Source organism: Gadus chalcogrammus, chromosome 11, assembly GCF_026213295.1.
Source record: "Gadus chalcogrammus isolate NIFS_2021 chromosome 11, NIFS_Gcha_1.0, whole genome shotgun sequence".
In the NCBI taxonomy this organism is placed as follows: domain Eukaryota; kingdom Metazoa; phylum Chordata; class Actinopteri; order Gadiformes; family Gadidae; genus Gadus; species Gadus chalcogrammus.
In genome coordinates this window covers 5,888,986-5,958,910 of record NC_079422.1, presented here as the reverse complement: position 1 = coordinate 5,958,910, position 69,925 = coordinate 5,888,986, and the positions used below count along the sequence as shown (strand labels likewise).

General features: G+C 47.1%; 6 protein-coding genes across 9 annotated transcripts; all 6 read left to right on the top strand.

Annotated features, from left to right (window-relative positions):
- The first annotated feature begins 5,032 nt into the window (after positions 1-5,032).
- On the top strand, positions 5,033-10,327 carry LOC130392504 (protein shisa-7). The gene is made up of 5 exons (XM_056603027.1): positions 5,033-5,778; positions 6,585-6,748; positions 7,332-7,397; positions 7,660-7,845; positions 8,950-10,327. Exons 1-5 carry the CDS (start codon positions 5,033-5,035, stop codon positions 9,912-9,914), a joined length of 2,127 nt encoding a protein of 708 aa, XP_056459002.1. The 3' UTR covers positions 9,915-10,327.
- Positions 10,328-13,883: 3,556 nt separating this feature from the next.
- On the top strand, positions 13,884-23,228 carry si:dkeyp-69b9.6 (uncharacterized). Of its 3 annotated transcripts, none has more exons than XM_056602262.1 (3): positions 13,884-14,214; positions 14,583-14,696; positions 16,636-23,228. In XM_056602262.1, the coding sequence occupies exon 3, from the start codon at positions 16,859-16,861 to the stop codon at positions 21,743-21,745; it is 4,887 nt and encodes a 1,628-aa protein (XP_056458237.1). In that variant the 5' UTR covers positions 13,884-14,214; positions 14,583-14,696; positions 16,636-16,858; the 3' UTR covers positions 21,746-23,228. The 3 variants fall into 3 exon arrangements, with proteins under 3 accessions (XP_056458237.1, XP_056458235.1, XP_056458236.1); XM_056602260.1 differs by having other exon boundaries at positions 14,583-14,711; XM_056602261.1 differs by having other exon boundaries at positions 13,884-14,218; positions 14,583-14,711.
- A 1,334-nt stretch (positions 23,229-24,562) lies between these two features.
- Positions 24,563-32,998, top strand: dbpb (D site albumin promoter binding protein b). Its single transcript, XM_056602512.1, has 6 exons — positions 24,563-25,156; positions 25,541-25,801; positions 26,589-26,675; positions 26,784-27,164; positions 29,645-29,904; positions 30,391-32,998. The coding sequence occupies exons 2-6, from the start codon at positions 25,612-25,614 to the stop codon at positions 30,604-30,606; spliced, it is 1,134 nt and encodes a 377-aa protein (XP_056458487.1). The 5' UTR covers positions 24,563-25,156; positions 25,541-25,611; the 3' UTR covers positions 30,607-32,998.
- A 1,048-nt stretch (positions 32,999-34,046) lies between these two features.
- On the top strand, positions 34,047-42,392 carry ntd5 (ntl-dependent gene 5). Its single transcript, XM_056602962.1, has 8 exons — positions 34,047-34,156; positions 35,276-35,419; positions 36,179-36,370; positions 39,114-39,294; positions 40,074-40,150; positions 40,622-40,804; positions 40,990-41,187; positions 41,622-42,392. Exons 1-8 carry the CDS (start codon positions 34,084-34,086, stop codon positions 41,705-41,707), a joined length of 1,134 nt encoding a protein of 377 aa, XP_056458937.1. The 5' UTR covers positions 34,047-34,083; the 3' UTR covers positions 41,708-42,392.
- Positions 42,393-42,589: 197 nt separating this feature from the next.
- Positions 42,590-47,378, top strand: LOC130391660 (uncharacterized). Its single transcript, XM_056601887.1, has 3 exons — positions 42,590-43,203; positions 43,778-46,348; positions 46,993-47,378. Exons 2-3 carry the CDS (start codon positions 43,802-43,804, stop codon positions 47,350-47,352), a joined length of 2,907 nt encoding a protein of 968 aa, XP_056457862.1. The 5' UTR covers positions 42,590-43,203; positions 43,778-43,801; the 3' UTR covers positions 47,353-47,378.
- Positions 47,379-52,419: 5,041 nt separating this feature from the next.
- si:dkeyp-69b9.3 (myocardin) lies at positions 52,420-68,497 on the top strand. 2 transcript variants are annotated; one of them, XM_056602935.1, is made up of 17 exons: positions 52,420-52,568; positions 52,707-52,731; positions 53,914-54,069; positions 57,109-57,162; positions 57,451-57,506; positions 58,091-58,157; positions 59,278-59,403; positions 59,878-60,098; positions 60,433-60,573; positions 61,777-61,942; positions 62,060-62,105; positions 62,212-62,353; positions 62,475-63,158; positions 63,268-63,363; positions 63,862-63,999; positions 64,106-64,160; positions 64,250-68,497. In XM_056602935.1, exons 3-17 carry the CDS (start codon positions 54,015-54,017, stop codon positions 64,669-64,671), a joined length of 2,469 nt encoding a protein of 822 aa, XP_056458910.1. In that variant the 5' UTR covers positions 52,420-52,568; positions 52,707-52,731; positions 53,914-54,014; the 3' UTR covers positions 64,672-68,497. The 2 variants fall into 2 exon arrangements, with proteins under 2 accessions (XP_056458910.1, XP_056458909.1); XM_056602934.1 differs by having other exon boundaries at positions 53,910-54,069.
- The last annotated feature ends 1,428 nt before the right edge of the window (positions 68,498-69,925 follow it).

Here is a 69,925-nt window from a genome sequence, read left to right as displayed (position 1 = left end):
CGCAGTTAGGCGGTGTTGCCTGTACTCTTTTTTGACAATTATGAAAGGATTCGGCGACAGTGGTATCCAGACGGATGAAACTTTAGAAAATACCTTAAAATATTTATTTTTTTATTTTTTATCCTCTATCATTTGCATCGTACTGATGTTCACAGCATAGTTGAACCATTGTTGAATGTGATGGAACGCGTTCGACTCCCAGAAAGCCAACATCTCAAGTCAGATCTGCATCAGCACTGTTAATACACGGTGGTTTAAATCTGCCTCTGCATTGATGGGACTTGATCTTGCCCTTATCTAATTCTCAAGCGTACAATACGACATGGGGGCTATCCAGTGAACACCATTGATGTAGGGTACAGTGCGCACGCTTTTCCACCACTTGTTCTCCAGCATCAATCCCAGAAGCAACGCACAGGTAAGACACGACATTGTGCACCTTTGATATGGCATTATTTGAGAAAGAAGCACATTTATTTCAAATTTAGTTAACTGCACGCTTAACTTGAATGACAATTTGATTGTCATCAGTTTTAAAGCAACATGCAACGCGACTCGGTGTGAATCAAAGGTTTTTCGCTGTCAGCTACGCCATCGAGAAGAACACACTTTGTGGGTGGATTTGTTATTCGTCTTCATTTACTTGAACATTTCGATAGGATGGTACGCATATGTTGGGATTCTAGTATACACAGCGGGATAATAAGAAAGCTGACAACACACGCACACACACACACACACACACACACACACACACACACACACACACACACACACACACACACACACACACACACACACACACACACGCACGCACGCACACGCACAAACCAGCGCTCACACCCACGCTCTTTTGTGCTGTACTGATACATGCAAGTCATGTCTCTTCGCAAGCTACAAGTTATGAGACAAAACTTTGATACATCCCAGCCCTGAAAAGCGATTAGGAATGCGTTACTATCCTCTGTAATGGGCAATACCTGCAGTGCGCTGGGAGGTGCATAGGGGAAAGCACATTTTAAAACCTAACAACGTGGCCTACAAATCATACCAAATAAAAAATGGGACCCATTTTACATCTTCATAGTTGGTTTTTATTACACTGTATTCCCGTTCACATCGAAATGTAGGCCGACGCTCTTGGAGAACGGAAGACATTTTGTACTGTCCACACCTGTTGATAGCGCAGTGCTGGAGTCACTCTGCACGGCTTGGTTTTACCAAGCGTAAAAATGGAGCGCATCCTTCTGGAGACGTGATTGTAGAGAACGGAGTGGGGATCAGCGTCATGGAGGCTGCACAACATGGGGCTTCATATCGGTGTAAACTGGCTTCTGCATCATCTTCGTCTCGCATTGTGTCGTGCACCTTGCGTTGTGCTCATCGTAATGTTAGGGTCGTCTGCCCTTTAACCTTTTGTTTCATGCAATAATTCTTTCTATGTGGTCTACTTATTTGCTTATCATTCCGCCTATAGGCATTAATCGTGCTATTTGCCCCCTTAGACACTGGCCCTGCCCCCACTCCTGCTTGGATACCAGCTTTGACATCCCCTCAAATAATATTATTGCTTTATTCATTGATTAATGTTCTTCATTTTGCATTCAATCCTTCAATATGCATTTGGACATATGAGTTGAATATCGTATAGCTTTATGTGCACATCTGTCAGTGCATTTCAAAACAAAAACAAATAGGCCTAGTGATCCTATAGTGTACATTCTAACTATATACAATATAATATATAATATTTTATAAAACAACAATGATTCACATATGTAGTATGATTTCCTTTAGGGACATTTGGAGTCAGTACATGGTAGGTGTACATAAACCCCATCATAAACTAAAGTAGGTGGTCATGACAAAGACACAAAAAATGTAGGATGTTTTTTCGCAGGGGACTTCATAACACAGCCTTGTGTCCCTGCTGTTAAACAAGAAAAAGGGAGATACCTTGAAATCTTTTTTAGCTAATGTGAAGGTGAAGACTGGATTGTACCTCATTTTATTTCACTGCCTCTTTCACTAGCATACAGACGGAGCTGCAGTGCTATTCTGAGAGAGTTAGCTGCCTCAACCCACGCACAGAATCTGAGAAAGAGAGAAAGGGAGAATGAGGGAGAAAAGGGAGAAGGAGAAAGCACAGAGAAATAAAGGAGTTGGGCATAGAGACAGACTACACCAAGGTTTATTATACAAGTGGTCATGCAATGTACCGCTTACAATGTTACATACATTCATGCACACACACACACACACACATGCAAGCAAACATGCACACACACACACACACACACACACGCACGCACGCACGCACGCACGCACGCACGCACGCACGCACGCACGCACGCACGCACGCACGCACGCACGCACGCACGCACGCACGCACGCACACACACACACACACACACACACACACACACACACACACACACACACACACACAAACTGTATGCAGAGACATGCAGCATTTCACAATTGACCAATCTTGATTTTCCCCTATTTAAAATGCCACCAAATGTGTTTTGTGTTGCTGGATCGGTTTATGATGTTATCTCATCTGGGCATGTATGTGAGGATCTATTTGGTGGTGTTTGTGTGCTCTGCTGTGTCGTACTGCTAAGTGCTGGGAGAAATGTACTTGATTCTGTGCCACCCACACACACAGCCCTCCCACTCATGGTCGTCTCTGCATCTATACCTCTGGCTCTTCCCGCTCACCACGGTTTCTTTGCTCGTTTAAATCCCTACCCTACATTTTTCCCTTTGCTTCACATGCTCCCCCCCCTCTCTCTCTCTCTCTCCCCCCTCTCCCCCCCCCCTCTCTCTCTCTCTCTCCCCCCCCCTCTCTCTCTCTCTCTCCCTCCCTCTATCTCTATTTCGCTCTCTCTGACTCTCTCTCTCTCTCTCTCTCTCTCTCTCTCTCTCTCTCTCTCTCTCTCTCTCTCTCTCTCTCTCTCTCTCTTTCTTCTCTCTACCTTTCCTTCTCTTTCTCTCTCTCACTCTGCTTCTGCCTCCGTCTCTCTCTTCTCTCCCCTTTTCTGATATTCTCCTTCTCTATCATTGACTTTGCTTCTGCAGATGCACAAGCACACACACACAAACACACACACACACACACACACACACACACACACACACACACACACACACACACACACACACACACACACACACACACACACACACACACACACACACACACACACACACACACACACACACACACACACACACACACACACTCATGTCTATTGCCAAAAAGGGACATACATGAACACACACACACACTTCCACAACACATGCAAGTGGGAAACATAGAAATGTGAATGATTTACAAAAAATTTGCATGTTTGTGTCTGCATACAGGACTGTAAAGATGTGTGGTGTCAAGGTTTACAGACAGTTTACGTGATTATTGCTAATGAAGTGTGTTTTCTATTTGTATTTCAGTGGATACAACCGATACATTCCAGCTCCCATTATCGCCATGTAACATTAGGACGCTCCTCGGGAAAAACAGGACGATAATTTACAGGCAACAAAAGTGTTTTCTCCAAGATTAGTCAGTCTGAGAACTGCTGCTTTGTACGTTTCATTGTCTCTCCCAGATGAACTCCTTGCAGAAGGTTAGAGGAACAACCAAGTGAAACAAGTGGATCCATCAGCACTTTCAACACTTTGTCTCCCCCAGTCGTGCCTACATTCTCTGCAACAGATAGGGCCGTTTTGATAATTATATGTAATTATAATTTCTGTGGGAGACAGATCTGCCTCTCTCTGCTATTGCCAACACCTCCAACACAATAACCTCACACATTTACATATTTCTCAACAAAAACTGATATTCTTTAAACAGCAGCAACCAATCAGAAATTGCACATGTAAATTGCTATACAATTCTTTTTTTAATTTGAACCGCATACAACAGGATTAAAACTGCCAAATTTACCTTAAGTTAAGTGCATTCAAGATTTCCCTTAATTCTCAAGCATTCCATTTATCCTTTTTCCAATCATAAACTAGAATTTATTTTGAGATTCTTATATAAAAACCCATAGGGCAGTCATTCATGTGTATATAATTTGTGCCAACAGAAATTAACCATGAGGATAACCCCCCTATATTAGATAACCAAGGCCTCATCCCAGGTAGGTCTTTAGATCAGTCCTTCTTCCTTTTATAGGGAAGGGGGAAGTTATATGCGTGAAATGCTTATTTTAACACTGTTTCAAAGAAAAAACAGAACTAAAGATATAATATCTTTTTCAAAGCCAATCGGCTAATTGGTAGGTAAGAGCCAAATCTGAATGTGAATCTGAAATAAAATCAACCATGATCAGAGACCACAGATAAAATTGTTTACATTTTTACAAAAATCCTCTTAAAACGCCCTCGCCCGTGCTTAACAAGTGCTACAATCAGGGGTTGTGGCATATAGGATTGTCCTATTCCCCTGAACACAGTAACCTCTGCCCGCTGTTTGCTTTATTGATTAAAGTACATACCACGGCACAGCAGATATTGCTTTTGTTCCGGCAAGGTAAAGCATACTGCACTGTGAGCCACCTAGAACAAGCATGAGAGGCCTGTTTCTTTCCCTATCTTTTACATCACGTCTCTTTGATAGTCGTAGGGAGTGAGACGTGGCAGCCTAGGGAAAAGAAGGACCTGATGTATCAAAGCTTGGTTCCAGTGGTAAAAGGAAACTGTAAATACCTGTCGCTAGTTATTGACATCCTAAACGGAGGTTACTCTGAAAACAGTTCTTCCTCTACAGTAGTCTATTTAATTGATTTAAATAGCACTCAAGCAACCATTCATATATTTACAGTAATAACATTATTATGAATACGATTTCCACCCGACAATATCATTGATCGAAAATGTTTTTGACATTAATTGACGGCAAGTCCAACATTCCACTGAAATGTTCCACATCCTATTTTATTGGTTGCACAGGAAAGGCAAACACAGTGTTGTAACCACATTGAATCATAGACAAAATAGAGCTCTTAGTCATGTAAAGATGACACCCACCACGGATCGCAGATTCCTCGCCGTCTCCCTGCTTCTCCTCCTGACTGCCCAACTGACCTCCGCCAAGGAGCCTTCCCCACCTCCCTCTCCCCGGGACGCCAACTTCCTCACAAGGCTGTTGACCGAGAGGCCAAAGCCCGCCCCGAGCCCCCCAGGCCGCCCCATCGACATCCAGGCGAACCCGCAGCCAGCAGGGCTCCGGAGCTGGAGCCAACCGGTGGATGAACTCCCGGAGAGAGTTCTGGAGACGCCCCCCAGACCCCTGCCCCAGGTCATGTTCACCAAGAACGGCACCGCAGCGGATGCCCTGGCCCCCCCCTTGGGTGCGGCCCAGGTGGCGCCCCCTCCGCGGCGGCTGGTGGACGTGGACGTGTGCCAGGGTTACTATGACGTCATGGGCCAGTTCGACAGTGCCTTCAACTGCTCCAAGGACACGTACATCTACTGCTGCGGGAGCTGCCACTTCCGCTTCTGCTGCCCGGAGCGTGGACAGCAGCTGGAGCAGCACTTGTGCAAGAACTACGACTCCCCGGACTGGGCCAAGACCCCGGCCATCGACATCAGCTCCGTGGTGGATCCCATGGGGACCATTGATCCATTAAGGATGCAAAGCCACAACACAGGCTTTGTCATTGGTGGCGTTGTGGTGTTTATGGTGGCCGTTGCCGTGGGGATCAAGGTTGTGTTCAACAAGGTGCAGCAGGAGGCTAACCACAGAGACCTGAACATGCCCAGGTGGGTGTTTATCTGTCTGTCTGTGCGCATGCTCTGACTCATGACTGTATCCGGGCAGGTTAGTATAGTGGGTAAGGGGCTTGATTCCCAGCCAAAGTGACTGGAGTTGATCTCTAATATCCCCAGCTTACCTCAGAAAGAGGCCTCATCTAAGAAGCTGCAGCCTTAATTTGATGACTTTGAGTCGCTTTGGACTGCTGAGTTACTAACGAATTGTATGTGAGGGTTGTATAAGGGTTATAGTATTTGGTTTTCAGCTATATGCTGCTAAATGATATTTCGATGGATGTCATACATATATTCAAAGGGTAATGCTAGAGCAAGATATTGTGAAATAATTTTTGTGTAAGGTGTACCATTTAATTGTACTGCCCTTTCAATTAAACAAAGGTCTATTCAAGAGACATTCTAAACTCACTTTCTGAAGAGGGCTGAATGTTTCAATCCTAAGCAATACAATATTGGGTAATAAAGCAATTTTGGCATATTCAAACGATCATCAATGACATTTTGGAAAGAAAATTAATATTTTTTATCATTTCAATATTTTCAATAATTATGTTTATATCCCTCAAAACCTTTTCTTGAACCAACCATGCAATGATATATTTTTTGCTGCTCCTACTTTATATGGTGTGAATATTCAGAATGATTGTATCGCAGATTGTGTCTTTCACCAACGTACCAAAATGAATTCCTTGTGTGGGTAAAGCAACTTGTCTGGTTCTCCTGAGCAGCCTGTACGGTGTGCTGTGGTGTTCTGATCACCCTGTGTGTGTGTGTGTGTGTGTGTGTGCCCGGGTTAGAGCCTTGGTTGACATGCTGCGCCACCAGTCCAGCCCTGTGCAGCAGGACGAGAGGAACAACAGCATGGCGCTGACGGTGGCAGACGGACAGGGGGGCGGGACCCTGGGACGCCCTCCGAAGAACCACTATGCCCCCGGCGGACTGCCCAGCAAGGACAACAGATGTGAGCGCTGACCTGTGATGAGAGGAGATGAAATGATGCTTGATACGTTTTACAATGCAGAAGTTACCACTTTATTTTAATAGAGAATAATTGATAGGATAGAACATGTTGAATTGTTGATGCTTGGCCGTGCAGCATTTGGAAAGGTTTCTAATTAATCATGGATTTTGATTGCATGCTTTTATTGTTCTCAGCCTTACCTGTAAGCCGCTTTGGATAAAATACTAAATGTAGAACTGTGCTTGTCCTGTTTGTGCAAGTCCGTGTTTAGTAATGCCTGCCATCAAGTGTTATTGGCAAGCTTCAATATCAAAAAGCTAATAACAGACACGTTATCTGCACTAACTGGAATGCTGAATTTTCAGCCAAATGGTGAATCTGTATTTGTCTCCTATTTCTCAAGGTGTTAACAAAATCATGCATGTGAATAATCAGAAAATGCATTGCTGTACTGTTAAAGGTGCAAACTAAAATGATTGAATCTACGCACGCAGATATTTTAAATGTGAAACTCCTTCCAAACGTTTGGCTGATGATCACACTGGTGCATATCTAATCAGCTGATGTTGTTTGACTCTGACAGTGGGCAATCTGCAGCACAATTTCATCCATTCATCAGGCTCCAGCCCCAAACACACCGCCACCATTGGTAAGACATCTGGCAATCGCTACTCTCTTCAAACACCATATATCGGAAACAAAGATTCATTTACTTAATTCAACCTCAAAAGTAGGCTCTATGGTGAAAAAAAAAAAAAATAGGGGTAATCACACGTTTGATTAAACTCTTTCTTCATAAATGAACTTTGAATTTGAGTGCCACCATGAGTTAGCAACATGACGATGCTCGGTATAGTTGCAAATCACGCAGTGCCGGTGAATACAGGCTTCTCATCACGTTGTCTTTGTAGAGCGCACCCCGCGGATGAACAACGCTCAGCTGGCAGCTGGAGGGACGCTGCTCTCCAGCAAGCACAACAACACCAAGTCCCAGCCCTCCTTCCACCACTCCCTGCACAACCTGGCCCAGCTCCCCCCGTCCTACGAGAGCGCCACCAAGCCCGAGCTCAACCGCTACTCCTCTCTGAAGCGCCTGGGTAAGGGATAACTGTTAGATTAAGAATCTAGATACTCTGCTAATGTTTATATATTGGCAGGTCTTATCCTTGGCCTGATTCAAAGTTAGAATTAAAATACAGAGATTATACCGTGGCCAATAGCACCTAAATTATATGGTTACAGTGCTGCTCTTTATTTAAATGAATGATATGCATTTTTTTTGTTGTATTGTATTTTATTTTTTCAATTGTAATATATGTCTAACCCTATCCCTAACCCTTCAGTTTACAGTTTTTAATTTGGGGTTTAAAGAATTTCAGTGTGAGGACTGCTTCATTAAGTAAGGGGACTGCTCAATAAGTAAAAGGTCTGCTTCATTAAGTAAGGTCACTGCTTCATTAAGTAAGGGGCTGCTACATTAAGCAAGGTAACTGCTTCATTAAGTATGGGGATTGCTCAATAAGGAAGGTGACAGCTTCATTAGGTATGGGCGCTGCTCAATAAGTAAGGGGACTGCTTCATTAAGTAAGGGGACTGCTCAATAAGTAAAATGACTGCTTCATTAAGTAAGGTGACTTCTTCATTAAGTAAAGAGACCGCTCAATAAGTAAGGGGACTGCTTCATTAAGTAAGGGGACTGCTTAATTAAGTAAGGTGACTGCTTCATTAAGTAAGGGGCTGCTTCATTAAGTAAGGTGACTGCTTCATTAAGTATGGGGACTGCTCAATAAGTAAGGGGACTGCTTCAATAAGTGAGGTGACTGCTTCATTAGGTATGGGTGCCGCTCAATAAGTAAGGGGACTGCTTCAATAAGTAAGGGGACTGCTCAATAAGTAAAATGACTGCTTCATTAAGTAAGGTGACTGCTTCATTAAGTAAGGGGCTGCTTCAATAAGTAAGGTGACTGCTTCATTAGGTATGGGTGCCGCTCAATAAGTAAGGGGACTGCTTCAATAAGTAAGGGGACTGCTTCAATAAGTAAGGGGACTGCTTCATTAAACGGTGACTGCTCAATAAGTAAGGGGACTGCTTCAATAACTAAGGGGACTGCCACATTAGGTAAAGAGACGGCCTCATTAAGTCAAGAGACAGCCCCATTAAGTAAGGCTTGTTGAAGTGATTGCCTTTTTGTGACTTTCAGAGAAAGGTCTGGATGAGTACTCCTCTGGTTACTGCACCACCAAGCGCCGACCTCATACTGCACAGCCCGCCTTGCAGTCCTCCCAGCACCACCTCCACTGGGGCGGCGACTACACCCTCAGTGGCAGGGGAACCCTCCCGAGGCACGCCACCCGCCCCTGGATCCCCCCCGCCGGCATGCCTACCTCGCCCACCCCCAACCCGTACCCCCTCGACCCGCCGGAGCCCCAGTACAACCCCAACTACGACACCCTCTCCAAGCCCACGAGGAAGGTCAAGTCCCAGGACCAGCTGCTCAACATGGGCGACGTGCCCGGGAACACAGGCACCCTGTCGCGCCTCTCCAAGAACCAACAGCACCAGTACTACAAAGCCATGGCCGCCGCTGCTTCCAACAAAAACTCAAACACCCAGACCCTCACGCGTAAGACCCAGGAGAGGCAGGAGAGGCAGGAGAGACAGGAGCGGCAGGAGAGACAGGACCGACAGGAGAGGCTGCTGATGTCCCCGGACCACCTGGAGGAGAGGATGGGCGTGGGGGTGGTGGATCCCTACGCCCACGGAGGAGGAGGCGGGATGGTGCCCACTCTACCCCGGCTGACACCCCAGCAGAAGGCCCAGTCCCAGCAAAATGTCTGCGCCACCCCCTCACTCGACCGCCATCACATGATCAAGATGAACTCTCACCCCACGTCCGGCCGGGAGCAGGAGAGGAACCCGGGCACGACCGGCCACATGAGCGGGGGCATGGGCTGGGCGGGTGAGATGCCCGGTGCCGGGGTCGTCATGGGAACGGGGACACTGGGGGGGCACACTGCTAGAAGGATGGCTTTTGCCACAAAGAGGCAGAACACAATTGAGCAGTTACATTTTATACCAGGAGGGGGCGGTGGAGGCTCAGGAGGGGGGAGTGGAGGAAGCAGCCAGGGAATTAGGACAGGAAGTAAAAATGAGGTGACCGTGTAAGGTTCTTGGCCTGCAGTTTCACCGCACATAATCTTTGGGAATAGGTGTCCCCTCTGCACAATATTACATAATATTATTATCAAATATAATCTAGATTATTTGGAAACCCATAGTTTAGTTTAGAGTAATATAATAAAGTGGGAAGCTGAGGGCTTGAGTAGTGTTTAGACTTTTTAAATTGATATCGTTACCTGGTAATTAGATAGCGTCAATACAATTACTTATCAAGTTAATCATAGTAGAGAGTATCTGGTCAAATTTTTGTTATGTGATTCTCTCATCAGCCATATTTTCATAACACAATTTGCCATATACATTGATGCCATGACATTAAAAAGACTACAAGAACAGACAAAAAAACACAAGAACGAAAGTTTTCATAACTTTTTTTATGTCTTTCAAAAAAGAACTCAGGAGCCATATTAGATAGGAAGTGAGACGCTGAGATGACAGCAGTGAGAAGAGGAGACACGGAAGGAATTTTTAATGAAGCATTTAATGAAGAACTGAATCAATTACCGACCGGATTTTGTGACCTTCTAAGTACTTGCCAACCGTGATTTCCAAACTCAAGCCCATGGATCCATAGCCTTGTGGACCAGATGAATTCAGATGAACTGGACATGGGGTCGGGGGGGGGGGTCGACCGGTTCTGCCTCAGATTGACAGAACCGGTTATTCCTCACACAAGGAAGACAGATTTTGTTGTGGTTGTTGTTATTGTTGCTCTGAGGTGGTAGAGGTGGGTGGTTTCGGAATGCACGCTTTGTTCACTTCTGGACACAAAGATTCCTGGAAGTAATCGGCTGTCATGAATTGCCCAGTTCAACTGCTGGGGTAACCCTCACTCAACACACATCAGCTGCCTGGGTTGCCTAACTTTCCATGTGTCCTTATAGATCATTCAACCAGGAGAAAGAGAGTAAACCTCAACAATGATCACCGTTCTAGTTGACAATTATCATGCGCTAGAGGATTCCGTTTCCTTCTGACACATATATATATATATATATTAATATATATATCAATATATCGTTTGCGTTAGCCAAGAGATAGATAGAAAGTATAGCATAACACAGACGTTTCTATCAAGTTTACTGATTTTAAATCAAAGGCCGGCTTACTTTAATGTAGGCTGCGCAGGCGAGCACAGGTTTTCTCTCACAGAGCACAAATGAATAGACACTGATGCAGGGGTTGCACTTACACAACTTGTCTTTCAAAGCCATTTATGGAGATTCAAAGAAGATACCACAGAAGAAGCTGGTCCGACAATCACCATTTTTGTATTCTCACCTGGTGAAAGAGGAAAAAAAAACACATCTAACAACTATAGTGACATTTTTTAAAGTCCAAAATAGGCATTTCCGTGAACAAATATTTTTTCTCTCTCAGAGAAGAACCACAAATGCCGAATGAACGCTGGATGGCGAGGATGCCCTTTCCATCTGAAACACCTGCTGTATCATAACGCACTTCAGCCATCCTGAGTATGAAAATATCTTCATCTTATATCAATAACAACGCTTATCAATACTAAGGGCTATCCTAACTCGATATAGTATGTGATATCTGTGGTACATATACGATGGTATCTTTCTCTTGATTTTGTGTTGATATTGTCATGTTGTATTAAGTATTAATGTGTAAAGAAAAAGATTAACAAGCGCAGTTTAAGAAGCACCATTCAAGACAAAACTTTTTAAGACAAAACTTTGCACAAAGCTTCCCCCCCCCCCCCCCCCAGATATTTGCACCAGATACAAACATAGATGTATCGATTTCTTAAGGTTTACATTCAGTAGAAGCGAGGTTGTGTGACAGGTTAATGAGATATCAAGTGCGATCTTTTGTTTTTAAATAGTGATGATAGATGATAGAGTAAAGGTGATTAGAGGTGAGCACTATGACTTTGAAAGAACAATTTAGTTTGGGTTTGATCCACCGAGAGGATAGCCAGATGTCATGCTGATTACAGAAACACAGATTTCATTTGGACAAACTTCCTATACATAGTGCTAAATGTAGTTGTTCTGAATATGATGCAGTGTTATTATTAATGATTATTATAACTGTTATTGTTATTATTAACAATTATGTTATGATGTGATGTTCTTTTACTCGGTGGGATTTAAGTGTTTATGTTTTTAAATAACTAGCGTTCTCACAAGTAGTTGGTTTTTGTTACATCTGATCATGAATCCGAGTTTTAAACAGACATTGTGAATCTCAACGCATGCCAGCCACATTTCATAACGAGGCATTGAAGATGTGCTCAGATGTAAAGCCAACGATGGTAACGGCCAATGTCCAGCGGGATGAGTAATGCCTAAACACTGGCCTTATTAACTTTTTTGTGATGCTTAGGTTTTCCACTTTGGTACGAAATTGTCTGTTAAAAAGCACCTATATCCAATGCATGTGTGTTTATAAGGTTCTCACAAAGCCAGTGAAGGATACAGAATGGGAGTTAGGGCCGGAAATTATGAATATAGCCTGATAAAGAGATATTATGAGATCTCTATGCCACTGAGCCTGACTGAATAAAAATGGGTTATACACACTACCCATGATGCCATAATGTATGTGTGTTTGGATGAATGTGGATAAGCCAGGTTGGACAGACCTTAATGGTAATCTGAATGTTTTGGGTACAGTGTCTTATTCAGGAAAATGGAACAGAGAGTGAACAGTAATATTAGATTTGTATTTTTAAATAAAGCCACAAATGGTCTGTAGCAAAGTCTGTAATATTACACAAGCCATATCCATCGAGGAGTCATCAAGATTTTATAAATGGTTAACCTAATTTGTGCAAGTATTGTATTTTGTATAGCTAGTACAATCAGAATATTTTAATGAGTTCTCTCTTCAACATTAATTTGAAGATTCAACATAGAGATGTGTCCGTATTTAATGAATTGTACAGTGCCAAATTCATTACATTTTTGTTGTCTTTTTATTGTCATAGCCTATTATGTGGCAAAGGGATATGCTTTTTTCAGTATTGAAATCTTTAGCGTAGCCCAGACAAATTAAATGACTTTCCCGAAAGAAATTAATGAATATGGTGTATGTAACTACATAGCCATTATGAATTCATTTATTATAATAATTGGTCATGGTGAGTTTAATATTAACCTATATTTGACTGGAAATTGTAAAGATAGTGTTGGACATTGTCCCACAATGAGTATCATGAATCTGTGTTCATGACTACAACAATTAAACTAAATATTTTGTTATTTCTGAACGCATTGACCCCCTTGATTATTACAGTGACTTATAAATAATTTGTATAATAAAGTTGGTGGAAAACTACTATTATTGATGGAATCTTATTTTTCATACACAGGCCTATATTTTAATGTAAACATGGGTCAACCCTTCTCCAACAATTAACCATTTTATAACATGTAAACAACCTACCATAAATAGATAGAAAATACTATAAGTGTGTCTAGTGTTATTTGTTTCACTGACAAATAGGTTTACTTAAAATAGTCTACATCAAGGCATTTACCATTTATCAATAAACCAAACCATCACCTAAGGATGATTTCCCGGCAATATCTAATTGTATTTTTGTACTTCGTTGAAGGATCCCATTGGCAATTAACAGCTATCCTTCTTCACCAGGAACGTGGGAGAGGCAACACAAGGCTATTTCAATTGTAACCAATGACATTTGTGATCTATTGAATTCCCACTGTATCGTTAAAAGCAATAGGCTACGTTACAATATAATTGAGGCAAGCATGAGCATCGTCCATTTGTACAATCATGGAATAAAGTGAATCAGAAAGTAAAATCCGAATACAATGTCAGAAAGTTGTACATTAACATTCTACAGGTATAACAATAAAATGAAAAACCAGACTTGTATTTATCAATGAAATGCATCACAACCGTTGAATTGGTCCTGGGTTAAAAAACGTCCGCATGCTGAAACGGGGCTACCCGGAAATATTACCGAGGCCGGAAAGGGCCAATGGTGAGCACACGTCACTCACTTTTACCCCAAATGATTATTATTGCGGACTATCAAAACTGTTTTTGGTCGACGAAACAACACTACCGTCTGCTGTTTTTCCACACTTCCGCAGACACATGTCGACGGTAGTGTCACAGCTTCCGTTACGGCTGGTTATAACGGAGTAAAGTGTCTTCTTTCGGGTGCTCAGCATCAGTGAAAATGGCTGTGGCTGGCGAGGGGAGAACAGCACGCAGACAGGGACTCGGCGGAGGACGGTGAGCAGCCGGACGGAGAAGGCGTGACGGGCCTCATCCATCTCGATGCGTAGGTAAACATTAGCAGAATATACGTTACGCGGATATATAGCGTCAGCACAGCACAACGTTACATTAGTCCGACTGTGAGTTTTTTATTTATTATAGCGGATGGGAGTATTGGCCTGCGTTAGCTGTGCTCTGTTATAGGGTTTAGACGATAGCCTGTGACATCTTGCATGCGGTTGAAATAAAAACCTAAAGCATACTCTGTGGTGCAAAGTAAGATGCTTGTAAACAACTGTGGAGTTTTGCATAGTTAACCGATTGAACAAGTGCGCTTCCAAAACCGCATGCATGCATTGCAAGTGAGTGTATTCGTGTTGTTTACACTGTATACCCGTTCAGTACAGATGTGAATGTGTTTTTCTTCTTTAGGGTTACGTATTTCCATTAAAATGAGAGGCAATCCAATAGGTGATAACACATCCCCCTCCTCGGCCAGGGGACTCCTCTTCCACACTGTGCCGTTACTTTGGATTAAGGGACACGGTAAGGATATAAAAGGTGAGCAAATTGCATTGTTTATAAGGCAATCTACACTAGGAACCAATAATTGTATCTTAATGCATCATCAATTGGAAGTTTTAAGGGTTATTGTCTTAAACGTATTAGGAATTGTGTCGTATGTTTTCATTAGTGATTTCAGTGGTCAGGTTTTTTTGTTACGTTGGTTTATAACATGATGTTAATAGGCTATGATATTTATATTTTTGATCCGATTTGGTGTGGTGCTGCTCATACGAAATTGAATTGAACATTGTTAATTTGACTCCCCACCAATGACAGCCTATTCATTTAAAACTTGAATTCAAACCAATATAATCCAAAAATCATGTTTTCTTTGTATCACTATCTTGTATTTTATTAGTAATGACATTTGTATTACAACTTTATTCTAATCCCCAAGCAGAAACATTTCTGAACATATGGGGAAAGTACAAACAAACTCACTGTTTTTCACATTTCATGATTAATAAAAACAAAAAAATAATAAATGTCTGTAACTTGAGGATGAAAAGTTTGTTTGAGTTTTTTTGCTTTTTTTTAAAAATGTATTTGTATTGTTGATGAAACACCCATAATGCAGATTGTTTTAAAATCTTAATTTCTGCAATGACAGAAAACGTAAAAATGGTTTTATTACGGTGAAAATAAGGAACGTTTTGACTTTGTAAACACGTTATCCATAAGCACATTTTGGCCTACATTGGTGAACATTCACTCCTATCCCCTAATTATATTCAGAGAAAGAATAAACAAAGAATAATTCCCTAAACAGTGACATTTCTCCATATTATTAACATTCTAAATCTCCTTGCAATAAGTATTCTCTCTCTCTCTTTCTCTCTGTCTCTGTCTCTTTCTCTGGCTCTCTGCATAATCGCTTAAGATGAAAAAAAACGGTGTTGTTTCTTATGTTGTTATGTTTGCATACTATCTGTAAATGGTGGACCACACCATTGCCATTATTAACTGTATAAAAAGGAAAGATAGGTAACACATGGTTAATAATACAAAATGACAACAAAAAAACAATCGATTATGATGATTTTGAATGAAATAATCAAATGGATATTGGTTGAATGATAACAATAAAGGAACAGTTTTAATTATAAAATAAAACTTACTTTAGACGGAAAATATTTGATATGCCATTTGGTGGATGATTCTTCCTAAAGCGTATCGCAATACCAAAAGTGCCTAGCATGCCTCGAACCCATCACCCTGTCGATGTCAATCAAACTTGATACAGTTTGTTATAACAAGTTGCATAGTGGAAAAGTGAATCACAACAAAAACAGACGAAATTCTGTGTTTTGTGAATAACAGCACTGCTTGTTATTGCTTGTTATGCTGTTATTATGAAATGATTCTGTTGGACGGCTTATTCTTTCAATTTGTCTTTAGCAATGTGTAATTACGATTAAACCTTATCTAAGACTCACAGATTCAACTTAACCAAGTACTTTTCGATAATAATAACACTAAATAGTAAAAAAATAGTGAGTACAGTATGAAGAGTTTATTTAAATACTAAATGGTTCGAGTTCGGGATACCCAGAGTATTCCCCAAGCTCTGACAGATGGTTCATAGTTTGTTAGCAGTGAATAACCCTGGCCCGATTAACACATTCCAATAACACATTTTTACATAATAGGAATTAGTAAAATGGTGCCAGAGAATCAAATAGGACTAAACGCCAAAAATGGTTCTGGTCAAGGTATGCTTTATGGATAACTGGCAGGTGAGTGATACTGTTTGCCAATTCAAATAAAAAAAATGAATATGCTGTCATAATAGGTTTTTGGAAATGTGGATATTTAGCTATGTGTCATAGAAAATATGTGAAATAGCTTTAGGATATTGTGTGACTCGTTTCACTGTTCCACTCCATTATTTTATCTGCCCCGCATTTGTCTTTTTAAGTTCTAGGAACCTTCTGGCAGAATGGAGATGGTGACACTTTCCTGGATGAAGGAAAACCATGGATCTGAACACCCTAACCAGTTTAGAACAACTGCCTAAAAAACATTGTGTGCTATTTTGCAATAATCTAGTGATCAGTCAAACTCAGTCAAAGACCTGTTAAGTCCCCTACAGACACTATTAAACCAAACAAGTCTCTTAGACCTGTCCCCTCTCCTTTTGAATGGAGAGTGAGGTCAGCGGACGTTCTGGAGGAAGTAGCAGCAGTCGAAGCAACCGTCCAGGAGCCAGTAGCGGCAGTGTCATTGGGAGGAGCTTAGATTCAAGCCGAACGGACTTCAGCTTTTCCAGAGGAAGTAGTAACATAGCATCGCCGTTCGGACGGAGTGCCTCCGTTAGCAGCGGTGGGATCATCGTCGCGGGGCCAGGCGCAGGAGGTGTGGCCCCGACACCCCCATGTGCCAGTGAGTGGGAAATGTTCCAATTTGGAAAATACAATTTGGACATTATAGAGATGTTAAGTGGGCACCAGGCACACCAGTTCAAAGGCCTTGGTCTAGACCGACAGCTGCAGCATCAACAGCAAGTTCAATTGCACCAGCATCAGCTTCAACAGCAGCAGCAACAGGCTGAGTCTTCTGGAGCGCTTCTTTCCGGGCTGGGCTTGGGCCCCCTCCAGGGGTCCAGAAGCAACGCCTTTTCAGATTCTGCATCCATTTTTGCCAAAATGAGCGCCCCTCCTCCCCCACCCCTGCAACAACAGCCTTCCTCGTCCCAAAGCTCCCGCTCCAAGTCCAGTAAGATGAGTGGCAGCAGCTCCAGCCACTCTTCCAGCTACCCCCAGTTCCTCCGGTCCTTCCATCCTTCTGAGAGCCCACTAGCACAGGAGCAGCTGCACCCCAGTGTGAGCCGCTTTGAGCACTTTGCTGGGGGAAGCAGTGCTGGTGGGAGTTCTGGGGGTTTAGGAGGACTGGTAACATCTGCACCTCCACTCCCTCCTCCCCTACATCCTGGCCTCTCTGTCCCTCAAGCATCCCCTGGCCCCTCTTCCTCTTCTCCGTCCCCCTCTAGCTCTGTGGCCACCTCTAACAACCCTTCGAGCAGCAGTGCAGTCAGTACACTGGGACATCAGCTCGTCGGGACGCAGTCTGATGCACGCAGCCTTCATCAACAGTTCAGTTGCATGCTGGCAGCTAATCAGTATTTCCTTTCTGGGGTGCCTGCCAATGCTAGTTTAGAGCAATTTCTCGTTCAACAAGGCACCCACAACCACCTGGGGATAGGTTTAAGTCAGTCAGGTGGGGATTCTAGTTCCGGCCTTGCTCCACCGCCAGCTTTGCATTCTTCACACTCCCACGGGCACTCTACTGCCCAGCCACAGCCGCCCCCGCAGCAGCCTCCACTGCAACAACAACTGCCACCCCACAGCCTGTCCCATCCTCACTCTCACTCTCATCACCACCTCCACCCAGGCTCCCAGCCATCTTCCCTGAGTGGTTTTGACTTCCAGGGCATCCCGGTCCTCTCATCTAATCAAATAGCGTCCCTAATGCAGCAGGAGGCTGGCTTGCCCCTCCCCTTACCACTTCATTTGTCCTTGTCAAAAGATGATGGTAAAGGGGAGAACAGTGGAGGGGGAAGCGGTAGCAGCAGTAGGAGGAAGAAAGCGATGGCGGGCTACTTACCCCAGAGAAAATCTGATAATGTTAGTAGTAACAGCAGTAGCCATGGGCATAGCAGCCACGGTGGGAACCCTAATGCAAGCAGTAGTGGAGGAGGGCTTAGCCATGGTCAACCACCGGCATTAATTGGAGGTGGCGTTGGAGGGGAGAACCCCGCCCTCCATGCTTCCTCTTCCTCATCCTCTGTAGTTTCTTCTTCTTCTTCTGCCCCCTCTACTGTGGCTTCAGTGCAGGTTAATAATAATTCACACCTTTCCAAACGAGATAACCAAGGCCCCTTGCAACACAATACCACGCAGCCTGAAGAGGACTGTGTCTACAACTGTGGGGAGTGTAACAAGAGCTTTAATCACCTGTCGAGTCTTCGAAGACATCTGCGCATGCATGAACCTACAGCAGCAGGTACAAGCAACACATCTGCGACCGGCCCAAATCCAATTCACATCAAAGCACAACTAGACCCAAGCCTTCCCCACTCCACACAAGACACAGCGCCGCCCTCTGTTAATTCCTGTTCGAGCCCAGATAAGATGTTTAGTTGCTCTGATTGTGGCAAGGGCTTTAAAAAGAAGGGACACCTACTACAGCATGGGGTCATACACTCGTCGGCCCGGCCCTACGGCTGCTCCACCTGCTCTCGTGCTTTTAACCGCAGAGAGTCACTGACTCGTCATGAGAAGATTCATGAAGAGAAGCCATTCAGATGTCCAGCCTGTGGACGCTCCTTTAGAGAGAGCACCTCTCTTCTCAACCATGCTGCCTCGGGAACGTGCGGCAAGCCAGGTAGGGGTCCCAAACAGAGGTGCGACAAGACAGGCCTGGATGGGAATGACAGACTAGGTTGCAGTAGTGAGACGGGGAGTAGGAATGGGGAAACGTACCAGGTGAACAGAGGTGTGATTTATGGGAAAACTGAAGAGGATGATGGTGTCATTGTGGTGGGGGAAGGGGAGCCAAAATCTGGGCTAGTCTGTGATGGTATTTTTCAACCCGGGAGGGGAGGGAATCCAAACGAGAGGGACAGAGGAGATGGTAAATATCCCTCTGACTACTCTCGTAATCGATATACAGGTTACCATGATGACCACCATTCTCAAGGTAACCCCTCTCCGGGCTATTCGGGTGCCTCCCCGTGTGGGGGTGGGATGGGAGGCCCCGCACTACGAAAGGCACCCTTGGCCCCAACTTTGCATCCTCATCCCCCGAGTCAAAGCCAGCATCACCAGCATCACCAACAACAACAACAGCCACACCTGCCCCTATCCTCTCTGCTAGATGACTCAGAAGACGATGTGACCAGTTCTGTTAATCATGCTATTTCTGCTATAACAGCAGCCAGCAGCAGCGGAAACAGGGGTGATGACCGGGGAGATATTATTGGGGGCTTGTTAGGGGGTCTAGGCTTAGGTCCCCTAGGCTCACCATCATCCACGTCTGGTATAGATAAAAGCTTCAGAGGTGGGGTGAATCAGGGGAACATGAACGGTAACCCACAGAATGCTAATGTCAAACCAAAGCGTCCCCGAAAGCCACGAGCCAAAAAGGATCCGAACGCCCCTGGTCAACCTCCTAAACGCAGGCAGTATACGCCCAGATCCGGACCCAGTGGTCTCCCCCGTCCGTATCTCTGCAGTGTGTGTGGCAAGGGATTCGCCCGGCGTGAGACACTGCGTAGGCACGACCGCGTGCATACCGGCGAGAAGTCGCACCACTGCTCTGTCTGCGGAAAATATTTCCGAGAGGCCTTTCACCTGAGCAAGCATCAAACGGTTCACTCTGGGGCCAAGAATTACAAATGCGCAATCTGCGGGAAAGAATTTGGCTACTCCCAAAGCCTCAGGAGGCATAACAAGCTCCACCAGAAAGGGGAGATAGAAGAGGTTCCCACCACACCAGCTGGGGAGACTCTGAACAGCTTTAACCCAAACACCCAGTGTAGAGGGTCCCAAGATGGAAGCCAGAACGAGGCAAACACCTCCTCCTCCTATTACTCATATGCTCAAGATGTAAAGCCTCAAGGATCCGACACCCAACCCCCACCCCGGCTCTACACCTGTGCTATTTGCTGGAAGTCATTCCGCCATCACTTCCATCTGACTGCCCATCACCAGACGGTGCACGAAGGTGGAAGTGAAAAATTATTCTGCTGTGAGGTGTGCGGTAAGGCCTTCGCCTATTCCAACAGCCTCACCAGACATCGTCAATCGCAGCACGGACTGACACGCACCGAGCAGTCCAACCCGCGGGAGGGTAGCAGCGGCTCGGCCGAAAGCCGGGGCGGGCCGGATGTGGGTCAGTCCACCTCGGAGAGCGAGGCCGCCACCAACGTGCTGTTACAGATGGCTCCGTCCGCTGAATCCCACGGAGGACACAGCGTCGTGACTCACGGTCATCCCCAGGCTGCCCCGCAGCCCCCCGCCGGTTACTCTCCTTTGTTTTACGACACCGCCACAGCCCAGCCCCCAGCCTCTAACGCTCTGCCTTACTCTCAGCCCCTGCCCCCAAACTCCACCGTCATCCCCGCCCAGCACCAGCACTCCCCGGCCGGAGTCAAGGGGGAGCACATCTACCCGGCGGGCTCGCGTAGCCACACGCTGCACACCACCGCCCCGTTCCAGCCGCTCACGGAGCTCCCGTCCACCGAGCATCACCACCTTCATCATCACCATTCACATCATCATCATCATCAGCATCATAATCATCCCCCCCTCAGTACCCACCAGTCCCACCAACACCATCATGAGCCCAGCCTCCAGTCTTCGCCCGAGGAAATAAAAAGGCGCCCAGCTAAAAAAAAAAACTCCCTCCAGAGGGGAGAGATGGGAACCAAATGGGGGGCATCAGATACAGCTCGAGGTAAACGGAGCACCAGGTGGAGGAAGACGGGGTCAGCGACGGGATTGAGGTTAAAAAATAAAAAGCCAGGCACTTTACTTTTAAAGATTCGAAGAGGGGGGGAACACGGAGGGGGAGGCTACGAGCTCGTCACCACAGGGGGAGCAAAAGTGCAGATTATGAGGTCCCTTAAATCGGTCAAGAATTTCACCTGCCCAATATGCCCCAACGCAATGTTTTCTTACCAAGCAGGGCTGCTGGTTCACAGGGCTCTCAAACACCCACAGAAGGCCTTGTCCCCCCAGGAGCGTCTGCAGTGTAGCGTGTGTGGGAGGCAGTCGCCCAGTCCTCTGGCCGCCTTTATACACCGAGCGACCCACCGTGCCAAAGGGTCGTTCTCTTGCCGCCGCTGCTCGGCCTGCTTCTGGAACGCCACGCTCCTGGAGCGGCACAGAGCTTTCTGCTGCCGCAGGGCCAAGGGGTCCCAGCGGGGGTCCACTCTCAGCCTGAAGCCGTCCAAAATGGCGGCACAGAGTGGGAACCAAGAAGAAAGCAGCGAGAGCTCATACCAACCGGAGGTGTACGGATACTGAGAGTATCTTCACGAGTCGCCGACTAAAATACAAATGACATATGGGAATGGTTAACGTAGAGTGGAAAGGAAGTTCAGAGGAGCAGTTGCCTTTGGAGAGTTGTTGTACTTGCCTGGTTTCTGTATCGACGATAACACTGGATTGTGTTAATAACTACTGTAGAGCATCCTATCAAAACGTCACTTACAATTCTTCCAAATGTATTGGAAGTGGCTCAAATAAGTGACTTTTTACATAGGAACATTAACCCCTTAAGTGCATTGCCACTATGCTTGGCTGACACTGTGCTGTTACTAGAAACGTTTTGAGTGACATGACCTGCTAATGTATTTCTCGTCTCTGAGTCCTCACTAGCATCCCTTCTACATAATTTGCTGTATTATAACTGTCTCTGCTGTGTACCTTAACTTGTTGTTCTTCCTTTAGAAGCTCTGAGGATTTTCTTAAAAAATGTAAAGTGCATTAACTAGAAGTAGGGACGTTGGAACAAATATATTTGTTGATAGTCAGCTTGTTGGTGCATGTTTGTTCTCTGGTCAGTTTTTTTTAAGAACTGAGGTTGTGAAATCCCACCTGTGATGATGGTTTATTCTGTACATCCCTAAAGGTTATTAGTATCAACTTTTGGAAAAGTGCTAATTCTCTAGAATCATGATCACAAGTAGCGTGAATTAGTAGGCGGTATATGGACTCCTGCTAAAATGAAACTTAACAAAAAGCCTTGCTTTCCATGTCACTCTATTTAGTTTGTTTAAGATGTTATAGCTTTTATACCAAGAGATTGAAAAGAGGCTAAATACGTCTACTTATTTTATCTGTATGGTCTTTTTAGCCGTGATTGTCTCTACTGCACAGTAGACATTAAGACAAGGACCTATCATAGAAGCAGTGTATGATTACATGTATGTATGTGTAACTCAATCAGTCGACATGCCTCTCATGTATAACTCCCTCTGTGTTTAATCCTTATTTTGCTGAACTGCAATCATGTTAAGCCTTGTTTTGTTCCAAACAAAATCGTTTTGTGTACATTACGTCACTTTATTCACATTTGTAATGTTCACACCCTTCTAAAGCCTTGTTTTTTCTTCTAAAGAAAAAAAGATAGTTCCAAGTAGATTTATATCACTTTATTTACTGAGTAGTTGATTATATTTCAGCATTAAATAAACCATGAGTGTTCTCAAGTGTTTCCACTGTGTTCATAATTTAAACTGAGATATTGTTGCTCTGACAATGCGACAATAGGGGAGGTATTGAATACAATTGTGTCACAGAAGTGTATTTTACTGTTTGATAATGTAGTGGAAATATCAATAAATCCCATTTGAATACAGTATTTAGGAAAATTTCATTGGAGAGACTTTGCATATGGGGATGAAACTTATATTTTCAATATGTGTGAGTGCCTACCATATGAAATATGTGCGCAATCCTTCACATGTAGGCTACATAAATGCCACCAGATGGCAGTAAGTAGTTCATTTCTGCACTGAGTCTGCTTGTAAGGTTGAGTATAGCAGTCACATGTATTTCACACGGATGGGGGGGGGCTTTGTCTGAGGTTGTGTGGTGTGCTGCTTCGAGTTTACCGTTAAAAAACAAACAAATTTGTATTTTATTTTACTTAAAGATTATCTTCTGTAGGTATGAAACGAATGCATATGATATTCGTGATTAATGGCAGGGCATGTGCTGCTTAATTCACAACATATCTAATAAGAATAATGTTTATCTCCATTATTCCATTAATCAAACTGATCATCACAGTATCACAAGTCATCAGATAGGAAAACCTTGTAATGGCAGCATTGTGAAAAATGTGATGTTGCGTTGAGTATATTTCTTTAAAACTCAAGTTACTAGTTAATTCGTCAGCCATAAAAACAAAAAACATGTACATCCCCTCACTCTGGGCCCCATTTTTGTATTCCTGTATGTCCACTTTTAGAAAACGGGATTTCATACGGCGCTTTCTATACCATGCGCGTGTATTTCTGTACAGTAGTCCGCGACACCTCGCGCTTTTGTGTTTCGAACTAGTCTCACGCGGCTGTAGCATCGGGGAATCCACGGGGCGGAGAAGTTGACCTAGTTCTGTCCAATGGGAACGTGGTACAGGCGGAGACACGTTTTTCTCTAACCAATCAAAACTAGAGCGGCGAGCAGACAGACTTCATAGCCGCGTGTCTGGGACACGTGCCCTGGAAAAGCTATTTTACCGTGGCTGATTCGGTCCAAGGAAGCAACGTGCTGTTGCATTCCTCTCGCCTGAAAAGCGGCACACACTCACGTTTTCTCTGGATTACTGAGAGACATGGAATATACGATCCTCAGCCTAATTATAACACAGTACAGGCCGACAGAGTAATATTTAACTAAATCTGAGGTGTTTGTAATAGCAGTATATATATTTAGTGTACTATATATACATTTATAAATAAATAAATAAATATATATATATATATATATATATATATATATATATATATATATATATATATATATATATATATATATATATATATATACATAGATTTATTTAATAAAATATTATTTAATAATATTTTTGCACACATCATTTACAGCCAAATCACATGTTCATACATGACAAGAAAGCTTACTCGCCACTACACACGACACATTTCAGTGTGCGGGGAAATGCATTGTTTTGATATCTGTCAACTCGATCACAAAAACAACAGTACACGGGATGCCTCCTCGAGGTGTGGCACGAGGGTGGGTGTGTCTCATCAATATTGAGGCTCCTCTAGACCACGCCCCACTTGCGATTTGGCTTGCACGACGTGACGTCACGTGAACTGCCCGTGTTCGTTCCAGCTGAGAGGACAGCCGTCGCGCGGCCCAAACTCAAGACCGTGCCCGTGACTATATGTGTGTGTCGGATGCAAAAAAGTACAGAGAAACAGGAAGGACCCCCCTCCTCCTCCTCCTCCTCCTCCTCCTCCCGACACACTGGAGAGCGCGACAGGATAGAAGGTAAAGAGTAATACAACTTGTCATCTGACCAATAGGACCGGAGAAGCACGGCTCTCTCCGCTGCGTTTTCTCTTTACGCGTTGTTTTCATTTGGTGTTTTGGACACGGACGTTGTTTTCTTTGCTATGTATTTTTTTTTCGGTGTCGTATCCAACAGTCGACATTTAACCGGTGATATTTTCTTAAACTTTTAGAATTGTCGCTCAGCCTACGGATTACGATTTGGGCTGTAGGTTTTTATGGACTCGTTGTACGACAATTCAGACTTATTTTCTCAAACACTGATCCACTGAAAAGGAAGGCTTATCTGCAGAGAGGAAGATATTGCATCCGAACTTTATGGAAAAGGCTGCTCGCATGAAAATGATTCTTCATGGGATTGAGCAAACATAAAAGCCCATAAGGAAAAAGGTAAAGTCGCACCTGATTCGTTTCCAATGTTTATTCAACTTATCTACCACACAGTAATACGCTGTTACAGATAACTATTAAACAACAACGCGTATTATATCATTTATATTACTCCATTGGCTCATCATGGCACTACACTAAACTATTCCTCTCTTTTTCTCTCACGCTCTCACGCACATGCAATCGCGAGCGCGCGCACACACAAACACACACACACACACACACACACACACACACACACACACACACACACACACACACACACACACACACACACACACACACACACACACACACACACACACACACACACACACACACACATACACACACACGCATACACATGCTTAACACATTTTTTCACCTTATTTTTTTATTCGGTAGGTGTTCCAGAGCGGTTTTCTTGATCTCCTTTCCCGACCAAGTTTTCGTTGCACGGCTCCATCTGGTCAAGGATGTCCAGGCAGCTCTCTCAGCTCCTGACCCCCGACCTCCCGGCTGGCGCCAACACGCAGTTCAGCGGCTGCCCTCCGCCTGGAGCCTCACTCTCCGGGGGCCACCAGAGCTCCATGGCCGGGCTGAAATCCCTCCTGCAGCACCCAACGAAGGGGGACCAGCGTGTGAAAACGACGCCTGAAGTGAAAGGTGATAATTTCACAATAACAAACTTCATCTTTCTATGTCACAATTCATTGCAGTAAATTAGTCATTGTAAAGTTAGAATGCAGCAAACCACATCATCCTTCACGTGTGTTCATCTGCATTCTCATGACATGTTCACTATCAGTATTTGTTATCCAGACTCTACTACTTACTATCTAAAGCAAATCTATTTCTAAATTCAAAAATCGTACTCTCCAAACATATGGATTCTGCATCTCAGTATCTCCTGAGTGACATTCTTCCTAATCCAAGCCACAACTTTAAAGTAGGTTCTAGATTACAATGACGCAAGGACCTATTGCTACAATACCAAACGTAAATGAATTGTGAATATTTGCTTTTCTACATAAAAAAGCTGTCAGTTACTATAAAGGATTTGTTAAGAAGATTATGTTAGCTATATCAACAAATTAATTTCCTTTCCTGATTAATGCTACAATTCAGCGACCATCTGGTCCATCTGTGTGTGTGTGTGTGTGTGTGTGTGTGTGTGTGTGTGTGTGTGTGTGTTTGTGTGGCAATGCTAGAAAGACAGTGAGAAAGAGAGATGTACAGACAGACAGTGGGATGAGAGAGAATGAGCGTGCTCAGTGCATCTGTTGGCTATACTTGCCAGGCCATGAATACTGGGGGACTTGATGTAAATAACAGAGGCTGCAAAATACTTGGTTTTTCGTGTGCATATCATGAAAAACCTGAAACGATTGAGGAACCTGGACCCCGACAGACACATCGAATAAATCCCCTTCCTCTGAACCCTTCGCTCCAGCCGACAAAGACCGACCCTCAGAGCAGGAGGAGGACTCCCAGGGAACCTGTGCCATGAGGAACAGCACCGCAATCAGCAGCTCCAACAGCAACACAATCAGCAGCTCCAACAGCAGCGGAGGCGGCGCTGCCAACAGTGGAGGAGTTGGAGGTGGAGGCGGTTCTGGAGGTGGAGGAGGTGCTGGAGGCGGAGGAGGAGGTGGTGGAGGTGGTGGAGGTGCAGCCGGAGGTGCAGGAGGAGGAGGCTTCAACCAGATCCTGGGGTCTCTGCTGTGGGACCGCAGCCTGCCAGCTGACGGGGGTCTTTTCCAGCTGCAGTACATGGACTTAGAGGAGTTCCTCACCGACAACGGCATGGGCAACATTCCCAACAGCAACAACAACAACAACAGCTCCAGCACGGCCCAGGTCCCCTCGCAGACCTCGCCGTCGGCCGTGCCCAACCAGAGCTCCCAGTGCCCGCCCTCCTCGCCGCCCCCCTGCTCCTCGGCCTCCTCCACGTCCTCGTCCCCCTCGCTCATCGGCCTGGAGGTGGCGCAGCCGCAAGGCATGCTGGGAGGATCAGAGTGTCTGCACGGTGAGTGGACGGAAGCACACACACACACACACACACACACACACACACACACACACACACACACACACACACACACACACACACACACACACACACACACACACACACACACACACACACACACACACACACACGTGTGCTGGATTGGTTGAAGTAGAGTCAATGTGTAACTAGAGATATGAGCAGTATAACTAATGTGCTGGTATGGCCGTGATAATATTCCAAGCCATTGATTATGGTCTGTTTCCAAATCAGTATACAACGCTGCAACATCTCAAAGGGAATTTATCAGCATCTATCTAGTATTGAAGGACACCTTCCCTCCCTCCACCACCACCACAACCTTTACCACCTGCACCCTCCCCTAATTGCCTCCATGGCAGAGTTATTTTTCTGCTGCAATGTAGTTGCAGCTGAAATGCAAGCAAGGTTTTGCAGTGTTCCTCCAATGTTCCTATGGTTTTGTGATTCAGCATTCCCCCCCACCTCCACCCCCCCATAGAGCTCCTCATAAACACTGCGGTGACCAAGCATTTCTCCGTCCCGTGGCGGAGTCCAAGAGTGTCAGCAGCAGACAATGTCACCCAAACTCTAAAGTTCACTTAAATATGATGTAAAGCGTTAAGAGTAATACACCAAGAGTTAAGAGCCTGCTATATTTTTCAGAATTTACAATGTTAAAGGAAGGGCAGAGCGGTATGCGGTTAAAGAACTAAAATATAAATGCAGGAGAGCGCGAGATAGAGAATACAAGTTGCTCTTGTTTTGATGAGTCCGCCTCGACACGGTGACAGAGGAGATCAGGGCACGTGAACTGACAGTCAGTGCTCCCCCGCCCTCTGCTAGCCAATTATTCATGTACAGTAGGGTCAAAACACCCAGATACAGGCTGGAGGGGTGTGTGTATGTGTGTGTGTGTGTGTGTGTGTGTGTGTGTGTGTGTGTGTGTGTGTGTGTGTGTGTGTGTGTGTGTGTGTGTGTGTGTGTGTGTGTGTGTGTGTGTGTGTGTGTGTGTGTGTGTGTGTGTGCGTTTGTGTGTGGTGTGTTTGCGATTGCATGTCTTTAAATCTCTCCCCACCTCACACACTCCAGTCATGTGCACGCGTTGGTCCACGTGCAGAGGCCCTGAGTGCTGGAGAGAGAGAACTAGGGGCGGGGCCTGGGAGCTGTGGGGGCGGAGCTAAGGGGCTCCGTGTGGGAGGGAGCGAGAGAGGGAGAGAGGGAGAGAGAGAGAGAAAGAGAGGGTGGACGAGAGGAAGAGGAAACAGGCCGCTGTGCTGCCGAACTCTGCACGGGATGGTATACTGAGTAAATACATATCCTTCGTTACTCCATTACTGTTGGTGTGAGTGTGTGTTCTTTTCCACTCTGTGTGTGTGTGTGTGTGTGTGTGTGTGTGTGAGTGTGTGTGTGTGTTATCTAGAAATTATTTTTGCATGGCTTTCTCAAGGTCTATACATTTAAAAATAAATTAAATAAAAAACAACTTATAATTAACAGTCAACATCATCAGTTCAAATAGTTTTATTATAAATAAAGTACAATGTGGAACATTTTGTTCTGCATACAATGTATATTGTTGTATAGGTTGTATATAGTATGTGTGCATGTGTGTGTGTTTGTCTCTATGTGTGTGTTTGTGTACGCTATATATAGTGTGTGTGGCTGTGTTTGTAGAGCCAGACAAAGAGCTCAGGGCGTTCGTTCTCCAGTGGGGAGGGGAAGTCAGGCTGCTGGCCACGTTAGGACCCTACAGGGGGTGTGGTGAGTGGAAGCCCCGTACTGGCCCCACCTAAAGGCCCCCTTTCAAGGGGAGGGGATGAGAACGTGCAGATCGTGGCCCCTTTAAGATTTCTACATGTCTTTCCAGGCCGGGACATTCAAGGTGTATTTAAGATGCTTGTTTAGCTATATGGCCTGTTGGTCACATGAACACCGCTCATTGTGTTAAGTGGTTTAGTATCTGGGCTCCATGGATTTTGTATACAAACTCGTAGGAGTGGCAGTCCTATAATTTTGTTATTACTTATACTTGGCTGAATCATGCTCACATTGTTCAATTCTCAAATCTCTATGTTCAACCTTTAGAATGAATATATATTGCTGTTACAGTTTGTACTGGTATAATGTTGGAAAGTAAAACTGTTATGAAGGAAATAATGAAAAAAATACCACGGGGAAATACCATTTCCACTGCAACTCCCCACGGTGCGATCCCAAGTTGATAGAGAATCTGCCTTCCTCCCATATTATAGCAATCAGTTGAGGCATGCAGAGTTGTTTTTTGTCTAAACAAAGGCCAAAGTAGCTTTATATCGCCACCCGGTGTTCAGTAGGTGGTACTGCAGGTGTCAGTATACATGCCCATCATCAGCCATTCCTTGTGCGTCCCAAATGTGCGCTCTAGTCCTACCCTCAGTGTGCATACGGGTGGAAAACACCATGAAACTGAATGTGTTCCTCCACTTGTGTTTCCACAGGTAGCCAAACGAGCATGAACGACTCCTGCGAGTCCCCCTGCTCGTCGTCGTCGTCCTCCTGCCCCCCACTGCTCACACCCACTGGCACCGGGCCGGAGGGGATGGGCATGTTCGACATGGACCCCTCAGACATGGCGCTGTCCAGCATTCCCGGCCAGGACAACTTCGACCCCCGGAGACACCGCTTCAGTGAAGATGAGCTCAAACCGCAGCCCATGATCAAGAAGGCCCGCAAGATGCTGGTGCCAGAGGACCTGAAGGTGAGCCTCCAGGTCTGTTCGGGCCCTTTACTGTCGGCTGGGGTTTACACTTCAATAGTTCAATAGTCTTGTTCACATGCAATAGTAAATGAGCACTAGTATTTAATAACAAACAGTTAATGTGATATTGGCCTCAGTAATAGCAAACACATAACCAAGAAACATGAGGTGAATACTAAATTGATACACTTAATGTGTATTTTTGATTTGATTTGTTGTTTATAATATTGTATCATGCATACTGTAATGTAATGTAATGTAAGTTGATGGATTTCAATTAAATTAAATGTAATGGAATTTAATTTAGTGTAATGTTATGTAATGTAATGGAATGGAATTTGATGTAATGTAGTGTAATGTAATGGAATGTCATTTGATATAATGTAATTTAATTGCGTTTCATTGAACCCTAACCCACTGTGCTGACTCCATGTCTCTGTGCTATTTTCTCCTGCTGATCTGAAGCTCTCTTATGTTCCATCTCAGGACGAGAAGTACTGGTCCCGGCGCTGTAAAAACAACGAGGCGGCCAAGCGCTCCCGCGACGCCCGCAGGCTGAAGGAGAACCAGATCTCGGTGCGCGCCGCCTACCTGGAGCGCGAGAACGCCGCGCTGCGACAGGAAGTGGCCGAGATGAGGAAAGAACTTGGCCGCTGCCGCAACATCCTTAGCAAATACGAGAACCACCTGGCCGACCCGTGATGCTGGAGGCTGGAGGAGGGCCAGGGGTCCGAGAGAGAGAGATGGAGGGGCAGGAGAAGAGGAGGAGGAGGAGGAGGACAGAGGAGAGGATTAACACGGACAGATTTTGAAGACTCTCACTTTTTAGGCTTGCAATACGGACAGAACGGAGGGAAGGAGACGCCGATAATGATGTCCGTCGTGACGTTGATGATGATGATGACGACGATGATGATGAATGTATGTTCAAGATGGTTTATATATTGAAGCTCAGGTGTCTCGGAAAGATGTAACTATTGTGGGTTTTTGTTAATGGAGAATTGTATATTTTTATAATACTGGAGTAAACACAATTTAGAGGGAGAGCAAATTTGGAGAATAATTTTTGTATATTTTCTACATGACTTGGATATTAGAGACATGGAACACACTCAGAGGTATCTGCAGGCTGGATGAGTCAGGAGGCGGGGCTTAACACATGGTCGACCAATAGCCAGTTATTATTAGATGCAATGGAAGTGGTGGCGCGGTCAGTGTTGGTATCTTCAGTTGTAAAATAGAACATGATCTTTAAAGATGTATAGTTAAACCTTTTATGTGGATATTACTCATGCACCTACCTTTTTATTAATTGATGGTTATTATGTCATCGGGAGAGACTCAACCAAATGTGGATGTCACTATGTACACATTCTGCTCCTAAGTATTCATAGCTCACTGTTCTCTAGAACCTTCCAGATACCAACCAATACCGATGGCGTATTTTATAATAGACAGGGTGTGTTGTATATTGTACAACTTATTTGTCCCTGTTTCAATGTATTAGTCCTGCTACCACCATAGATTGTATTTTTAGGATTGCTACATGGGTGCCCCACCAATGTTGTCACTCTGGATCTTTGCATGGCTTTCTCTATGAAAAAGAGATGCAAAGATGTGTGTAGGAAATCATCTAACCTGATTACTAAACCCCAAGCTCCTTCAGGAGTTCTTACACAGGCGCCCATGTCGTCAGTCTCTCTCGGTCTCCTCAGCCAAACCCCTTCATTTCCACTAAGCTTTCCACACGTGCAGAACGCTAAGCCCTCCTGCCCACCTACCTTTTTTCCCTGTGCCTCATTCGCAGATACTGCATAACATAGATCTAGTGTTGTAACATATTCTCAAACAGTCCATCAATCTCCCATAGAAGCGCACATCGATTTACTGTAGTGTCTAATGAAAAAGTATTTCTATATATATTTTTGGCTTCAAGATTAAATGGTGTCTTTATTGAGCGGGGGAGGGGGGGTATTTGATAATGATGTTGATGGGGGTCTATGAGAAGTGTGAATGTGGTGAGAGATGAGTACATGAATAGAAATGTAATTTAATTCCAGAAAATGGGGTATCTTTTCTAAATCCTATCGATTGGAATGGTGTTAATTTCTCAGATTTCTGGGATGAACGTAAGCCAAAATTTCCTATGTTGATATACAGCGCTTTGTTAATACTTCTCTTGCTTTTCCTCTTCAGTAATACATCCCTTTGCTGTTGACCGTGTTTAATGAGATTCTCTGTGTAACTCGCATCACCTACACAAAGGCATGGTACACTACATATTATAATGTTTATTTTCTTGGAAGAGCAGAAGCTCTGTCAAACCAGTGATAGAATGTGCTTTTTATCCCTTAATGGCCATGTCGAATTGCTCCCCATTACTACTTATATTATCCTTGCTATGATTACGATTGTTACTCCTCTCCCCTCTTAATGTCCTCTTATAAGTTTTGAAGATTTTTCTTTCCCTCCTCGATGGTCTCTGATCGTCTGTTGCAATTCAAACACCTTTGATTTGAGTAGTGATGCGGACCACAGACTGAATGGAACCCCCTCTCTCCCGATGGCAAATATCTAGCGTCGTGTGACCATGTTCCCTGGTCCCGTGGGCCTCACACACACGGCAAACGTCCCACCCTCCACGGGGTGCCGCCATCTTGGTATCTTTGTTGACCATGGATTCCAGAGACATTTAAAACAAAAACACTGCTTGATTTAACACAGCCCAGGAAATGACTCGGCACGGACTTAATTTACCTTTTGACGTGACATTTATTTCCTTTGTTCTCTATAGCGTGTGTGTATGGACTCTGCACACGTTACATATGTCCCCCCTATGGTTTTCCCTTCAACCTATCTTGACCTCAGTCCGGTGGTAGTCGTCCACTCTCCTGACAGGATCCCCCATGATTTGTGATTCCTCTCAGCGGTGGTTGATAAGTCTCATAGTGACTCTAATTGAACTCCCCTGCTGCGTCGCTGGTGTCCCTGGGGCCCAGACGATTCAGCGCTGGTGTCTTTGGATATAGTTGAGAATTTCCCGAAAAATTCAAATAAAAAAAAGTGTATTCTAACTCAATGCTTCTGGTTTTGATTTTTTTTGTTTTGGTGTTTTTGTTGTGGACTTTCTAATCTTTGTTCAGTAAATGGAGATTCTGTATGAAAAATGCGAGGCTGTGTTTAGGTTAATGTCTTTAATCAGCACAAAATTCCATCAGTTCAGCAACAAGAAACATAAAGAATCTTGTATCAATTGTGAATCACTTATCGCTGACATTGTTTTCTATATTCGATAGCTTCTGTTATGGTGTAGAGATTAATTTAAAATCGTATTGTAGTCTCTGGTTAATGCCAGGAGAAGGGTTGGAGCAGCAGGGAATGAGCTCAAGAGGTCTAACTTGGCAGAAGTACTTTTGTTTAGACGCTTCTGATTACATTCCTAGATATCAGGATTCTGGTTAAACTTCCAATCCTGTTCCCATTTGTTGCATTCTTTCCAGAAACAAAAGAACAAATATGCGATCTTACACAACAGGCGCAGGGAGCCAGCAGCACCTGGTTATTTGCACTGATTGAACACTATATTGGGGGATCGGAAAATCAATAATAGAGAAAAGGACCATTACGTTTAGCAGTGAGACCTTCAGGGCCTGCAGAATCGCATAGTTAAATCAAAACTACCTAAGTGTAAACTAGGCTGTCTTTTCATTATTACCGTACATGTGTATGTACTGTACTTCTGCGGATCAGTGGAAGAGTGCAAGCATGTGCGCTTTAGTCAGTCACTGCATCTGAGCCATCTGTTTACTCAGTTGATTGTGTCCCTTGTTTGTTTATTTGTTTGTTTGTTGTGGCGGAGCAAGTGCACGCAGGTCCCCCCCCCCCTACAGTTTTTTCCTGTGTTGTCTTTGATATGTTGAAATGGGTGAAAGGTCCTTCACAATGGAATTTTACCCTCAGTGTTCTCCACAACACAAACCAGATGTGAGTGTCTTTCTGGGCCGTCCCACCCCTCGCTCCAACCAGCCAGCCCCACCCACCCAGATGCAATCACCACTTTAGACTCACTCCCACTCCCTTCCCAGCCCACCCTCCCCCCATCCCCACCCTGTTGCCCCCCTCAAAATGCAGCGTGCTGAGTCTGCCTCCCACACACGGTCTGAGGGCCAAACTTGGAGGATGGACTTTGGGCTGCTGTTCCTGTCTCTGTCCCTGTGGCTCCTGGCCGCCGCTGGGCCCCATCACGCCTTTGGTAAGCTCCCTGCTTTCTACCCTCTGGTGCCCGTTATCCTATGGATCTGTGTGTGTGTGTGTGTGTGTGTGTGTGTGTGTGTGTGTGTGTGTGTGTGTGTGTGTGTGTGTGTGTGTGTGTGTGTGTGTGTGTGTGTGTGTGTGTGTGTGTGTGTGTGTGTGTGCATGCTTATAGACATCTGTACTGCGTCCTGGATGGACAGAGCTGCTCCAAGACTTAAAATTATGTAAGACAAATCAAAATTGTTTTGTTTTATGATGACATATTATCGTTTGAACTTGTTGTGGAGAGCCTCAGATTGGCGCCACCTGGGCCGCAAGAGTTAAAAAATGTCCCCCTTTGTCTTGGGGAACTGTAACAGCTTGGCTACTTAGTTGTATTTTTTTCTGAATATTTGCAATGATTTTATATTGTACCACTTTTGTCGGATAGAAGCCTGCTAGCAGGTCTGCCTATGTTTTTTTTGTAGGTGTGTGTGTGTGAGAGACGGTATGATCTCATCATGTGTGTGAGCACAGTGTGTTCGGGCAGTCCAACGGTCACATGGATCTTTGTGATTGCACATATGTTTTTCTTTTTAAAGCCGCAAAACCATTCATCAATCCAGACTCCTCCCTTCCTCGCGGCCCAGCCCCTAATGTTCTGTACAGGACGGCTGTTTCCATAGGTGCAGAGTGTTCCCTGGCGGGGCTCAGGGCTTTAATGTAGGGCTTGGCACATATTTAATCCTTGACTATGTTCCTTATAATCATATGTATATAGCAGCTTGACAGTGATGAATTACACCGTGCACAACTCCATTGTGATTCTTTTTATTTTTTCTGCATTTCACTAATTCTTTTAGTCTTTCCACTGCCAAATAGTGAGACCACACACTGAGCAGAACGTATTATAAGGAGGGGAAGGGGTATTAAAACCAAAAAGAACCCCCAGGTGAACCCTGACACCGTGTATGTGGTCAGACCACCCAGACTGTATTTACTTGGTAAACAAAACTAAAAAGGGTCCATGTGTTCTGTACCCTTAACAACCCCTCCCTTTGCGAAGGGGTTGGTTTAGGGCATGGTGGCAAACAAATGGCGCTCTTATTGTGAAGGTGTGATGGGTGTGTGCTAACAGGGTCCACAGATTCCTGCCCAGAGAGGCTGCTGGGAGAGGAGCGCAGTAGGACCTGTCCCCGTCCTTGTAAAATAGACAAAGACTGTGGCAACAAGCGGCAGTGTCTGTGTGACGGACAATGTGGCCTCAGCTGTGTAGCTCCAGGTAACCGTGTGTGTGTGTGTGTGTGTGTGTGTGTGTGTGTGTGTGTGTGTGTGTGTGTGTGTGTGTATATTTGTGTGTGTGTGTGTGTGTATGTCCTTGTGTGGGAGAGTGTATATCCCAGTTTGTGCGCGTGTGTCCCAATGTGTGTGTGTAAGTGTGTGTGTTTGTGTGTATGTCCCAGCCCGTGTAAGCTTTTCTTTGTATTTAACAGAGTGTGTGTGTTTGTGCAAGTTCATACACAGCTGTTCCCCATGTGTGTTTTCGCGTGTGTGTGTGTGTGTGTGTGTGTGTGTGTGTGTGTGTGTGTGTGTGTGTGTGTGTGTGTGTGTGTGTGTGTGTGTGTGTGTGGGGGGCGTGTGTGTGTGTGTGTGTGTGTGTGTGTGTGTGTGTGTGTGTGTGTGTGTGTGTGTGTGTGTGTGTGTGTGTGCGTGCGTGCGTGCGTGCGTGCATTAATTAACCCTGAGCCGGACGCATCAGAACCACAGGGAGGTTTCATGTTGTGGCTCAACTCTCCCCCACAACCTGTCGATCTACCGACACAGACTCTTTATGAAAGGCCTTTATCAAGAGGCTTCTGTGCCCTATGCAGACTACCAACCAGCCTGTTCAGAACCATTTTCCCTTGCTTCTTGAAAAACTCACTCGCTCTGTCTCTCTCTGTCTCTGACTCTTTCTCTCTCTCTTTCTCTTTCTCTCTCTGTGTTCTCCCCCCCTCTCTCCCCCCTATTTCCCCCCCATCTCTCTGATGTGTGTGTGCAGGTCGTACATGTCCATGGCCCCTGGCCCCGGGGGGCCACTCGGCCTCTCGTCTGCTGTCTCCCACCCACTCCTTCTCTGCCCTGCTGGAGGTGCGCTGCAACCCCGGCTTCACGCTGCCCAGCGGCCTGGATGCAACCATCCGCCGTTGCCAAGGCGACCGACAGTGGAGCGGAGATGAGCCTATCTGCACAGGTGGGTAGGAGAAGTGCTTTCCCACTCGTTGCTACTCTGGGAAATGTCCACAGCGTGTGTTAAAATGAAACACATAATAGACAGTGAGTAAGGACCCACTGCAGGCGGTGCCTGCATCCAAATGAGCACCGCAATGGTTATTAGCATTTGTGTGTGTTGTGGGTGTTTGTGTGCGCCAGTGCTTGTGTCTATTCGACTCACAGTAATACCCAACCCCCGCCCCTCCCTTCCCCACTGTGATTGTGTCAACTAAAGCGATACTGACTGTCCAACAGAGACTTGATTATCTAATCGCCATAGCAACAAATGTTGTCGTGTTCGAATCAGCTGTGTGAAGATTTGTTTTCATTCTGTTGAGCATCAAAGGCCTCTGCTCGGCCTTGTCAGCACGTATTCATGTCCACGAGGGGGAAAGTCAAAACAGAATGAATGAAAGATGAAGGAAGCCAAAATAGAAGCGTGACGGCCTTGTTTAAGAGAGTGAGAGCACATTGATGCTATCGCTCACTGGGTTACATTTAGACCGTATGGTGAATATACTCTCTCTGTAGACGACACAAAAAGTACACAGCAGAACCAGAACCCAGGGGTCCTTGATATGGACTGAGTAGGCTACCCTACCGTAGACACATCCCTTCACCACATGAACCAATAGTTGGATGGTATAGTATGGTTCCAACCTAACATGAATCTGCTTGTGTATTGTGTGTACGTCCCTTTTGTGACTGTTGTATGTATTGTGTGTGTGTTGTATTGTGTGCGCTGCTGCTGTGTGTGTACATTGGTGTTAGCTGGAGTTGGTCAGGCTACTTCATGCCCATTGAGAGCCGGTGGGCGGTAGATCACTGTCAAAGTGGCTCAGAGCCGTTTGCATAAGTGTGTACTTCTCTGTTTGTGTCTGTGTGAGGGAGAGTGTATTTTCAATGGTGGGAGCTCGAGAGGTAGATTTCTGCATACGTTAAATGTGTATATGTGGGAGGGAAATTGCACATGTGTCACAGTGAGGTGTGCGTTTGTGTGTGAATATTTAGGCGCATGTGTTTATGTGTGTTGTGTGTGTGTGGGTGTGTGTTTGTGTGTGTGTCTGTGTAGATGTGTTTGTGTACTTTGTGTGTGTGTGTGTGTGTGTGTGTTTGTGTACCTTTGTGTGTGTGTGTGTGTTTGTGTGTGTGTGTGTGTGTGTGTGTGTGTGTGTGTTTTTGTGTGTGTGTGTGTGTGTGTGTGTGTGTGTGTGTGTGTGTGTGTGTGTGTGTTTGTGTACGTTTGTGAGTGAGAGTGTGTGTGTGAGTGTGTGTGTGGGCGACAGATCACAGTCAGGAGTCAGCTCTCTTGCTCATGCAGCTTTAGGCGTTCTGTTCCCTGTTCTCCTCTCCTTTGCTCTCCTCTCTCATCCTCCTCTCCTCTCATCCTTCTCTCCTCTCATCCCCTTCCATCTGAGCCCTCTGATAAGGTCTTCCGCAAACACAGCCAAGGACATGCTAGCCGCTCCAGGCCACAGAGTTTGTGCTGTGCCTTTGTGTTTGTGTGTATGTGTGTAGATAAGCGTGTTTAAATGTGTGTACGTGCAACATTTGTGTGCATGTCTTTCTAAATGTAAATCTGTAAAAAATAGCAAATGAGAGAGAGGGAGCAAGAAAGTGGAAAAAATAAGAGGGATAGATAAAAGAGATAAAGACAAAGAGATGGAGAGAGCGAGACACAAACACACACACACACAAACAAACACCAAAACAGCCTTTTAAATGCCCTTTAACAAGGTCGGCCTTACAAGTAGAGCTTTAGCCTCAATGGTTTCACCAAGGTTCCTCGTAGCCCGCAGAACCGTATACAACGTCGCTCCTTTCCGTCGTTCTGCACAGTGAGCAGAGCAGCTCTGTTCGCCGTCTCTGGGAGCGTGTGGGTGGCATGGAGCGCTTGGAGTCAGGTGGGAGAATGGCAGGACGTGAAAGCACTCGATTTAGCTCCAGGCTTCTTTCCAAGGCCTGCAAAGCTTCATCTACCCTCCCCTGAACCCTCGCTGCCATTTTTAGGGTAGGAAATATTCCTGGTTTCTTCTGCAGGCTTCAGCTCTCCTCTCCCCACCTGTAAAATGTACTCAGCGTGGACGGTTTCCCTCTGGAACACATCACAACCTCTCTGAGTGCTGCTCTCAGAATGAGCTGCTCTTGGCAAGAACAATGCAAAAGTGTTATACAATCTACTGCATAGATTTAGCTTCTTCTGAAAAATGTGGCTACGCTCCTTTAATATTTATTTAACTTCGTAGACACATCAGACATTTTGCCTGCTTCAAAAAAACAACACAAACTAAACCCTGAATTCATATATCCTACCCGCCTTCTTTCCATTCTCATTCATTGTGTTCAATCATTCCCGCTTTGATTTCCTCACCATTTAGTTTATTACAAATGCATCGACTTGTGATCAAACAAGCAATGGAAGTTCCCCAGCGTATCTGGGTCTGGTCATCAATGCTGTGATTCTCATTATATGTGTGTGTATGTGTGTGTGTGTGTTTTGAAGGTGGCGCAGTAGGTGTAAAACACAATTTCCTCTGGTTCCCAATGCCAACGGCTATCCTTATAATCCATACAAAAGAAACACATGAGCAGCAGGCTTTTACTGCACAGCCCTCCAACAACCGTGCAGTGATTCTCATATGACAACAGGCTATTGAAGCACTTTGCACAAACGCTATCATCCTGCTCATCAAAGCTGTCCTTCTCATCTCGCCCCCTTGCAGAAGCCCCGCTCCCCTCCACTCTGCCCCCCATCCTCCAGGCCCCCAACACGGGGCCCCTCACCATGCAGCCCCCCGCCAGCCCGACCCCCATCTGCGCCCTGCCCGACGAGGTGCTCAGCAAACTCAGCGTCCAGGGCACTGCGGCGGTGGGAACCAGCATCCTGTACAGCTGTCTGTCTGGGTGAGCGAGGGGAGAACCACGGGGCCCAGCGCGGGAGAGTGGAGCGCACACACACAGACTCTGTGTGTGTGCGTGTGCGTCTGTGTCTGTGTGTGTGAGTGTGTGGGTGGGCTGACAGGCAAGGGAAGCGGCGAGTAGGAGGAGGCATGATGAAACCATAGAGGAAGAGGAGGGTGTGAAGAAGAACGTGAATGTCAAATGGTGTGGGGACTCTCAACATGTGTGTGTGTGTGTGTGTGTGTGTGTGTGTGTGTGTGTGTGTGTGTGCGTGTGTGTGTGTGTGTGTGTGTGTGTGTGTGTGTGTGTGTGTGTGTGTGTGTGTGTGTGTGTGTGTGTGGGAGCTAGGGGGGCTGAAGGTAATGTTAAAGTCAAAGAGTGACAAAGGGGCGGAGCATCATTGACCAGAGCGAGGGATCTCTCTGGCTAACTAGGCCATTATATTCTAATCTTGTGTTGACTCCCATGTTCGCTCTGACTCATCTAATGGGCCTAATGGATCCAACACAAGCGTGCGCATGCGTGTCCGTGTGTGTGTCAGACAAAGTGGAGCACTGGGGGAAAATAGACGCAGTGACAGACGCACAGTAACATGTACATCTGGTAGGCCTGTTGGTATAGTCAACAGAATGTCCAGTGTAAGTCCATATTGTAAATGTCACCATATCTCCTCTCTCTCTCTCTCTCTCTCTCTCTCTCTCTCTCTCTCTCTCTCTCTCTCTCTCTCTCTCTCTCTCTCTCTCTCTCTCTCTCTCTCTTTCCTCCATGATTCTCACAAACAGGGCATCTATAGTGGGAAGCAGTGAAAATTTCTGTCAAGGAAATCAAACATGGCAGTTCCCTCACCCCATATGTCAAAGTAAGTTAGTTGGCAAGGAATCCATTTCCACTTGACTGTGTTTGACTGTTCAATGTGGGTGAAAGTGTGTGTGTGTGCGCGAGTGAGAGACAGGTAGAGAGATGAGATGAGATGCATGCACTTTTACCAATAAGTATACCTTTTATCTGTGTCTGATTGTGTGACAAATTTAATTTGTATTGTTTGTGTTTGTATATGTGTCTGTCTCTGTGTGTCTCCAAGTCGAAAATCTGGGAGGGAACATTTGTGGGCGGTATAGCACCGCGTAATGGTCTTTTGCGGGGCTGTCTTGCCATCTAGTGGCTACAATTGGAATTGCAAGGCCCTGCAAATCCGCGCAAACAGTACACTAGTGAACCATAAAATAAAAAACAACAACTGTCTTGTATAATTTGTAACAAAGCAACTCATTTAAGAGATGTATGCATTCAAACCAAGCCGTCCCTCCTCCTTCCTCTGTGTGTGTGCCAGTGGTCTTCTGCGTGCCCCCCCCGCCGGTGGAGCAGGGCTACGTGGTGGCCGTGCTGAAGACTGAGTACGAGGTGGGCTACGACATCCACTACCTGTGTAAGAAGCACTTCCTGTTGGACGGGCCGCAGAAGGTCACCTGCCTGTCCAATGGCAAATGGAGCGCCCCTCCCCCACACTGCCGAGGTGAGTCCGGAGGCTCAGAGACAGAGCAGGGATATCCACGCATCTGTTATCAGTGTTTGATCAAATATTAGGTCATACCAGACAGAACACTGCGAACTAGTATTATTACTTAGTGTAGGGTATCATATTACTGTTCTGTGCTATAACTGTGTTTTCCTAATCTTTACGTGGCGGTCTCTGTCCAGCTCGCTGTCTCCTCCCGGCCCAGCGGAGCCGCGTGCTGATTGGTGGAGAGAAGCGCTGGCCCTTCGACCTGACGGACGGCATGGTTCCCCATGGGGAGAACGTCACCTTCTTCTGCAAACATCCCCGCAAACAGTGCAGCCTCACCGTCGGCCAGGGCTGCTTTGACGGAAAACTAGAGCCCCCAGAATGCTACCTGGGTAAGAAAGTTCAATCTCTACCTCTCTATCAATCTGTCTGTATATCTGTGTATGTGTGTACATGAAGGACAGTGCACAAGGTATGTATGTCTTGTATGCATTGTATGTATGTATTCGTGTTTTTACATGGGCCCTAAGATCGATAAAGGTATACTGCAAATAATTAATACATGCCTAAATTCATACATAGGTACATCCATACAAACATCCATACAAAACATGCATCCGTGCATACATACATAGATACTGTACATACATGCATACACACATGCATACATGCATGCATAAATACATACATACGTACATACATACATACACACATACATGCACAAACACATACATCCATTGGTTACATTACTCCATACACACCAACAGGGTCCTGAGGGTTAGGGGTAGGGGTCCTGAGAGTGATGTTGTCTCTCCTTTGTCCACAGAGCCCACCTGGCTGCAGTACAAGCTGTTCCCTCACCGGCTGGTCTCAGAGATCGACGCCTGTTTGCCTGGAGACCAGGAGGGATGAGGGGCCCCGAGATCTACTGCCTCTACCACGGGGCCCTCAGCAGCGTGTCACACACACACACACACACACACACACACACACACACACACACACACACACACACACACACACACACACACACACACACACACACACACACACACACACACACGCACAGACACACATGCACACACACACACACACACACACACGCACACGCACACACACATTCACACAGACAGGCACACACGCACATACGCACACACACACACACGCGCGCGCACACGCACACACACAAACACACACATACCTGATATGTGTCAGACCATTGAGTATTTCTCAAGGCATATTTTTTACACAGTTTTGTTTCAAACACTGCATATGGTTTTATTATCATCCCTACCACCTTGCACTGTATAAGATAATCAGACAATACATGATTAACAATCATAATATTTTCTGAAAATGACATATTGCATTCCTCATGATGATTTAAAAGTACATATTATACCTGCTATGAACTTTTTCTCCATATACCTTGTAAGTTTTTCATTATATTCAACTACAAGAGACTGCATCTGTCTGCTTCTCTTCAAAGTATTTGTGACATCCTTTGTCGGCGTGGTAACATGTTTTGGACGCATCAAGCCTTGTTGTTGCTTGTAAGTTTTGTTAATTCAATATTTTAAATAAAACAATTTAAAGTCTTCAAGAGTTTCCTTTAGATTCCCCCCACGCACGCACGCATGCGCGCACACACACACACACACACACACACACACACACACACACACACACACACACACACACACACACACACACACACACACACACACACACACACACACACACACACACACACACACACACACACACACACACACACACAAACACACAGGCTGCAGGTTCAACCGTAGTCATAGGCTGAACATGGCTGCTAGTCGGACCCGGTAGGCTGCGACACCATAGCAACTCCCCTTGACCCCTCCCTCCCTCAGTATTCGCAGCATCACCCTTTACACTGCACATTCATATTTGGTCCTCCGGAAATATCCTCGGCTCGGGTAAGCCAGTCCCTATGCAGCGAATATATGGGGGGAGAATAGTTTAAAATACTGTTAAAAATGTATCGGCAGTATGACGAGCAACCCCTCACACCTGCTGTTGAAGCATAGCTTCAATACATCACGATAAAGTTTTTTTGTTAAAGCTTTCGCGTTTCGCTATTCGTGTTTCGAACCCTCGTCTCTAAAATGGCTGGCCGTAGGTCCGAGAATACTACGATGGACAGAAAGGGAAGTGCTGAAGCGGCGGGCTCCATTGTGGCTGTAGGTTCTCTACAGCGGATGACGCGCTCATGTTAGGCTCGTCCAAGGTTCGACTGGTGTCAACGCACACGCGCGCCGCCCTCCTGCTATTGACAGCTCGGACCTCGGACCACGGTGCGTAATGGCGTCCACCCTGCACCCAGTGTCTCTTTTTATCCTTTGACCACTATCAACCGGTTGGATTTGGAGGTACTAAGAATAATCCTACTGTCAACATTGCAATGTCCAAAATGGGATTGTCTTGTCGTTACTTTTATTGTCAGTGTTATCATTATTATTATTATTATTATTATTATTATTATTATTAGTGTTTTATTTACATTCTCGTGGGTCATCAGTGTTGCATGCCGATGAGGTTACAACCAATAGGTATAGCGTGATGATAACGTGCTTTAATAGCCTATTACTTTTTATTTAAAATCGCACCGTTAAGCCCATTGAAAAGCATTTTTATAACCACATAACAATTCACCTTACAACCATTCATTTGATGTTACGAACGAGTAGGGATACAAATTAGCAGGCTATAACAACACCAGTAAATAGTAGAATAGATAATAGACCAAATGGAACTAAACTTGACCAACAACTTGACCCCTGGGTTTTTTCCAGAAAGGCTGCGACAGCATTTTATATGAAAAAATAAATATATATATTTATTGTTATGTTTGTAGACTGCCTAAATTTTTTATATTGCTTGTTATTTTTATTGTTCCACTTTACCCAAAACCTGAATAACTGATTCATATTTTTTTCTTTTCAGGAACACAATTAGTTATGCCCCACAATGGATTCCCAGTTGGCTGCAGCCCCGCCCAGCAGCAGCTCGGATGACCAACATGCTCACCCGCCTCTGGAGGAATCGGGGCCCAGGGTGCTTGTCGGCCCACCAGACGAGACCTCGCCCAGCACTTTAGCCAGTGACCCACACCTCCTCCCCATCACACCTGTGACACCCAGGCATGTTTCATCAGTTAATGGAGAAACGTCTGCCTCGGGTGGTCCATCCAAACAAGCCCCTCTAAAAACCTGCGAGAGTGATGGACTCAAGCGGCCAATTAAAGTCAAGACCGGCATGCCTGTTTCAAACCCCCAACCAATCAGAATCAAAATCATTGTTCGGGGCAAAAATCCGATCATAAGCACTACCACCAGCCTGACCAAAGAGTTTCGTCCCTCAGAGTTCACAAGATCTGCGCCGTTCTCTCCCGAGACTGTTTCAACAGTCCTCGCCGACGACCAGAACCCTGATGAAGCCCCACGCGCCCCATCTCTATCTGCCATAATGAACGAGCCCCGGACCTCAGAAGCTATCCTTCAAAAAGTTGAAACACCCATAGCAGGCTCGTCTGATGGAGTGGGGAGCGAGGGCGTGGAGAAGACGACTGAAGGGGACAAAACAAATCTTCTTAATGACAGTACTGCTACCAATCACAGCCCTGCCTCAGTTGACCCCCTGGGGCCCGGCAGGCCTACGGAGGGAGGGGGGGCGATCGAATGCGAAGCCACTGTACCTCTCAATCTGCAGAGAGTCGATCTGAAGGTGGTGGAGGCGGAGGTGGAGGCGGAGGGGGAGGCGACGGAGGAACAGACCGAACCACTGGACCTCAGCCTGCCCCTGAGGAGAAGGGACGCTGACGGTGGGAGCGGAGGGTGCCCGTGGGAGGACTCCGGCTGTGAGAGCTCACTGATTATGGAGGTGGACGAGTTCGAGGGGGAGGGAGACCGAGACGTGGTGGAAGAGGATGATGACGAGGCGGATGATGATGGTGTGGTCCGGAAAGGCGACCAAACGTTTAGCGCACCCGGCGCGGATTCTTTTGGAGACTCGATCCTGTCTCCTTCGTTCTTCTCTACCTCCGTGTTTGCCTCCCTGTCCTCGATAGACTCTGACAATGACAATTTTCTCTTCATAGATGACCAGGGAATCCCGTATAATCTCAGTCCAGAAGGACACAAAGTGCCCCAAATAGACACCTCCACGCTGGACGGCGGGCCGCTCTCAGGTCGCCCCGTGACTCGGTCCCTGTCCCTTCACGGAAAGAGGACAGAGCCATCGCAGCGGGTCACTTTATTAGCCTCTAGCCTCGGCCAAAGTTTAGGGACCCCATCGCACGCGCTCATCGCTCCTTGTGATAACCTGCTGTCCTCACCACAGACCTCGGCCCCCGAGTCCCCACCTCAGAGCGCCCAACCTTTAAAGGGTGCGGAGCTGTCGACGGGGGCACCGGCCACAAAGAACTCAGACTCCTCCAGGGCAGCCGAGCCCTGTGGGACCACCGCCGGGGGGACTGGGCCCGCGGCGGCAGCGAACCAAACCGTGCAGATCCTCACCAACCCATCGGGGAACGCGCCTATTCTCTTCCTCTCCCCCCCTTCCACCTCCACCCAGTTCTCCTCGTCTCCAGTGGGACTTTCACTGCCCCTCTCCCTGACACAGAGCTCCGCCCCTGCCTCCACCCCCATGCTCCTCCTCCTGTCCTCTGTCTCCTCCACCTCCGGTCCGTCCCTCGCTCTCCTGGACCCCTCCACCGGTCAGCTCTCCCAGATCACTGCAGCCAGCTCCGGCCCCCTCCCCTTCCCGGCTCTGTCTGCGGGTCAGCTCAGCAGCCCGGGCCCCCCCTCTGTGCTCTCCTATCCCATGATCCAGCTCGGCCCCAACAACGCCTCTGTGGTCCTATCCGGAGTGGGTAACACCCGGACCCCTAACCCGGTCGCCCTGACCTCCTCCTCCTCCCCCGCCATCGCCGCCGTCACCCCCACCCTCCAGACCACCAGCCTCATCCCCTCCTCTGGGACCCTCCGCCATGTGCCCCCCCTCGGTCCGACGCAGGCCGAGTCCTCCGACGCTCCCGTGGAAGCAGAAGTCATATCTAAGGAAGGAAACACCAAGCCATCCCCCTTTACGTCAGGAAGCCCTCCTCCGCTACAGAACTACAACATGACCTTTGACCTTTTAGACCCCCTGAGTCCGCCGGCGGAGGCGGACCCCTCCTCGGGATCGGAGCACGGGACGGACCCGTCGACCCGTCACGGGACGGACCCAGTCCCGCTGGAGGACCACCTGTACTTCTCCAGCATGGCACCGCCTTCCCCGTCCATCTTCACCAGCAGCCAGCTGGACTCCATGGACCCCCTGGACCCCCTGGACCCCCTGTCCCCGTCCTCCTCCCCCAACTCCCTGGGGCCCCGCAAGATCCTGTACTGCCAGCTGTGTCCGCGGGTCTTCTTCTACTCGTCGGACCTGGAGCGCCACGCCATCACCCACTCCCAGAAGAAGCCTCACGTGTGTCAGCAGTGTGGCAAAGCCTTTAAACGCTCCAGCCATCTGCAGGTCTGTGCAGACACTGTATTAAACACAGCCTCATGCTCAAGACCAATCATTATGCCTCGACGGCGTAGGCAAGCAGAAAGAAAGAGCGCCATGTAGCAGCGCGTTCCTCTCTTTATAGGCACCTCCACTATTGGCATCGAGGTTGCAGTGTGTATGATAAAGTGGTATCTAGCAGGGAGTTTGCCAACTGAAGACCTCCCCTCTGCCTTGCCAACCGTATGTAGATATAAAGGGCTCATTCTTACGTAGCGCAAAACAAATTCTTATTTTCACTGATCAGAAACTACGTCTGAATATTATGTTCCCTATCTGCCAAGGCCGCTCCGCTAGATGCCACAAAATTTGACACCCTGGACCTTCTAGTCATTACTGTTCAGTATAAATAAGTCCTATTGCATGGTGTGAATAAGGTCTCAGCTAAACACCAGCCTCCACGTTGTGGTGGTGTTAGTGCCATCCTCGGATCCCTTCAACCCAGCCTAAATGACCATCCTGGAACATTGAACGCTATTGTCATGGTAACTCATTAATCCACTGGGGAAACACATATTCACCAGGTTACATTGCATGTTTAAATGTACTGATCTGCACTGAGTTCAACCCACTGACCCATCTCACCGGGTCTCTCTCTCCCCTCCTCACAGCGACACAAACACATCCACACGGGCCAGAGGAACTACGTGTGCCCCATCTGTGCCAAGCGCTTCCGGGAGGCGGGCGAGCTGCAGCGCCACCAGCGGGTGCACACCGGGGAGAAGCCCTACCAGTGCCCACTGTGCCACACGCGCTTCGCCGAGCGCAACACGCTGCGCCGACACACCAAGCGCAAGCACCCCTACCACCAGGTTGCCATGGAGATGCTGAGCGAGAAGAGAGGAGCCGGGGCGGGCGGGGGAGACGACGGAGGCGGAGGGATCCACCAGGAGGAGGAGGAGGAGAGCGCTGAGTGGTACAGCTCCTCCGTCTCCCACCTGGACGGCACGGAGGCGTACATGGAGACCTGAAGCGCGGCGGGGGGTCCTGGAGAAAGAGAGGGGTTATAGGGAGAGAGGGAGGGGTTATAGGGAGAGAGGGAGGGGCTTATAGGGAGAGAGGGAGGGGTTTATAGGGAGAGAGAGGCCGAAGAGGCTGGGGTATTCGGGCGGACTTTACCGGCTCCCATGCAGACTTTATCTCTCTCCTCTCATCACATATACAGAGATCATCAAGGGAGCACTTGCAATATTTATACATATATATATATTTGTGTGTATATATATGTATATATATATTCATATACATATATAATTTAGTTCTTTATTTATTTCATGAATGTATTTATCTTTTCCATTCCATTTGATGGTCCAAAAAAGTAATCTACTACGTTTGACAGTGTTTCTGTTTGTGTTTGTTTTTATGAACTACCTTGAATGAAGAGAGCCCTTGGGTAAAGATCCTGCTTGATTTGCAAATTGCCCTTGAAAATATGAAAACAAAAACAAACAACGTTGTTGCATTTCAATATAGTTGTTTATCCAAATGCGGAAAATAAACTACTACAAGTTTCACAGGCTCTATAACCGCTCACCGTTCATAGAATCTAAGTCATGTTGTAAGAGTTACACTGCTGCACTCTAAATTATACTGGATATATTTAATTTATCTTTCTGACCGTCAGATACACTGTGAGTTGTTTTGCACTTGATAATTTTCACCTTGTTTTAACGTTGTTATTGAAAATGCTTTACTTTGATATGCTGCCTTCTGAAGGGTGATATTATGTATTAAATACATATCATAATGTTTTACGGTTTTGACCAAATGTTCTCAGTTATCCTACAATAAAAAAACATGGAAGCCTTCGATGACATGATTCATGTTCATGACTTATTTAACAGCTCACAGTGTCAGATCATACGTGCGTATTGAGTCTGTTATACTTTCTTCTTCAACCATTTTATTGATTGATTTAATTGAACGCATCAATCGGTTTAAAATGTAGGCCATAAAAGAGCTGTTAAATGTGTGGAACTGCTGGTCTTGCAGCCTTATGGCTGGGGCTTCGCCACTCCCTCCGGGGGGGACATTGAATCGTCAGCCTTCTGTTACCATAGCGCCCAAACGGCCTGAGTAGGACCTCATAGCTACCGTGTGTTTAATGATCTGGTGAAAGGACCACGTGTAAGTTCTGGAGGCCACATAGAGAGAGGCAGTCCATTGCTGTGGTCATTTCCTTCATTTCCACAGTTGTACCATTTAAGGGGACAGTTAGACCCGAGGGGACTCACAGTGTCTTCAGATCCAGGTGGTCAAGGAGCAGGTGGAGGTCAGCCTTCTGGCTCGAGGAGGCCTAATCAGGAGTCTGCGAACACTGGGGATCGAAAGTAATACCTTTCTGCTGGGGGTCCAAACACACTAACCCCCACCCTATCCGGCCCCCTGTTCCTCCGGTGCCTTGTACGTAGGTGAAGACCACGGGGAGGCGGAGAAGGCATCTTGAGAGTTGTCAATACCCACCGCCCCAAGTACCCAAGCCAAAGGTTTGCCGTCTGAGGTAAACACATTTTTCTTGGTAAACAACAGGTTGGGCATTCCCATTTGCATTCATTTTGTAATTTTCTTAGTCGAGTCTCTGCCAGGCAAATCCTTTTAAGGCTCCAGAAGCAGTGCAGTGGGCTATGCAGCAGAGTGCAGCGCTCTGCATGAAATCTGGTGTGGCAACACAACCCTCCTCCTCTACCCCTCACTCACCTGTCGCTACAGATAGAAAGCCTTGTAGGCTCGGCTACTTCCAAGATCTGACGCCACTCCGGTGTCTTGATCATTCATTCTCTATCTTGGTTTTATAAATCGGCCAAAAAAACAAGCAGCAGCCCCTGATTGACACCGCTGGGCCGGTACAGAGTGGGATAGAAGGTCGTCTGTGATAACGAAACAGTAAGGCCGCCTGGTCGCTGGGTTCAGCGCAGTCCAGCTGTAGGTGTGTGGGATTGTGTGTAATTGTATGTATGTGTGCGTGTGGGATTGTTGTGTCATTGGATGTGTGTGTGTGTGTGTTTGGGATTGTGTGTATTGGATGTTTGTGTGTCAATGGGGGAGGGGGTGATGTGTGTGTGTATGCACGTGTTTTTGTGCACATGTCTATGTATGTATGCATGAGTGTGTCTGTGCCTAAATCAGTGTGTGAACCATCTATACACACTGGGAAGAGCTTGAAAGTGAATGCGATGCTGATGGACAGAGCGAGGCGGTCTGCAGGCCCCAGCGTGTGTGTGCGTGCTGTGGTGTGTGTGTGTGTGTGTTGCATCGGGCAGCAGCAGCAGCCGGCGCAGTGACTGGCACGGGGCATGTGGCCAAGTGATTGAAGTGATAAAGGTAGGGGAGTGGCGGGGAGGGGTAGGGACCGATGGCAAGCACACAGGACCAGGGAGTTTGGAGTGTGGGAACGTGTTACAAGCATCAGCATGTTTAGCACCACCCCTCAGGACATAAACGCACCGTTGGACATGTTTACTGTAGATTCTGCTTTGATGTGTCAGGAGCAATACAAAGATGGACAACAAGACGCTGTTGAATTATCTGTGGCCAAATGCAGCTGCTGTTGCATAGTGTGGCCACGTGAGGGCACACTTGTGCTTATGGTTTGGTTCGTGTATTTGTCTTTTACTGTAGTGCGGTTGTACTGCTGTCAAATGGAGGAGGTATCTAAGTAAGGCACTAAAGCTAAGGGACTTTGGGACTTTGATTCTAACATATAGATGTGCTTATGATGTGTCAGTTATAGGGAATGTTACACTGATATATTTTTATCACATTCACTATTGGGTTTGAGGGACCAAAGTGATTAATTGAGAGTGTGAGTCTGTATATGTGTCTGTGTATGTGTGTCAAAGCAAAGCGAGCCTAAATGGACTGAGACGGGTTGGATACCGTACCTCTCTGGCCAGACACAGCGTAGGATTAACACGTGAGAGTGTGAGGGAGGGCGCGTCCAGAGAAGAGGAACAGGTGCTAATCAGTCAGGGAATCCCAGCTCTTGATAGGCACATTCAGACTGCATGGCGGGGGGGGGGGGGGCTTTGAGGGGGGGGGGGGGGGAATAATGACGTCACCTGTCCTTCAGTAATGTGACATGTGGTCAGAGTCAATTTGTGGCATGGGTGGGGAAGTGGTAACCATGAAAACTGGTTATATGGAGATGAACTAGGAGGAGATATTTATTTTGTAGAAGCTGTACGTTTAAACTAACACGAAAAGTATCGGATGAGGTAAAACCCGGAGGCGATGACCAATCGATTACTATCATGTAGCCTCTGACATTTTGGCTTCCCTGTGTGTTTCTGTTGCATTAGCCGGCCCGCGGAGCGCTCAGACATCATTACTGGCCCAGTGCTTCTCCTCTCTCCATGTTCCCTGATAAGTGGATCTCTAGATCAATGTCATTGGTCCTCCGTCGGTCAAAATGGCTGCAGCTGCTCTCTCTCTCTCTCTCTCGCTCTCTCTCTCTCTTTCTCTCTCTCTCGCTTTCTCTCTCTCTCACTCTCACTCTCTCTCACTCTCTCTCTCTCTCTCTCTCTCTCTCTCTCTCTCTCTCTCTCTCTCTCTCTCTCCCTCTCTCTCGCTCTTGCTCTCGCTCTCTCTCGCTCTTCTTCTCTCCCTCTCTTTCTCTCTCTCTCGCGCTCTCTCTCGCGCTCTCTCATGGGTGGCCTCTCTTATCCCCTTCCCACATTCTCTATCGCTCATGTGTGTCCCCACATCTACCTCTACCTCTCTCTCTCCCTTAACTCCTCCCTCTCTCTCGGCCTCTCTCCCCCCCTCCCTGGCTCAGTTCTTTTATGACCTGCTGAACCAGCACACACCAACTTGTCCGTCAAAACGGCAGAACAGGTGCTCCTCCACTGACCCCCCCACCCCTCCCCCTTTGCTGTAGGCAGCACACACACACACACAGATCCACGCACACACACACATACACACGCACACACACACACACACACACATACACAGATACACGCACGCACACACGCACTCACACACACAGATACACGCACGCACAAAGATACAGATACACGCATGCACGCACGCACACAGACACACGCACGCAGACACGCATGAAAGCACGCACACACACACACAGACATACACACACATGCATACAAACCCACACCCACAAACGCACGCACGCACGCACACCCACACCCAAAAGCACGCACCAACATACACAGGCACACAGGCACATACACACACACACACACACACACACACACACACACACACACACACACACACACACACACACACACACACAGACACACACACACACACACACACACACACACACAGACACACACACACACACACATATAGAAACACGCACGCCCATACACACACACACACACGCACAACCACACACACGTGCACACACCTGTAACCTATGGCGCATGGTATCCGTGCACACTAGAGCAAAACGGGGGAAATAATTTTCCATCCACTCTGACACATATACATATACTATCAAAGAAAAGCATAACCACAGATTAAAAACCACAACACAACAGTCATCCCTCGGAACCAGGCTCTGCCTTTGTACAGAGACACCAGTTTGAGTTTGGTTCCATTACTCTATTACACTGTGACAGTCAGATGACATTACATGACACATTTGTACAAAAACATTTGACTGTTCACACACACAGACACAGACAAACACACTCACACACACACACACACACACACACACACACACACACACACACACACACACACACACACACACACACACACACACACACACACACACACACACACACACACACACACACACACACACACACACACACACACGCACACCCAAAAACACAGTGACATGTTTTAAACACTTTAATCAACTGGATGTGTGTAACAGTCACTTCCTCTGTCAATCAATCAGTCAGTCAGACGCAGATGTCTGGGGCAGTCGAGGGCTGTTGAGGGGGGGGGGGGGGGCGTCAGACGAAAGGCCAGCCTGATGGGGAGGGGGGGGGGGGGGGGGGTCTGACAGTCGGTCACAGTTGGCATCAAAGATCCAGGATGCTTTGGGGTGGACAGGGAGAGGGGGGCAGGGAGAGAGAGAGGGGCAGAAGTCTGAGGTGTGTGTGTGAGCGTTAAGAGAAGGAAGGGCCCTGCGTTCGTTCTCCTTTCATTCACCTCCGGCCAAACGCAGGACATAAACAAGTGAGGAAGAGGAGAAGGAAGGAAAAAGGTATACGTTGAGAACATGAAAGACGGAAACCGTCATTAAGCGCACTACAAAGTTGTCTCCTGCTCCTTATTTTGCTGCTCTTCCTCCATCTGGCTCCTCTCTCCATTTAATCTTTACTCTGTTCCACACCTCCCCCAGGGCCGACTTCATTCTCTCTCTCCCTGTAAGTATTCTCTTTCATTTTCTCTCCCCTTTTTTTGTCAGGGAGAATGCGCATGTTCCCCCGCACCCTACTGTAAAGTCAACTTAGTGCCAGGGGTGAAATCTCAATCAGGAGTTGTGTTATTGGATTGCAACAATGGCTGACTGGATGTCCTCATATAGTGAATTAGTGGAGCGTGTGCGTTTGTGGCCCTGGGAGCAGCGAGAACACTGTGCTGATTTAATATGCATAACTGCGGCTATTGCACGGCACCTGGAGTGTGTGTGTGTGTTTGTGTACGTATGTTTGTGTGTGTGTGTGGGAGTGTGTGTGTTTGTATAGCCTCCCGAAAAAACTGGTTTCCTTTGGGGTGTTCCGGGGTCTGGCAAAATCAAATCAATATTGTTAATAATTGTTGTGCGCTCCCGAATGCTATGCTAATGCACGCTCTTTCCAGATTGTTTGAATTAATTGTTTTTTTTCCGATTGTGGGCTGTGTCTCACAGCGGTTCTCTGTTGTGTGCGTCATTGTGTGTGTGTGTGTGTGTGTTTGTGTGTTGTGTGGTACCATTACGTATGTGTCGTACTGTACCCCTAGACCCCGCTGGGCTTCTGTCTCTGTCACTCACACTGCCTGGCTCTCCCCTTACTCTTTCTCTCCGTCTCTCTCTTCTCATCCGTTCCTTCCCTTCTTTCTTTTGAAATGCCCCTATGCCTTCGTCACCGTGTTACTCTGGGCTTCTCTTGTTCTGTGGCTGGCCCCCGGTATAGCCATGACAGCCTCTCTATAGGCAGGCCTGTGGCTGTCACTGCTAATAGGGCCTGCTTCAGCCTATAGCATGTAGCCTGTAGCCTGTAGCCTGTAGCCTGTAGCCTGTAGCCCATAGCCTGTAGCATGTAGCCCATAGCCTGTAGCATGTAGACTGTAGCCTGCCGGGTGACCTGAAAAACCCTGCAACACATCTCTGTTTCTCCACTATTCTTTAATCTCAAGTCCACTCTGTGGGTGCCTCTTATAAATTAGGTTAGAGTCACTTGATTAAATCCCTGCTGCTTTCTCTCTCTCTCTCTCTCTCTCTCTCTCTCTCTCTCTCTCTCTCTCTCTCTCTCTCTCTCTCTCTCTCTGCATCTCTCTCTCTCTCGCTCTCTGCCTCTCTCTCTCTCTCTCTCTCTCTCTCTCTCTCTCTCCTTTGCCAAAGGAAGAGGCAGAGTAATAGAATAGTTCATTCCTCCTGGTTGGCTGAAACCAGGAACAAACTTTTCCTCTCTGCTCCGCGGCCCCTGGAAGCCCCGCCCCCTCAGACATGACGCTGCTGGCAGCCGAGAGGTCCCTCCTCATCAGGAACAAGTTCCGCTCAGGTGAGCCGGCTCTAGCGGATTGGTTTAGCCCTGTGTCAATCAATCAAAAAAAATGAGATTTCCAAAATGTTACTATTACAGTATTGTACCCTCCAAACTGACGGTAGAAGGACATTACAGGGGGGGTATTTGGTTGGGTTGGTTAGTCCCCCAAAATCTCTGAGCCATGTAATGGAGCTTGAGTAAAGTGAGGCCTTGGGAAGAGCGCACCGTGAGTGTTCCCCCGGCCCTGGGCCTGCTCTAAGTGCTGGGCTGTTGGAATACAAATGTACTTCCCTTTACTGTTGTACGGTTCCTGCCCGCCTCGCTGCGTGCTGCTCGTTGCACCGCCGTGTCCAGGATCAAGTGTTGACAAGTAATAATCCTAATGACGACGCATTATAATAGGGACCTAGAAAGTTCTTAAAGTAGAGGAACTTCTTCAACAGCAGTGACACAGTGCTGCATATCGATACGAGAAAGAGCCGAAGAAATAGAGCACTTTACAATATAAATGGGATGAAAACATATAAAAACACATTCGACAAGTGTTGCTTTTAAAATGGCCCTAACACAATACAACACGGCGCAGAGGACCTCATTACGAGTACGGTTCCATACGGTGGGGGGCCCTAACTGGAAACACTGTGTTGTACCAGCAACAAATTGGTCTGGATGTGATCCTCACAGTGTGCCCTCATGGTGGCCCACAGTTTGCAGAGTTGTGATAGCTCGGATAGCGTTTGTCAGGACTAGAGCATGCGGTGCTTATAGCTAATTACAACCATTACAACATCTCTCCACAATGTTACTGGGGAGCAGGAGAGGAGGAGAGGGGCTGGGGTGGCGTAGGAAGTGGTGTTTCCTGCTTCGTGTTTGACCGCATCAGCACCACAGACCTCTCAGGCCTTAGTAGGGAGCATTGAACATCAGACCACTGTCAGTGAACTCATCACAAACGGTAAAAGGCGAATCTATGAGGCTTTCTGTCGTATGATAGATTGATTTAAGGATGCCTCTGGCCACAGATAGAGGTGTTTTGGAAGAGGCCGTTCCTGTCGTCCGATGTTGTGGTGTGTTTGCTTGACAGTCGGTGCCACTGGCTTGTCACTTAGCTATGGGATACCTACTCCAGTGAGATATTGTTTTCTGCTTGTTTCTTCATACTGTTTTGCTTGGTTTACTGGGTACACAAAATACTAATAGTTGTCCACATGAGTCCTCAAAACCTTTTTAACAGCCACCCATTTGTTGGTGGTAAAGATTGATTATGTTAGGGGGAATAGGAGTCATATGCTGCAGGATTTGCTCGTTAATTCAGGTGTGAAGTCTATTCATAGGGATCTTTTAATGAAGTAAACACAGCAAATTAATGTGGAAACAAATGAATGACTTGATAAATGAACCTTCTAAGACTACAGTTTAATCATGGATTCCCTTTAAACATGCACTAAATGATAATTAAAATGAAAAAATGAGACTCAACGCCATGTTCATTAGGGGAAACGGCAGAGCCCTGTGCTTGCTTTTAATGGATGGCAAAAGAGAAACAATAGGATATGACATCAGTCCCGTCGGTGAGTAAGCACCTGCTGGGAAACGTGAGCCTGCGGCTCAGCTGTTGCGGCGAAACACAGCAAGAGCACGGCTCTGATCTGCGTATGCACACATGAATGTATGTGACGTGTGTGAGCGTACGATGTACCAGGGACATGTATGCTAAATGGATCTGGAATACAGAACAACATGAATCCCAGATGAGTGTTAAGGAATGTGTTCAATGTGTCAGGGGTGTGGCTGGGGGGCTGCTTGTCTAGGTAACATGTCCAATGATGACAACCACACAACTTTCTATCGGGAGAAAATAAGTCAACAGTACGTGGTTCATGAGTATTGTTGTGAACAATAATAAGTTAAAGATCAGAGATGAGAGCAGGTTAATTATCGTTCCCCTACCCCGACGACTCTCTGAACCTTCATTCAAAATATTGGGGGCAGAATAAATGTATCCAAGGCTCTCTCTCTCTCTCTCTCTCTCTCTCTCTCTCTCGCCCTCTCTCGCCCAAGACCCCTGGAGCCCCTCTAATGAGCAAACTTGGTTGTTTCCCACTTTCCTGAGAGAAGGGCCAGCAGGAATAATTTAGTGAGCAGCATAAAGCCTACAGCCGACTCTGGTCTCCACTAGGTTCAGGGGGGGGTGGGTACATAAGAAGGCCAGCGATAGTGTCAGAGAGGGAGAGGGACAGCTGAGAGGGGGGGATGGGGACGACTGAAATAGATATACTGATGAAGAAATAGGCACTGCCTTTAAACCCTGAACCCTCCATCCCCCCCTGCCTTCCCCCCCTCCCTCCCTCCCCCCTCCCTCCCTCCCTCCCTCCCTCCCTCCCTCCCTCCCTCCCTCCCTCCCTCCCTCTATGCCTGCCTGCCTCCCACCCGCCCTCCACCTTTCCGAGCTACCTCCCTCCCCTCCTCTTCCCTGCGTCCCTCCCTCACCCCTTTCTGCCTTCCTCCCTCCCTCCCTTCCCTGTTCCCTCCCCCTCCCACCCCCTCCTCCCCCCCCTCCTCCCCTCCCTCCCCCCTTCCCTTCCCTTCCCCGCTCCCTCCCCCCTCCTTCCCTGCCCTCCTCCCTCCCTCTCCAGCAGGGCACTGAGGTCTCAAAAGTCGCTGAATCCATTCGGGTTTCACTGGAATGACATCAATCTGTGTGTTAGTGTGTGTATGTGTGTGTGTGTGTCAATCTGTGTCTGTGTGGAAGTCTGTCAGTGTGAGTGTGTAGTTTCCCATCTAATGTTACCACACTGAAGTTCGTTACTATTTAAATTTTGTTATACCATGTGCAATGACAATAAAGAGAATTCTGATTCTGATTACTTAGTATGCAATTGCAAAGTTGCAAGGTCTTATCAAGCCATTCTATTATTTCACAGACTCCAACAGCTTTTAGCTTCAACAAAGAAAAAGATTCAAAAGTTGTTCAAAGGTTCCACAGGCTGGAATGAACGTCATTACCCTCAGCATCACCATGCCACCAACTGAAACCTTGCTCTTGTCTTCCAGTGCTGCAGCTGAGGATTCAGAACAGAAAACAGAACGAGATCAATGCAGACTCTGGTGAGTGTTTGTGTGATTATCGATGTACTAACCCCCAGCAAAGCAATGGGTCTGGACCACGGAGGCTTCAATGAACATGCTCATATCGCCTGCCTTTAAACAGTAGCTTATCATGCACCCTACAAGACTCTATACACGTCACTACATGCTATAATGTACTGATGAGGGAAATGTTTTCATTGTTGCTGATATTCATACAATCTGTGAAATGGAAAACACTGTGTGATTCAGGACTATGCATGTAATAATGTAAGTATAAAGTAAATTCACATCTTTGTGTTCCTTCAGGGTTGAAGACAACCTGTCCTTCTCGGAAAGGAGAGGGAGACCAGAGTGAAGCTCTGGTGGGTGCTCAGCTCAAAGACAAAACGCACACACACACACACACACACACACACACACACACACACACACACACACACACACACACACACACACACACACACACACACACACACACACACACACACACACACACCACACACACACACACACACACACACACACACACACACACACACACACACACACACACACACACACACACACACACACACACAGAGAGACACATGCACAAAATGGCTCATATAGAGAGCCATATAGAGGCCATGCCCCCTGTGTAATAACCCTCTATTCAGAGGTCCATGTGTCGTTACTCAAGGGCTATTGCAAAAAGATGGGAGAAAAGATGACATTAGAAATGCCCCACTGTTGTTTCCTCGGCCAGAAGAGTTGGTTTCATCTCACTGAGGTCGTAAGAGTCTTATTTAAATGAAATTTCTGATCTGAGTTAGTGTAGATTCCCCCGGACCACAGAATATATTGTGTGAGTGTAATTTCTCTGACTTAATTAACTGATGCCCCTGTGCACCCCCCCCCCCCCCCCCCCCCCCAACATTCCTGGTAACTTGCTTGTTTTCTCGTGCAGCGTCTCCCTGATGACGGAGCCACTCAGACGTCGCCCCCTAGTGGTTTGCATACGGATACTGCAAAAGGTGAAAAAACACTCAGCTTTAGCAGTACCCTGCTGTTGCCGTTCTGTATGTTCTGTTTTCCACTGTAAACACTACCGGCAATCCTTCTATAGTACTATGCATCCATCAATTTTACTTTATAACCATAATCCTTCATTGGTTCTGTTACCTATCAGCAGTTTTGTGAGAAGGTAAAATGTGTGAGTCTTGGTGTTTTAGACAGGGGCTGTTATACTGTGCCTTGTCATACTCATTACAAAGCACTTTTCAAATCAGCACAATATAATGCTTCAGTGATGTATTGATGGGACAGGCTAAGCACGGCCATCAAGGGAGGCAGGATCAATCATTTCCCCCCATAACTCTTAACCCTTTCTCCCTTGATCATTCCCATTACATCGATATCAAGCCTACTGCTCTGTGTTTGTGAGTGAGTTTATGTGTTTGTGTGTGTGAAGATACGTGTGTGTGTGTTTGTGTGTGGATATATGTGTGTGTGTGGACATGTGTTTGAGTGTTTGTGTGTGTCTATGTGTCTGTATATTTGTTTTATGTGTGTGTGTGTGTGTGTGTGTGTGTGTGTGTGTGTGTGTGTGTGTGTGTGTGTGTGTGTGTGTGTGTGTGTGTGTGTGTGTGTGTGTGTGTGTGTGTGTGTGTGTGTGTGTGTGTGTGTGTGGGGTGTGTGTGTGTGTGTGTGTGTGTGTGTGTGTGTGTGTGTGTGTGTGTGAGTATGTGTGTGTCTATCTCAAGGGGGTTGTCTGTCCCTGAAGGCAGCAGTGTTGGCCATTTTCTGGGTTGTACAGTGTGATCTCCGATGGCAACAGTGTTGTGCATTCTTACATCATACGCATTCAGAAAGGCATTATATTATTGAGAACTCAGTTCTCCTCCTCCCGCAGCCTGTACTCCGACAACTGGTCCAATCTATGTCCTACCACCCTCTCTCTCTCTCTCTCTCTCTCTCTCTCTCTCTCTCTCTCTCTCTCTCTCTCTCTCTCTCTCTCTCTCTCTCTCTCTCTCTCTCTCTCTCTCGTTCTCTCTCTCTCTCCCTCGTTCTCTCTCTCTCACTGACTTGATCTATCTCTTGCTCTCTCTCTTCTAACTCTGCGTCTCACTCTCTCTCTCTAACTCTCTCTCACAGACAGGAGTGTGTGTGGCGCTCAGAGACGGACTAAGCCTCAGAAGACAATCATCCTCAATGGGAAAGCCCAATATCCAACCAGGTCCCAGGAGCAGCAGCACAGACACACACTGCTCCCGGAGAACTGTGAGCCCACACACACACACCCCCCCACACACGCACACACACACACACACACACACACACACACACACACACACACACACACACACACACACACACACACACACATACACTTCGTGCATGCACCCACACACACTCACACACACACACACACATACACACATACACATACACGCACGCAGGCAGAAACACGCACGCACACACACACACACACACACACACACACACACACACACACACACACACACACACACACACACACACACACACACACACACACACACACACACACACACACACACACACACACACACACACACACACACACACACACACACACACTCAGACACACTAACAAACACAAACAGGTGCTCTACTAATGCATAACATACACAAACCACCCATTAACCCAATCCCATTAAAACCCTCCCCTCTAGTGATTCGCTGCTTTCCTTTCCGTTCTCTCCTCCGCGCCAGGTCCTGTCTTCCTCCCCCTCTCCTCGGATGTCTTCGAAGAGGACATCTCCTCCCCCCGCTCCTCTTCCTCCTCCTCCTCCCCCCCTGAACGCCACGCCCTCCGCAGATCCCCCCCCTTCTCCCCGTCTCCGGGGCTGGCGGGGGACCAGCTGATGAGTGACGTGTCCCCCGCCGGCACGCCGCCCAGCGCCACCCCCAGCACCACCCCCAGGCATGCGCAGGTAAACCCCCCCCCCAGCTGCCCCCCCAACCGCCACACCTCCGCCAAGATTTATTTGAATCCATCGACTGGAATAATTAAGCGTTACTTCCAGTACATCAGGATTTCGGGATGGATTAAATGCTCTGTTCGTCACTGGCAGTATTTTCTGTATTATGTGTTTGAATAGGCTCTCATTTATAATGGACTGGTAATTATACTGTCACAGTGTTTGATGGCGCGCCGCTTTCTGGGCGCAAACATACACATCTCACAGTGGGCTGGATGCACATGACGCCGCTCGCGCAGACTCACTTACATGTCCCTCTGACATTCTCTTTCTTTGCTGCCTTCAGTCTGGTTTGGCGTTGCTCCCGGCAACTGAGGGCATCAGCCAGCCAATAGGCATAACACTGGGCAAATCGAACTCCATGGCAACGCCTGGGAGACCAAACGGGATGTATTTGACCTCTCAGCATTCCTCCCTGCTGCCTAAGGTAATACGTGGGTTGTCAAAGTGGTGGAGAATGCATAGTTTACTAGTACATTACTGTTGCACATGTGGGACATTAAAATTGAAGGATTTAATTTACTATTTCTTATTATACTATCCTGTTCTCTTTTCCATAAGCCTTGGGCTTTATAAGATGCATTGGATATTTTGATTTACAAAAAACACAGTGGGCCTCCCCCAGAGGATTAGCTCACGAACAAAGATCACCCAACAGGATTACTTTGGTGCATGGCTCCCTATTAGAACAGCCAGCGAATACCTTTGATTAAAATAATCAAAGAAATACGCTGAAACATGTTAACACACTCATCCGTCAGGGAACCACGTTTTAATTTCTAAGTGTGTGTATGCATACATGCATGTATGAATGTGTGTGCGTACATTTGGCTGGATGCGTGTGTGTGCAGACAGGGGTGTGTGTGTGTTACTGTATGTATGTGTGTGTGTGTGTGTGTAGGTGCACATGCCTGTGCGTCACATGTGTGTGCATTTCTTGCACACACGTGTGACGCCTATGCATGTGTGTGTGTGTGTGTGTGTGTGTGTGTGTGTGTGTGTGTGTGTGTGTGTGTGTGTGTGTCTGTGTGTGTGTGTGCATGCTCCTGTGTGCGCACGTATCTGTGTGTGTGTGTGTGTGTGTGTGTGATTCTTTCATCCCTGGAAAGTGTTTAACCTTGCCGCATGGTCACCGCTACACGGGCTGCTTGCTCTTTAAGCTGCGTCTGCATTCATTACTGCCAACCCAGAGCGTGGAGCTCTCCGCACGCCGCTCTGTAGGTTCACACCACCTGCCTGTCCCCGGCAGCAACACACACCGTCAGCCAGAGACTGGCGCGGGGACGGGGGTCTTGTCGATGGCACTTTATGATCTCCTCCCTTCCTTATTCGATGTGCGCCCCGTCCCATAGCTCACGTCGTATCACCGTTTGAACATGAAATGACCCATAGATAATCCCCAGATGTTTAAAAGATGGGCTTAGTAGGTTGGGAGCCGCGGTAGTACAGATTGATGAGGATGTTTTCTCGTGGCCTCAGTGATTTTATGGATAGCACAGTCGGGACCAGGGCTTGGAACAAAGAGGGAATGCATGTAGCAATGAGACCGTAGGTCATGAGCGCACCTGGTTGGCTGAAGCCATCGGAACAGTGTTGTCACCTGTCCTTCTGCATGTGTGTCTCTCTGCAGACAGCTCAGTCCCCCAGCTCGTCCTGCGCCTCGTCCCGCTCGCCCCCCGTCCCGAGCGCGGGCCACCTTCCCCGTCCTCAGAAACAACAGGAGGCCAAGCCCAAGATGAGGAAGCTCAAGTACCACCCCTACATTCCCCCCAACCAGAGGGCCACCGCGGCCTCGGGTACGGCCAGCGCCTTCACACCCCTCCCTCTGTCTTGGTGTTGTGTTGTTTGTTGAGGTCACGACAAAAACGACATCAGATAAAACATTTCAAGCCAGCCCCCTTTGCATCCCTCAGGTGTCGGGGCCCAGAAGAAGCAGCGATTGTCTCTGGACGCGCCCAGGTACGCTAACCCCTTTCTGCTGCCACAAGGAGCGGGCTCCTCTGAAGGGTTGATGTTGAAGGTTTGAACGCCCCAGACCAAGCTCATGATATTGTATTTCCCTCAGTGGAGACACCGATCAGAATGTGAGGTTCTCTGACGCCGTACCCCAGAGCACGCTGGCCGCCCCCACCAAACACCCCCAGTCCCAGGACCCCAGCCCCAGCCTCAAACCGGAGCTCCTGCCTCCCAACCTCGTCGACCTCACGGTAAGGACAGGCGGCTGGTCCCTTAGAAGGTGGACAAGGGTAAACGCCCACATTTTGAAACTCCAGACAAGCCCCGCCCCTTCACCCCCCACCCCCCCCTCCCCCCTTGCCTGTTTCTTAGGTGTCAGAGTTGCGGCAGCAGCTGCGTAAGCGGGGCCTCCCCGTCTCTGGCACCAAACCCTCCCTGCTGCAGCGTCTGCAGCCCTTCCAACAGCCCCGCACCTGTCTCACCCCGGCCCCCCTGTGCCAGCTGGGTCCCGGCCTGGAGACCTTTCCCCCCTCGCCCCTGCTGCACCCCGACCTCAGCCCCAGCTCCTGCTCCGGCTCCGGGGCCGACTCGCCCATCGGCGGCGGGGGCAGCCCCCACCAACAGAGCTTCCTACGGCACAGCAGGGTCCCCGGGGGGGCCGTCCTGGGCTCCCCCAACGGCCTCCCCGAATCCCGGGTTTCCAGCAGGATCCTCGACGAAGTCCCCGACGGGTTCTCGGACGTCGTCTCGGTCAGCACGGCCCGCCAACACTGTGGCCCGAGCGGCACCGCCGTGGTCTTCATGGACCCCGCCACCGTCCCCTCGGAGACCCCCAGCCCCAGCCTACCGCTGTCCTCCTCCTCCTCCTCGGCCCCCTCGCCCCTGCAGAGCCACGCCTCGTGGAGGACGGAGCAGGAGCTGCACCGCCACGAGCTGAACGTGGTGTGTGAGATCAGGGAGAGGATACGCCACCGGCCCAGGGACCGCAGCGGCGGCGCAGACAACAACAACAACAACAACAACAACAACAACAACAACAACATCAACAGCAACGCGGTGAGGGCAGAGTAGAGATGGGGATGAGTCACAGCGCCGGGGGACATTGAGCCCTGTAGGAATCATCGGTGGACATGAATGTTCAACCAGTTCCTTCACTTATTTGCAGTTTTGTGGAGGACCTCTCCATCCGTTCCTGCAACAGGATTCAAGATGCAGAGGGAAGCTGGAGGCAGACGGAATGCCCGAGGTTTTATTTACCCAGGTAAGCACAGCAAGAGCAACATAGAAAGAGCATCAAATAAACCATCCATTATTCATAATGGATGTATGGACGAGCTATGCTGTTCTGTCTGGATCTGCATGCATGCAACTCTTACACTTACACCAACATTGTTGTCCTTTACGTTGTTGTTGTTGTGATGTCAAACACTTTGCCAAGAATCACTGGACCTTTTTATACAATACGGTTAAATTCAATGTTATCAGCATTGTTTGGTTCTTATATCATTTCCCTTCCAATTGATGTCTAATCTTCGATGGGATTATCTAACCAACTAACTAATGCATGTTGTGTACAATTACCTCTTGATTCACCATCATCTCACGGCAAAAAGTAATCCAACGTTATAATACGGTGATCCTCTGCCCGACCACACGGGCTGCAGTCATCCATGGACCCAGGGTTTAAACCGACACGGGAGTCCGTTTAGGAGCGCCCCCCAAATGTAAATGTCAACATCAACTCCCTGGCGTCCCCCAGGTGTTCTGCTGCCAGCCCTGCGAGGCCATCAGCCAGGACCTGGAGCTGCCGGTGCAGATCACGGCCAGCCCCGCCCAGTCCTCCCCGGGCGTCCGCAGCCTGGAGGAGGAGCTGCAGGAGGCCATCCAGAGAGCGCAGGTGAGTGGCGATCACACGACACACAGACGCATGACGACCTGTCCACCGTTTGGTCTTCCACTCCAGTGAGATAATGGTGTCCGTCGGTGGTCTCTCTGTGTCTCAGATGGACCCAAGCGAGTCCATCGATGACATTCTGGATGAGCCGGTCACTTGTTTGGGTGAGTGGGCTATAATGTACGGGATGCTCCCCCCCCGTCGTGCTCTCTGGGGTCCTGTGTCTGACAGTTGTCTTCTCCTGTTCCTCCAGGGTCTGTGGCTCCCGCTGAACTCAAACCCTCTGAGCACTTGGCTCCCGGCCCCCCCGAATCCCCCCACGGGGACCAGCTCCCACCGCCTTCCCAACGCGACGACGAGGACAACTTCCTGTCCTCGCCGCTGTGCTCCTCGCTCCTCCTGGAGCTGCCGCCATCTCCGGCCACGACGGCGTTGAGTCACATGACCTTGGCTCCTCCCCCGACCATCCTCTGCTCCTCCCCGCTGCCGCCCACCGGGTCGTCACGGAAACGGAAGGCGGCTTCCACCCTGGATGCGGCCGATTGGCTGGAGATGTTGACATTTGGCTTCCGCCCGCTCACGCCCCCTTCCGCTCCGTTTGTGGAGACGGATTTCGGTCTGGATTCCGATCTGAACGTTAACAGGGTTTTGGATCTCATGATAGAACAGTGGTGAGGCGTGTGTGTGTGTGTGTCTGTCTATGTGTGTGTGTCTGTGTGTTTCGCGAATGCTCTGTATGTGTAGGTGTACGTGTCGTTGGTTCTCCTGGTCGTGATTGGAACACAGAATACACTCACCAATGTTATTTCTTCAAACATTGATCTGGTCCTCCTTTACTCCGTTCATGTGTTAAATTCATCCATCATCCATCCATCATCCATCCATCCATCATCCATCCATCCATCATCCATTCATTCCTCATTCATTCATTCATCTGGTTCTACGCAATGTCGGGGGCCAAACTCATTGTAGTGATGAAATGATATATTGAGCAAAAAACAATAACACACACACACACAAATTAACACACATACATACAAACCCTCACACACACACTGACACACACACACACACACACACACACACACGCACACACGCACACACGCACGCACACACGCACGCACTCACGCACCCACACGCACGCACACACACACACACACACACACACACACACACACACACACACACACACACACACACACACACACACACACACACACACACACACACACACACACACACACACACACACACACACACACACACACTTACTTACACAGGCAAACACCCACATGATTCGGTTGAAAAGCATTTGTGTTGGACCAGAAAAGACAAACAAACATGCCTTTGTGGACTGACACACTTCACAGCACAATGTTTGCAGTGAAAAAAATAGACTGAATTTCCAGTGAAACATGGTTCCATTCACTGCCTGGAGGGGCTGTATTCTGACATAGCTCCAAAACCTGCTGTCCAGCCCCACCTGAGAGTCTGTAGACGAGATGGAGCCTTCTTCACACTTTAACCATTGTCCCAGAACGCAGGCTAGCGGAAAGCTGAAACACGCTTCAAACATGCTCTTTGTGTGTGTGTGTGTGTGAACATGGGCGTATGTCTATGTTTGTGTGTGCTTGTGTGTGCACTTGTGCTTTCAAGTGAGTGGACGTGCGTGTGTGTGTGTGTGTGTGTATACACATGTGCAGTGTAGCACTAACTATGTTTTTGGCTGCATACTTAAAGTTCCATTGTTTTTTATGTGTTCGATCACATAATGCTTCCATAATAGACTGCATTTATCTGCTTATTGTCAAAATGCACTTCTAGCTTTTTGTTCCTGTATGTCTAGCAGTGTAACGGTGTATGTAGATGTGTGCGTTTGATCAGGATAAGAGATGTGAGAGAGGAGGAGGGAGATGGGATGCGACTGATGGCAAACTGGCCCTGGTTTCTGTTTCCACATCGTTTATCTATTGTCATTGTGGCCTTAATGGCAGCAGTCAGAAAGGGCCTTCATAGTTGTCTGATGCAATTTACCAGTACAATCCAGGCCTTGTGTGTGAGTGCCTTCTCCAAGTCACTAGTATTGAAGAGCCATAATGCAAAAACACTGAATCGACTGCCAATGCACACATACATGCAGAACAGGTGGTCAGTTAGTTCCATCATTATCCCCCGTAGTGCAGCCACTGCTGGGAGCTGTTCCTCCAGTCCCTGGTTTACTGCTCTTTAAAATCAACTGCCAAGGTCACAGCTGCTCAGTTCATTTACTTTATGAAGGTATTAGCAGCCAAAGTAACACTGCTCTGTTAATCACAGATGTCAACATTTTGCTTTTAATGACAACAAATGTACGGCATTGGCTGTGCCACAAGAAAGCTGTTTCAGATTCTCTTCGCTGTCCCCAGGACCCGAGCCTTAATAAGAGAAGTGATGCTGCGTGGCCGGGTTAAACGGTGGTGGAGCCGTCATGATAACCCGTCTCTCTCCTCGCTCTCTGTCACCGATCCGTCATGGTGAACTGTTGATTTGCATAATGCATATTCAGTGAGTCATGCCTATACTCTCCATGTAAATACATATTGTACATTTTTACCCGCTCACCCTCCTCTCAGACAAAAAACAGGTCAGCCAAACGACCCGGATTGATGACAGCACTGGCACCATTAACCTTCGCTTTACAGGAATAATGTAATCAGATCAAAGATCTCATTTACATATCATTACCATGTCACCATAATTGGCAACCTGAGCTGTCAGTCATGTGCTGAGGGTTCAATAGAAGTCAATGATACGGTACGGTAGGGAGGGACTCGTATCGAACGGTGGCCCGGCTGATATCTGACCGGCTGAACCGTCCTTTAAGACCAGTAGACGCTGCTAACTGGGATCCCCCTCTGGTCCCGACGCTGCCCAGTACACTGTATGTTATGTGCAATATGCTCTGTGTGTGAAGTCTTCAGAGAACCACGAGCCCCCCACCAAGTCTTTATTGCCAAGACTTTCTCCTGGTGGCCGTGGCAGAGAATAAACTTAAATCCAGTACTTATGCTTAGTAATTACGTTGAGGCGTTTCCCATGCATTTTGTAGATGTAAACTGTTCAAATAGAAAGAAAGTAGTGCGGTGGCGCAGGGCGGAGGGATCTCTCTGATAATCAGTGTGATCCGCCCGCTCTGCTCCACCGCATAATGCACCATGTGGTACAACATGGGAACACCACGGCCCGGCAGGAGAGTAACATGCTACCTCCTGTGGCCCCGATGCTTGAGGCCCTCACTAGTGCCTGTCGTCGTGTCGACCCCGCCTCCCTCCCCGTTGGTACAACAATTCCTTGTCAGGGAAGCGGGCCGGCCACTTGAACCGTGTATTTGTCTATTTATTGTGTAAGTTATTCATGCAAAAACCTTCCCATTTCTTTGTTGAAATGCCCCTTAAAAAAACATGAACAAAAATAAAGTCTTAATAGATTTTCCTTCTGGTTATGCGCATGTGATTTTAAGAGTACCATTTCACAAGTTTGTTACTTTGCCAATGCTTCTGTCCAGAGTGCCTCACAGTGATTTCAGATCATCACAGCCTTAAAGAGCAGGTAGGGGTTACAATCCTGCTATTGGATGACTTGAGGACATAGGGGTCTCCTTCAAACAGACCCTAAACATGCATTTAAACTGTTGTTTCAATTAAATTTAACCTTTAGATGCAATCACATCCCAGATGAAACAATCACTCATTTAGATCAAAATATGTTCCAATTTTGGTGAATGAGCAGATTGAATATGCATAATCACAGATTACACTTTTTGGAGGCACTTTGATGAAATAGCCCTGATCAAATTGCAATTTTCCAGCTCTGATTTCTAGAATGAAACAGGGCAATCAAAACAAACAAGAAATATAAACAAACTGAATAGACGCTTTGGTAAAGTTAATGCGAATGGTAATCAGTGAGTTAAGCATGTCATTACCGCTACTTTTCCTCCTTTACAACGCCCAAAGTATCCCTTAGTATTTCAAAATGTTCTACTTCATCTGTCTATATTGTATGTACTCTTTGCAGTGCTCAGTGCTAGGAGCTCATGACTAAAGCCCACCGGGATCCACCGCCACAACATCAGCACCCAATCCAGAGCTGCAGTGCTTCACCCACAGTAGCTCACCTTCTCTTACCGTCGACCGGTCTTTTCTCAACCTATTCCAGGCTTAATGGCTCGATCATTCCAATCAGCGTTATAACTCAAGTAATTACATACGAGCCAAACATAATAGCAGCTTGGCTGATGATTTCATTAATTTAAAACAAACAGTAATTGGTCCGAGGATCTTTGTCCATATGCTGTTCCCATCACCGCCATGTGAGGACCCGTCTCACCCGGCTCCTGTTCCCAGACGGCGATGGGAGCCCCGCAGTGTGCCCTCTCTCAGCACGTCAAAGCACAGTGTGTGACTGGGTGGTTTGAATTAAAAAAGAAGACCCCTGAATCCACACTAAAATTAGGAGGCCCTGCACCGTCAAATATGATTAGACCAGATCTACTTTCTTTGCCGCCCTAGGTAAGACCGTATCTTCACAGGGGCGAAGCTGTGACCAGGGTGTAATGAAGTATTTTCTTTCCCTGTAAAGGTCCCTCTAGCCTTCTAACCCCTCCCCCTCAGCCCCCCCACACCCCATCTCCCATCTTGCATTTGCTGCTTCCTAAAGGATTTCATGGGAATTAAAGGAGAAAGGTGTGTTTCATATGTAAACTAGGCCAGACCCAGTGATGTGAGAGATGGCTCGTTTGGACTCCCTCACTCTCTCCATCAGTTCATCCATCACTCTCTCTCTCTCTCTCTCTCTCTCTCTCTCTCTCTCTCTCTCTCTCTCTCTCTCTCTCTCTCTCTCTCTCCCCCTCTCTCCATCTCTCTTCCCCGCTGTCGTCTCTTGAGGTGGGTGGCGGTGGTGGTGGTGGTAGGGCTGGTGGTGGTGGTGGTGGTGGTGGTGGTGGTGGTGGAGAAGGCTTTGATCACTGGCAGAAGGTCGCTATGGTTCGATTTCAATGGCTCTCCGCTGGGAGGTTGGCTCTGCAATTATAACCCATGGGAGAAAAGAAGGCAGAGGGGGATGTTCATTTCTTGGGATCTATGCTTCCCCCCCGCTATATCTCACTTTCACCACTGCCAACTGTGATCAAGTTTGGAACATTGGGTGGAGAACGAGTACTTAGCGTTATTGCAACAAACGTAATAACTGTGTACGTGATGGAGCTGTCTAAAATCAATTAATTGATGATGTTACGCTGTAGCATAACCCCAGCTTGCAGAAAATCAAACACGACGGGCGATGAAGCTAATGTGCTTATGTGTCTCTGCAAGCACTTGAAGCCTTACGGCACACATATCAATAGCAAATATTCAGACAACAGAAAATTGTCCCATACTTGTTTGGGTCGCTTGGGAATATACGGTCACAATCGTTCACAATCGAGGAGAATCAATAATGATCATTTATAACATTTGACAGTTATATTGTTATATCTAATAAAACATTTACATCATACAGATATATATGATTTTTTTACCATGATAAAACATTGTACATATCAGCTTCACATAAAGCTTCTGCTTATTGACATAATGTACTTTACTGGACGCTCTACATATAATAATCGATTGTTGTAAGATCAACAATATTGATTATTTTCCCTAGATGCAATACAGTATTGCAATCGACGTTCTGGTATCCAAGTCACTATTGAGGGAAATCAAAGACATATATTTTTTCAGTTATAGCAGAATAGGGTAACGCTTTATATGGGTTGCAAGAAAAATCGAATCATGCAGAATTAATCTAGAATGTCGAGGATACTGCTGGATAGCTGCACACCAGCTCCACATCTGACTGCTATAAGCTATCACATTTCAATTATTCCTAACTAAGATTGTTTCAGGAT

What these genes read in the sequence shown, in the direction of transcription:
- LOC130391660 (XM_056601887.1), top strand. Translation starts at nt 43,802, where the DNA reads ATGGATTCCCAGTTGGCTGCAGCCCCGCCCAGCAGCAGCTCGGATGAC. An exon ending in AACGCTCCAGCCATCTGCAG is followed by an intron (nt 46,349 to 46,992) that starts GTCTGTGCAGAC and finishes CCCTCCTCACAG; the next exon opens with CGACACAAACACATCCACAC.
- si:dkeyp-69b9.6 (XM_056602262.1), top strand. Translation starts at nt 16,859, where the DNA reads ATGGAGAGTGAGGTCAGCGGACGTTCTGGAGGAAGTAGCAGCAGTCGA.
- LOC130392504 (XM_056603027.1), top strand. Translation starts at nt 5,033, where the DNA reads ATGACACCCACCACGGATCGCAGATTCCTCGCCGTCTCCCTGCTTCTC. An exon ending in AGAGACCTGAACATGCCCAG is followed by an intron (nt 5,779 to 6,584) that starts GTGGGTGTTTAT and finishes TGCCCGGGTTAG; the next exon opens with AGCCTTGGTTGACATGCTGC. An exon ending in CTCCTCTCTGAAGCGCCTGG is followed by an intron (nt 7,846 to 8,949) that starts GTAAGGGATAAC and finishes TGTGACTTTCAG; the next exon opens with AGAAAGGTCTGGATGAGTAC.
- dbpb (XM_056602512.1), top strand. Translation starts at nt 25,612, where the DNA reads ATGTCCAGGCAGCTCTCTCAGCTCCTGACCCCCGACCTCCCGGCTGGC. An exon ending in CGCAATCAGCAGCTCCAACA is followed by an intron (nt 26,676 to 26,783) that starts GCAACACAATCA and finishes GAGGCGGAGGAG; the next exon opens with GAGGTGGTGGAGGTGGTGGA. An exon ending in TGGTGCCAGAGGACCTGAAG is followed by an intron (nt 29,905 to 30,390) that starts GTGAGCCTCCAG and finishes GTTCCATCTCAG; the next exon opens with GACGAGAAGTACTGGTCCCG.
- ntd5 (XM_056602962.1), top strand. Translation starts at nt 34,084, where the DNA reads ATGGACTTTGGGCTGCTGTTCCTGTCTCTGTCCCTGTGGCTCCTGGCC. An exon ending in CTGTACAGCTGTCTGTCTGG is followed by an intron (nt 39,295 to 40,073) that starts GTGAGCGAGGGG and finishes TCTCACAAACAG; the next exon opens with GGCATCTATAGTGGGAAGCA. An exon ending in CCCTCCCCCACACTGCCGAG is followed by an intron (nt 40,805 to 40,989) that starts GTGAGTCCGGAG and finishes GTCTCTGTCCAG; the next exon opens with CTCGCTGTCTCCTCCCGGCC.
- si:dkeyp-69b9.3 (XM_056602935.1), top strand. Translation starts at nt 54,015, where the DNA reads ATGACGCTGCTGGCAGCCGAGAGGTCCCTCCTCATCAGGAACAAGTTC. An exon ending in ATTCCTCCCTGCTGCCTAAG is followed by an intron (nt 60,574 to 61,776) that starts GTAATACGTGGG and finishes GTCTCTCTGCAG; the next exon opens with ACAGCTCAGTCCCCCAGCTC. An exon ending in AGGCCATCCAGAGAGCGCAG is followed by an intron (nt 64,000 to 64,105) that starts GTGAGTGGCGAT and finishes TCTGTGTCTCAG; the next exon opens with ATGGACCCAAGCGAGTCCAT.